We start from the raw sequence: 72,089 nt of genomic DNA on the forward strand, positions 1-72,089 counted from the left end.
CATAGCCTTGGTTAGATAGACCTTTGTTGGCAAAGTAATGTCTCTGCCTTTTAATAAGCTGTCTATGTTGGTCAAAATGTTCCTTCCAAGGAGGAAGTGTCTTTTAATTTCATGGCTGCATTCACCATCTGCCATTATTTTGGAGCCCCCCAAAATAGTCAGCCACTGTTTCCACTGTTTCCCCATCTATTTGCCATGAAGTGATGGGCTGAGATGCCATGATCTTAGTTGTTTGAACGTTGAGTTTTGAGCCAGCTTTTTCACTCTTTCTTTCACCTTCATCAAGAAGCTCTTTAGTTCCTCTTTGCTTTTTGCTTTAACTGAAATGGTGTCATCTGTGTATCTGAGCTTATTGCTATTTCTCCCAGCAGTCTTGATTCTAGTTTGTGCTTCATCCAGCCCAGCATTTAGCATGGTGTACTCTGCATATAAGTTAAATAAGCTGGGGGACAATATACAGCCTTGACATACTCTTTCCCAAATTTGGAACTAGTCTGTTGTTCCAGGTCTGGTTCTTACTGTGCTTCTTGACTTGTATACAGATTTCTCAGGACACAGGTGAGATGGTCTGGTATTCCCATCTCTTGAAGAATTTTCCACAGTTTCTTGTGATCCACACAGTCAAATGCTTTAGCATAGTCAATGAAGCAGGAGTAGATATTTTTCTGAAATTCTCTTGCTTTTTCTATGATCCAACGGATGTTGGCAATTTTATCTTTGGTTCCTTTGCCTTTTCTAAATCTAGGTTGAACATCTAGAAGTTTTCAGTTCACATACTTTTGAAGCCTGGCTGGGAGAATTTTGAGCATTACTTTGCTAGCATGTGAGATGCCTGCAACTAAGCAGTAGTTTGTGGCAACCCACTTTAGTATTCTTTCTTGTAAAAATCCCATGAATGGAGGAACCTGGTAGGCTACAGTCCATGGGGTCAAAAAAAGTCAGACACGACTGAGTGACTTCACTTTCTTTCACTTTCTTTGAACATTCTTTGGCACTGTCTTTCTTTGAGATTGGAATGAAAACTGACCTTTTCCTGTTCTGTGGCCACTGCTGAGTTTTCCTAATTTGCTGGCATATTGGATGCAGCACTAGAACAGCATCATCTTTTAGGATTTGAAATAGCTCAGCTGGAATTCCATCACCTCCACTAGCTTTGTTCATAGTGATGCTTCTTAAGGCCCACTTGCCTTAAACTCCAAGATGCTTGGCTCTAGGCGAGTGATCACATGATCATGGTTATCTGAGTCATTTAGATATTTTTGTACAGTTCTTCTGTGTATTCTTGCCACCTCTTTTTTAATATTTTCTGCTTCTGTTAGGTCCATGCTGCTTCTCTCCTTTATTATACCAATCTTTTCTGAGACTGAGTCTTACTGAAAACTCCTTGAAAAGTGGCATGTTGCATTGGCATACTTATTTCTTGGTGCTGTTTCACAATTTCTGCAAGACTGAAATGAACCTGGAGCAGGTTTTGGCCAGCCAGAACTTTTTTGAAACATGCCCTAACTCCTGTGTTATATGAGAGACTAGCAAAATAATGTCATCATAGCCAAAAATAGAAAATGTCTGTCCTTAAAAATGACTTAAGCTTCAGCACCATGATTCTCTAAAACAAAAAATATGATTTTTTAAATATGATACCTGTGACTGCAGAAAAAATAACTCCTTTAAGTAAAAGGAGCCTAAATACACAATGTGTGTGTCTAACTACACAATGATAAAAAAAAATAAAGTTATACAATGATTAGATCCAACCAGTCTATCCTAAAGTAAATCAATCCTGAATACTCATTGGGAGGACTGATGCTGAAGGTGAAATTCCAATACTTTGGTCACCTGATGCAAAGAACTGACTCATTGAAAAAGACCCTGATGCTGGGAAAGATTGAAAGTAGGAGGAGAAAGGACCAACAGAGAATGAGCTGGTTGGATGGCATCACTGATTCGATGGACGTGAGTTTGAGTAAACTCTGGGTTTTGGTGATGAACAGGGAAGCCTGTCATACTGCAGTCCATGGGGTCACAAAGAGTCAGACACGACTGAGTGATTGAATTGAGCTGAACTGATATGAAAATGCTAATATTCAACCCTTTTTAAAAAAAATTCATTTCATCTAATATTAAATTGTTATCTGTATGAATAATAGCCTCGAAGATCATGTATATATCCATCCTTTATGCTGTAAATAGATCATTCATTTTCATCAGTAAATGTCCAGATATGTCATTATATTTTGAAAGTCTTCTGAAATAATTCACCTTGATCAAATTATTTATAGAAATGCTCCACTTTATTTGTTTTGCTTTTTTTCCTCTGCATTTAGAAATTGCATCTAATTCATATATCACTCATAGAAAAAAATATCTATTTTGTACAACTTAAATACACCTCAGTTTTGCTGGGAATTTGAACATTGTTAGTGAAGGTTTGTTTACCAAAAAGGAGGTAAACTTCCCTCAGAAGTCAAAGCTCGAGCCAGTTATGCTGAAAACACAATCCTATAACCAGAACAGCTACCACTGAAAGGTGATTAAGCCTCTGGTCTCTGACATCCAGCACAGTGGCTGGAAGTAGGCCTTGCAAAAATGCCCTTCTGATACCCTAGTCTTTTATTACTTCACGAATAAATGTTAACCCCTTGACAACAGTGTCCTGTGGGTGATGTCTTCTATGTAACGTGGTCACTGCATAACCGACAGGAATAAAAATGTCCCCTTGTTTCACATCACACTAATTCAGTTACCAAGTTAACACAACAAAAAGTGAAATTATACAATGGATGCGTGAAGTATAGTTCACAAACAATGTGATGATCTGGTCTTATGGTACAACAAGCAATGTGAAGAGTAAGTTACATGTTATGTGCATACACAACTTTATATATAAATGTCATGCTATCTGAAGTGTTATGTATTGTAAGGTAGAAATATTAATAAATTAAGGATACCTCTTCTTGTTATTTATGTATTTTCAATCTCTTATGAAACCTCACATCTGACTTCTGTAACTTTTTACAATATGAAAGTTAGTTGCACAGTCATGTCCAACTCTTTGCAATCCCATGGACTGTAGCCTGCCCGGCTCCTCTGTCCACGGAATTCTCGAGGGAAGAATATTGGAGTGGGTTGCCATTTCCTTCTCCAGGGGATCTTCCCGACCCAGGTATTGAACCCAGGTTTCTTGCATTGCAGGCAGTATTTTTATCAACTGAGCCACAAAGGAAGCCTGCTTTTTATAATATAGACTTGTAAATTACCCATCTACATGTTTATTATTAAAAATAATATGTTTTTTAATTTTCAAATTTGTTCTCTGAAAATAATAAAATGGATTTCTACTCACCAAGGCTCACCAATCTATGCCTACTAATGAATGTTCCATTGACCAAACAGAGATTGACGTTGAATCCCCAGTATGGCTTCTTGGTGTCAGATTGATTATTCTGAACCACTTTCACTATAGGAAGTATTTTGTTCTTACTGGAATAGACATTTACTCTGGATAGAGTTTTGCCTTCTCTGCATGCAGTATGTCTGGTAAAACTACCATCCTTACCCACCATCATGATTTTCAATTATGCATCATGATTTCTGATTCCTTATATGTATACTAATTTTTTTATAAGAGATACTGGACACAGTTTTGTGATGTGTTTTCATTATTCTTCTTCAAAGCGTATTCAACATTTGCTTGCTTATTTTTCCAGGCAGTTATTAATTAATTTTGGTTTGTAACTTAATTTTTCAATTATTACTTTACTTCCAGACCATCTCGACAATGATGATGATGGCAGCTTTTCTCTAAAGTACCTTTTTTCCAGCAAGAAAGCTTAATTCTCCTCTTCTCCTCTGGAGAAGGAAATGGCAACCCTCTCCAGTATTCTAGCCTGGAGAATCCCATGGACAGAGGAGCCTGGCAGGCTACAGTCCACGGGATCACAAGAGTCAGAGATGACTTAGCAACTAAACCACCATCACCTTTTTTCCAGCAAGAAAATTTAATTCTCCCCTTAAAGGAAAGAAAAGTGGGTTTAGGATTCTTCACTAAATGTCTCAGGTGTTTAACACGGTCTCTGTTTTGTCAGATCTCTAATACCCCCCTATCCTATGCAAGCTATAGGAAATGTCCCATTCATAAATTATTGACAATTGTTTTTTCCCCTGGTCATTTTTCTTTTCCTGACTATCTAGAGTCTTATCTTCAAAGGCTCATGTCAGGATTCTGCAACAATTCAAAGGAACACCTATGCAGATTTGATAGTTGCTCTTCTGTGTATCTTCCTCTTGCAAATGCTTTGTTACTTTAGTTAACCTACACCCTAATCTCTGTTTCTGCAGTCTCTCAAAACCAGAGTTTTCTGCATGAATTCACCTTCCTGTCTGTTCTTTGGTACAATCCTCCTATCAAAAAGTTAGCTGCAGGGCTTACATCATTTGTTCTCTATTCTGAGGGCTCATAGCCTTATCTTGCCTTCGTTCAATGCTGGCAAGCAGGATTTATTTTTCATTTATTTTGTTCAAATTTCTGGTTGTTTATGAGAAAAGACTAGTTCAGTTCCCATAGTTAATCCTTATGGCCAAAAGAAGAAGTCCTGGAGAACAAATTTTAAATGACAAATTCCATCTAGATGAGTCTCTGAAGAAGTACAATTTAAAAGAAGGTTTAGGCTTCAACATATGAATTTTGAGAGGACACAGTTCAGTCCGAACAAATACCTTATTTAAGTGTTATATGTTATTTAATATATGGGTCTATATTTAATACAATTAAATAGTTTTTGCATCACTAAACAAGTATAAAGAATCCATTTTCAAAAATACTACATTGATTGCACAGATATTCCTTATTTTCAACCTGAATAATAATGACATAAACAGAAACCTTGCATGAATACTATATGTAGTATTTAAAGAAAGATACTAGTATGAACACTGCTGTTATCCTGCTGATTAAGGGACAGAACTTTTGTGTCCTTTAGATACCACATCATCCAATTCCAAGCCACTGTGTTCTCCCTCCACCCTATCACATCCCTTTTCTCCCCAAAGATAACTCCTATTTTAAATTTTGGACTTCCCTTGTGGCTCAGGCAGTAAAGATTCTGCCTGCAATACGATAGATCCCCTGGAAAAGAAGCTAGCTATTCACTCCAGTATTCTTGCCCGGAGAATTCCATGGACAGAGGTGCCTGGTAGCTCAGGGGGTTGCAAAGAGTTGGACATGACTGAGCAACTAACACTTTCATTTTTTTCATCTTAAATTTTATAATAATAATTTTCTTGATTTCTATAGATTTGCTGCATAAATATGTAGACATAAACAAAAATTAATGTTGCTCATATCTAATTTTTATTAATGGATTAGTAGTGTGCATATTTTTCTGAGGATTTCCTTTTTGCTTGACATATTTTTGATATTCATTCTTTTTATCTCATGTAGCAGTAGCCATTCATTTCCAATACTATTGATATATAATATTCTGTTGATTGTGTACATTATCATTAATTATTTTAATCCTTATGAAGATTTGGGCTGTTTTTGCCATTGCTTTTGTGATGACTCTGCTCCTATAGGTCCCCAGATGCATTTGAAATAATTTCTCTAGGATCATTTCATAGGTAGAAGTTGGATTTCTGAAAACTGGTGATACACATGAATCCTACATTGTCTCCAGTATGGTTACCAATCTGCACATTCACCAGCCGCACATGAAATCCAGTTTATAAAATCAAGTCTTTCTGAAACTCCAATAGCATCTATGGTCAAACTCCTCTTCCTATGTATGATAGGGACTTCTGTGTATTCCATGAATGGCTTCAAGATTGGTCCATTATTCACATCTATATTCAAATAAACTTATATTTTCTTCTCTTGAGTTTAACTTGCTAAGTAAATCTATCTATTGAGTTTCTATTGTTAATACCAATGATATAGATATATGAATATATTTAACTCTTGAAGAGCTATTTGGGTCTATTTGAAATCTGCCTTCTTTTACTTTTCACTATCAATATACCTCAATTTTATTATTAAGGGCCATCTCCTGGCTGTTTTATATGCTATGATTGACTCTCTTTTTGCTTTAAATTAATTCTTAATTCCAAATAATGTGCTTCATTTTCTACTATTTGTTTTTTTTTTAATATGATCCCATGCAAGTAATTTCACACTATTTTCTCTATGTTAATAATATTCCTTAATTACCTCAAGATATTTTGTCAAGTATTTCTGTTTCTACATTTTCTCATTAAAATTTCCTCTTATTAATATTTAGTGTTCTATAAAATTTGCTCATTATATTCAGTCTGAAATTTTAAAGACTTTTAAAAAGTCTTAGTCTCATCTAAGCTACCAGTTTCATTTTGGTTAACGTAAAAATAATCAGGTATCTATCTTTATATCATTTTTAAATTTAGAATCTAAAGCATTTTCTTTGCTCCTAATATGGCTTATAGGCATTTTCATTTAAAAAAAAAAAAAGGCCTTCCAAAAAGTGTCATTTCTTTCATATGGTTTATCTGGAAATAATACTAAACTTTCCTAACAGTATGCAAACTGGTAAGGCTTTGAAAGTTTGTCATATAACACTAAATAAATCAGACATTTGTTAGACAGGTATATGCCCTGTTTATTACACTACTCTAAGTAACCAAATATGACATAAGATGATACTTAATTACATATGCTCCCCTTCTGAGATAAGAAAAATATTGCCAATGAAGGTAACTATGTTGTGTCTGTGCTATACATTTAATAAAAGATTAAACAATAGATTGGTGAAGAAAGTAGACATTCAAAATGACAGATTTCTAGGGTTAGCAACATAGTTATTTTTGTTGCTTAGAAATAATAAAACCTAACATACCGCTTCACCTTTCATTGTTTTTTAGTCAATATAGTTCACAATTTTGTAACCTAAAAATTATTATGGTAGGTTAATCAATAAAAGTTGCATTAAAATGAACCTCAAAATGCATAACTCAGCATCTAATGTGTCAGCATGTGGTTAATTCAAAAGTTTACTGATTTGAGGCAAACTTTCCTATGAAACTGGATGACAGGCACTTGTAAAGTAACACCATTTTTTGGTGAGTGTGATTTGAATCTATGTTTGATAAAAATCACTATGTCCAAGGATAATTAGAGTAGACATGAAAGCTGTAAAAGTAAGCAGAGGTTCAAAATGTTGGTAATTTAATCATATTGTAAACTTAATTGTTTGCTAGTTTGTCTACTCATTCATCATGTATCCCTTCTATAAAAGTATTAAGGTAGTACCTCAATCAGGCAGAATAATGAAGACATCCTAGCATATATATTCTAGTTTTTACAGAATCCTTTGCTATTGAGTCTGTTTGTTAAAGACTCATGGGATATTCTTCCTTCCATACTTTCACTACATCATTTTTGATTAATGAGATCATTAGTATGACAAGTGTTTTAAATATCAGTTATGCTTAAATGCATAACTTAATATCTTCATGGTGGAAATATACTTTTCTCTTAAGCTAAAAGCTTTGTTAAAATTGCATACAATTACATTAATATATCTAAGCAAAGGCAGTAAGAAACAATCAATCTTCTCTGCTATAATATGACAGATTACTATGCAGCAAACAAATTTCTCATTGAAATACATAAAATTACTCTTCATGATTTTCAAATGCACCGTCACCATAAACATTGATATTTCTGTCAGGTAAGTTACCATGTTTTGCCCTTTGACCAAATTCCTTTTGACAATGAAGGTGAGTTACTCATTAAAGTTCAATGTTTTTTAATAGACTGATCAAATTTAATTTAGAAGGGACTTCCCTGGTGGTCCCTTGTTAAGAATCCACCTGCCAATGCAGGAGAGATGGGTTTGATCTCTGGTCTGGGAAGATCGCACATGCTGCTGAGCAACTAAGTCCATGCACCACAACTACTGAGCCTGCGTTCTAGAGTCTGTGCTGCCCAATAAGAGAAGCCACAGCAGTGAGAAGCCTTCGCATCACAAATGGAGGGAAGCCCCCATTTACCACAGTTAGAGAAAGCCCCACGAAGCAATGAAGACCCAGCACAGCCAAAAACAAATAGACAAATACTTTAAAAATTAGATATAAATTCTAAGATGATTATAAAATACTGCTTAAAAATTTTATACATCATAGCTAGCTGCTTTAATAAAAGTCTGACAATCAAAATTATTGTGCAAATAACTTCTATTTACTTAAAAGTAGGCAATTTCTATTTAGAAGTCACATAATAGTAAATGTATTTAGAGTTTTTATTTACAAAATTTGCCTCATGTTGGACAAGTAAGTATGAGATTGAGCTGCTAATTTCCAGTGAGATATCAGGGGCAGAAATAGGACAAATTTTGTATGCCAGGACTGGACTACTGTATCATGGCCATGGAAATGTTTGTATATTGACAGCCCATGCTATCTATTCTTGGCACCAGTGAATACAATAAATCTTCACCTCAGAGACCCTGAAACACAGTATATAGCTTCTCTTTAAAAAATACTGCCACAACTTCCTATAAAATAGGCCTGCTTGTAAAACCTGAATGTTGCAGCAACAATAGACTTCCTGACAAATGACATGTGACTAAGAAAAGAGTAACTGACTTCACTAGCAATGCACTGAGCTTTGGATTAATTGTATTTGTATGCAGACATTTGAACCTTCTCAAAAACACATTTAACCAAATAAAGCTTATTGAAGAAATGCCTTTATTCTAATAATCTGGGAAAGACTTTTTACAAAATATTCTAATAGAATTATCCAGGGCTTCCCTGGTAGCTCAGCTGGTAAACAATCCACCTGCAATGCAGGAGACCCTGGTTTGATTCCTGGGTCAGGAAGTTCCCCTGGAGAAGGGATAGGCTACCCACTGCAGTATTCTTGGGCTTCCCTGGTGGCTCAGATGGTAAAGAATCCACCTGCAATGTGGGAGACCTGGGTTTGATACCTGGGTTGGGAAGAACACCTGGAGGAGGGCATGGCAACCCACTCCAGTATTCTTGCCTAGAGAATCCCATAGACAGAGCAGCCTGGAGGACTGCAGTCCATGACGTTACAAAGAGTCAGACAGATTGAGCAATTAAGCACAGCACAGAATTACCCAATGTTTAGAAAATGAATTTTACTTCATTCTGAACTTTTAAAAATGCCTTCATTTTGGCACCTTATGACTGCATAATTTATACACAGGTATGATTAGGTCTATTATGCATTCCTACTCTTCAAAGGCTTAGAAATGTCATGAGCATTACTCTGATTAATAAGCAGAGGAAAATCCTCTCTACCCATTCTGGAGAATACTTTTCAGTCAATTTTGTAATCCATCTGTGTCACAACTTCACTAAGAAAGGGCAAGCTTTCATCTGTGTTCTTTCTTCAATTCTGTCCACTGTCCATTTTTTAAATAGACGTGTACAATTATTACCATCAGCCTGCTCTGGATAAGCCCCTGATGCTGGAAAAGATTGAGGGTAGAAGAAGAAAAGAGCATCAGAGGATGAAATGGCTGAATAGCATCACCAATGCAATGGACATGAACTTGGGCAAACTTTGGGAGATGGTGAGGGACAGGGAGGCCTGGCGTGCTGCAGTCCACAGGGGTTGCAACGAGTCGGACACAACTGGGTGACTGAACAACAACAAACTATTACCATCATCCAGACCTTTTCGGGTTAACATGTAACTGGCATAATAACATATGTATCCAGTTCCAGTTCCGGTTCAGTTGCTCAGTCATGTCAGACTCTTTGAGACCCCATGAACCACAGCACGCCAGGCCTCCCTGTCCATCACCAACTCCTGGAGCCCACCCAAACCCATGTCCATTGAGTCAGTGAGCCATCCAACCATCTCATCCTCTGTTGTCCCCTTCTCCTCCTGCCCCCAATCCTTCCCAGTATCAGGATATTTTCAAATGAGTCAGTTCTTTGCATGAGGTGGCCAAAGTATTGGAGTTTCATCTTTAACATCAGTCCTTCCAATGAACACCCAACACTGATCTCCTTAAGCACGGCCTGGTTTAATCTCCTTGCAGTCCAAGGGACTCTCAAGAGTCTTCTCCAACACCACAGTTCAAAAGCATCAATTCTTCAGTGCTCAGCTTTCTTTATAGTCCAACTCTTACATCCATACATGACTACCAGAAAAACCATAGCCTTGACTAGATGGACCTTTGTTGGCAAAGTAATATCTCTGCTTTTTAATAAGCTATCTAGGTTGATCATAACTTTCCTTCCAAGGAGTAAGCGTCTTTTAATTTCATGGCTGCAGTCACCATCTGCAGTGATTTTGGAACCCAGAAAAATAAAATCAGCCACTGTTTCCAGTGTTTCCCCATCTATTTGCCATGAACTGATGGGACCGGATGCCATGATCTTAGTTTTCTGAATGTTGAGCTTGAAGCCAAATTTTTACTCATATGTATAACCTTTTAAAATATTCTTCAGTATCTGCAGCAAGTCCAGTGTTTTGTATTTAAGAGAGGAGCCAGATTTAAAAAAATAATGTATCCTTCAAAAACACTTCCATCACTAATCATCTATGATATTAAATGTAGATGACACGTCATTTACACTTAAGCCTCATTATGATGCTGTTCTTCATGTGTGAGTGAAGTTTGTTCATCATAGATAATATCTAGTATTAGGGATATTAGTAATGATGTTTTAAAAATTCTATTCTCTGACAAGTAGATATGTGGCAAGTTTTGAGCATAACTATCTGGTATGGCGAGATAGAATGAAGTTTCTTAAGACATTTTCTGGTTATATGGCATCTTGTACCATATATGTAAATATTGGAAATGGCTGGAAGTTAACTGAAGAACTGTTTTCCACCTTAAGGCTGAAAAATAACCATCTTGTGAGCCACAGACATGTTTCTCAGAAGGAGCATATATTTGAGGTATAGAAACTTATGTATTAGATTACATTAAATCAACAAGTTCCTGGAGCTCAGAGTAGGTCATATCTCTTTCCCCTGAAAATTCTAGTTGAACAGTTGATAATACTCTTTAATAGACATTTGAAGGCAAAACGTTAGACTGTGGTTGACACTTGCAATCCTCAAGATTTTCTTTTCAAGTCAGAATGATTGACAAGGTTTTTGATTGCAAGTGTTGATTTAAACTTTGAGACTGCTTAGTTATTAAAATAAATGCAGAATCTAACACCTTTTAATAGAGGGAAACGTGAGAGCAAGACAGTTGCAACGTAACAAATATTCTTGGCAGCTCAGACACTCATTTTTCTTCTATTACAGCCAACAGCAACATTTTAGTCAAATAAAAAATATTTTATCACTTTTCTTGGTTGAACTAATTTAGACTTCATTTTTTTATAAAAGTGATTATAAGTGTTAATCTCCCTGATGAATTCAGAGATAATTTGCTACCGAGAATTATCAGTCACGAGTGATAATTTAACCTCATTGGATTTGATGACATTGAATCCACTGATGCTTCACTAATAATATTTTAACAAAAGACAGAAGAGTGACCTAAACTAATTACAGAAGAACAGTTCAAAATGGAATGATATTAGAGTTCTGGGAAGGAAACATATGATATTACAATATAATAATTGTTAAAGAATCAGTAACTGGGAACAGTTTGATGAAACCTAAACAAAAAATCTACAAAGTTTTCAGAGCCCCAGTAAAATGTATATCTATAGTGTAGATGTATGAAATGCAGATGCATAGATCTTGCAGATGTATACAAAATTTGTATGTTATTTTCATGGTCGATCACTTTTTACACTTAGGTAGAAGTAGGTAGAAAAAGCAAACATAAAACACTGGATCAAATTTTGTCCTGGTTTCAACTTTTATACCATTTTCACTTCAAGCAAGTAATTTGCCTATGTTACCCAATGGCCAGTTTCTTTATCTACAAATAGGAGAAAATAATGCCTACTTTATTATATGAACATTTCAATTTAATACATTTCAGAAGTAATTTTAAACTAAGTTATAAGTTATTATTATTATTAGAGTTGCCAATTTTATACTTAGTGCAATAATAAGACACAGGTGGTCAGATATTACTGTTACTCCAAAATGCATTGCTGAAAATGATTCTGCTCTAAATTGACATCTAAGCATTTTATTTGAGCAAAGGTAATTGAAATTGTGACATTATTTGAGTATTGACAGCAATAGAACATGAATACTATAATAAATTTATATCATCATCATTCATTTAAAATATGGGCTGGTGCACTGGGAAGACCCAGAGGGATCGGGTTCTGAGGGAGGTGGGAGGGGGGATCGGGATGGGGGACACATGTAAATCCATGGCTGATTCATGTCAATGTATGGCAAAAACCACTACAATATTATAAAGTAATTAGCCTCCAACTAATAAAAATAAATGGAAAAAAAAATAAAACACTACTTTAAATATTAAAAAAATAATAATAAAATAAAATATACAAGGGAACTTCCCTGGTGATCCAGTGGCTAAGACTCTATGCTCCCCATTCAGGGGATCTGGGTCTGATCCCTGGTCACAGAACTAGATTCCATATGCTACAATAAAAGATCCTGCATACCACAACTAAGACCTGGTGCAGCCAAATAAACAAATAATAAAAAGTATTATTTTATTTTTTAACACCAAATTATTATTTAATAGGAAATTTTATACCGTTAATTTTGTCTACTTGAATTTTTATTACCATTCTAATTCTGCAACATTAATTTATCCTAAAGTATGATTTTAAACTTAGTATTCTGTTGACCATCTTATTGTATTTTTCTACAGATATTTATTTTTAAATTTAAGTTTTATGTAATCATAAAGCTCTATATATCTCTTAAAGTGATTTTTTATTGAAGTGTTATTTGTACTTAATTTACTTAAAACAGGAAAAATATAATGAATTATAATAAATACTATTTTTATAAAGTAAAATTCATTTTAGATGGTCATGGATTACTTGAAACAGTTGTGGAAACATTCCTTTATTTGCCATTCTGGAGATTTTTCCACATCAGGACAAGCACTGGTGGGAGTTTTGAGGCTGCCATATGCCTATTTTAAAAAATATTAATGAAAAAGGTTATTCTTTAAGGGGGAAGAGAAAAGATAAACCTTCAGGGGCAGACAACTTTTTAGGTGAATCAATTTTATAATAGACTACAAATATAACTTAAGAATATGATATCTGATTTCTTTAAAACTATTAATACTTTAATTTAATAGCCCTTTGTTAAAACTTTGGGAACTGCTAAGAGTACAAATTAGAAAACGATTTTCCTAACACTCCATCGCTCCCTCAAAACATCAAACCCCTGACACTCCTTATTGATTCTGAGTAGTCAATCATCTTTCCAGTCTGCTTCCATCAGTGACTGAAATTGTCTCAACTGTAATTGAAATGGAAAAATATAACTCAAGAGTGGCCAGGTGGACCTAAGTAAGGCTAACCTAGTCAGATCACCTACGGAGAGAACATTTGTGTGTTTTCAAGCCTAGACTATTCTCTCTAGTTTTCTCTAGCTCAGAGAATTTAAAGTCTCTGAAATACAGGGATGGAAAGAGCCACCAATGTAATTAACAGAAGATAGTATTTATTGAACAACCTATCACAGAAGTGGATTGACATGAGGCTTTAAAAACCCTTAGGTTTTAAATCAGTAGACAGGTGAGGAACTGACTTTATGACATTGAGTCCAGAGAGCAGCCTGAGGTGAAGAAATCTCCAAATACCCAATCTCCTCAGCAGTAATTTCATACTAATAATTTGATAAAGAAAAAACCAAATTTAAAACCACATACCCATTAGTTCTGTTTGTTTGTTTACTTGTGTAGCTCAAGCAGAGACATTTTGAACTCAAGTTTAATCACCTTGACAAAGGAAGCCAAGATGAAGGAAATAGCTCCTTTGTAAAGTGTTTTCAAACCTCTGTCTTTTGTAAGACCTTTGAATCTCCCTAATTAAGGGCATTGTATGCTCTTTTGTGGCTCTTGATTTATATTCATAGATTTTGGAGTAAAACACAGGAAATGAGCAATCACCTGGACCAGCACTTTTATTTGAAAAAGATAAAACAGTAAACCTGGGATAGTAAATACGTTCTCCAAGATCACACAGGTAATGTCAAAACATCTCAGTTCAGTGCTTTTCCCCTTTGTTTTCAGGCTAAGGTAGTGCTCAAAGTATGGTCTCTGGACGAGCAGCATAAAAGTCAATGGATAGCTTCTTAGAAAAGTTAATTTTATAGCTGCAGACTGTAGGATCCAAAACTCTGGACCTGGTACCCAACAATCTTTATTTTAAAAAGTCTTCTAAGTGATTCTAATGTAATTTAATATTTGGGAACCACTGTTTAGAAACTAGAGATCAAAACTTTAAGTTCTAACAGTGTTGTCCTAAATGGCTTTGGTTTTGGCTCAATGGAGCAATGTCTGTGTCCTGATTATGGAAGGTCATTGATCACCGTCTTATCATAAAAATAGAAGTCGTACCATGTAGTGCTAAAATTTTGAGCTATAAATATCAGTTTCTATGTACACCTCTCATTCATTTCAATTTCTATATTATCTTGGTAAAAAAGATTTTTAGATTTTGAATTTTAATAAAGTTTTTTGTAAAGGTCTATATGAAGAAGAAGTAACAGAAACAAACAATAGCTAGAAGGTGAGGAAGACTACCTCAGCTCTTAACACATAAATAAAATAGGTTATTTTCTATACATGATAAAAGAAGGATTAACTCTACTACCAGTCTTTCACAAAGGCCAGCCTTATGCTCACAACTGAGAAATATTTCATAAAGCTATGTGAAGGGGAAAATCTGATCACCTATATGTTTGAATAGATCAAATTTACATTTTAAAAGGTAAAAATAAATATATATTGAAAAGAAGCTAGTTATACTAATTGTTCAAATAAAAAGAAGGTGAGAATGATATGGAAGTTCTATGAAGGGTCCTGATTTAGAATGAATTTTCTGTTTTTCAGAATATGTAATACAAAGTAAGTTTGCTTATAGAGGGACTAATTTCCTCACCAATATCCAAGGAATAGGTGTACAATATTGAGAGAATAGAATGAAATATTTTAAGGAATGAACAGTGGTTTATGTAAAGTGCAATAATCTCTAATACTCAGCTACCCTATAATCACATTTATAATCCAATACAAAATTTAAACTCTTGTTTTCAAATCTTTACTTAATTTGCTGAATTATTCCTGTTGCTCAAAGCAAATATACCATAACAAATTATAGCATCATTTCACAGAATAATCATACAATTAGTATACAATACAAATGGATTATTCATACATTAAAAAATATTTTAAAACTGTTAACAGGTGACAATTTACTGTTTTCTTTATAGGCAAAAATTTTTAATCATAAAACCTGTTGTAATTCAATCAGTAAATTATTTCAGAATGCTTTTAAGAATTATCAATTTTTACTAAATAATGAGCACATCCATACACCTTTCTCAGTCTTATATATTTTTATTGTTCAATAAATTTAAGGCTACATAAAGAAGAAATGAATACAGGCTTTCTAACCATCTTTCCCATATGCTTCCAATATACAATTTGGAAGGTAAAAGAGTGGTTGGTGGCTAAATTACTGAATATATTTCCTTGCAGTAAAAAGAAAAGTGCCTTTGTAGAAATGCTGTGAAATTTTCCTATTAAACATGGTGGAATAATTTCTTACCATCTGTAGCATCCATTTAAAATATGTAAACAGTGGTATATTTGCCATCTGTTTGAAGGAGTTTTTATGGTACTTTTGAATCTGTCATTCAGTAATATCACCAATTTTATCATCTACGGATGATGCTTAAAACTATGATCAATGACATTTTTGGTAGCCAGACTTGCCTGCTGTGGAAATGAAGCAACAAAGGGCTATAAAAATGGCCAGTAACAACCATAAGAGTTCTGTTAACACCAATAAAACAGTACCGAACAGCTATTTAAAAACATTTAACATCTTGCTGAAGGTGAAGAGAATAATATCTGCAGAATGAGTGCTGCGTATCAGCTTACTCCAGGTAGCTATTAAACAGGTACATACAATCCAAGCCCTTCCCACATCCTTGGAAACATGTTGAAAAATGATTCTGCCCACAGAAGTTCTAACCAGGTTTTCTACCCAGCCTAATGTTCTGAGATAATTAGAGAGTTTCTCTACATGTCTGAGGAAGTAAAATATGGACTAATTAACGGTTTACTGAATAAAAACAAAATATATAGATGTAGACATTTATCTTCAAGAAAATGCCAGTGAATCCATTAGGATTTCCTATGCTGAGGTGGCATAAATACTCAGATATTCATAGACTAAATTTCCAAGGTAAGTTACTAGTTATCATGGAATTCAAAATGGCAACCCACTCCAGTACTCTTGCCTAGAGAATCCCATGGACGGAGGAGCCTGGTAGGCTACAGTCCAGTGGGTCCAAAGAGTCGGACATGACTGAACGGCTTCACTTTCACTTTCACCAGGTTCTGAGGCTTGGAATATTTAGACAAGAGTAAACACAACCAGTCCCTTATGATAGCACATTATTTAAAAAGAAAAGTTATTCTAAGATGTGTCTTCTTCAAATTAGAAAAATTTCAGTAGTTCTTGGGTAGTTCTTCACCACCTACTATTTTTGGCCTGGAACAGGGTAGTGAGACAAATTAAAGTCAGTAGAATTACAGGAGAGAAGGTTGTATCCTTAGTGAACTTCACTTAATGGTAAATAGAGCTTCAGCCTATATTGACTGATCTTCAAAATAATGTCTGGACTTTTTCTTTCCAGTTTTGAACATTAGACATCTTTATAAAATTCTCTGTTAAAGGTTAACTTTAGAGATTTCTCTTATATATGCTTGGACTTTTCCTGAAGTTAAGGATTGGGATTTCCTGAAGCATTTACTATTTTATGATAATTGTGTAGTGATATAATACAGACTGACTTTGAAATGCAGTTCACTACTATTAGAAATCAGATTCAAGAATGATCTGTATAAAAAGAGGGAAAAATAAAATTAGAAAAAAATACATATTAAGCTATCTATAAAATAAAACATTTATGTGATATTGTGGCTGTGCACTGTCAACTGAAAGAAAAATGCACCCTATAAGAACTGTGAGTTGAGTTTTATTCGGGGTCTTACTGAAGACTATAGCTTGGGAAGCAGACTTTCAATGAAATCGCGCTGAGAGAACTGCTCCTGGGAAGTAGAGGGAGAGGCTAGTATATACATGATTTTGCCTAGGGAATACGTGCAGTCAAGCATGTATGAGTGTGCTAAGTTGCTTTAGACCTATCCAACTTTTTGTGACCCTATATACTATAGCCTGACAGGCTCCAATGTCCATTGGATTCTCCAGGCAAGAATACTGGAGTGGGTTGCCATCCCCTCCTCCAGGGTATTTTCCTGTCCCAGGGGTTGAACCCAGGTCACTTATGTCTCCTAACTTAGCAAGCAGTTTCTTTACCACTAGGGCCACCAGGGAAGCCCATAGTCAAGAATACTTCTCTGTGAAAAGATCACTGCTAGTTACAAGGAACAGCTATCTCAATGAGTGCTTTTTGAGCTTTTGTGTGTATAGGAAGATTCAAGAATCTGTACTCATTAAAATTCTTCTTTAGATTTATCTATCTATCTAGCAGGTCTGCTTTTCCAAAGCACAGAGTGCCTCATGCTGTTTTTCCTTCTGAATTCCTTTTGGGGTATACTGTTGGTCAGCACCTGAAGGCTAATGATTTAATCCTTGTAGAACCAGATGATGCACAACAGTCTGTGTTTTACAGTATTATTTGTGTTAGCATAAATATATTATATTTAAAAAGCCATTTATATTTTCTCTTATTGATGTGGGTTTTGTAGTAGTTATAATTTCCAACAGTATATTTTCCAACAAGACATCATTAAAGTATATTGTCATCCCAGAGGAGAATGTGGCTAGGCAAGTTTAGTTCTCATAATTTACTGATATATTTACGTAAATGTAGTATTTTATTTGAGAGGAGACACATGGGAGATTTTCAGGCAATACCATTTTATTCCTAAAATATTAAGAAAAGCATGATATAATATTTACAGTACAAAGGACTACAGTAAAATAGCCTGGCATAAGGTAAATGCACAAAAATCAATTATTTTCCTATATAAGTAAGACAGTGAAATTATAAAACAAATATGAATTCTTCACAATGAAAATGAAATCACTTTAAAAAACAACTAAGTAGGTATAACAAGAAGAGATGAAAACTTTTCAAAAAACAAAAGGACTGAATAAAAGGAAAGACATATCATAGATTTGAATGAGTGATAAACTATAGTATGTTAAACATACTTTAAAGTCTCTTTGGAAAAAAACAAGAAAGGTGATTGTAAAACTATTTGGAAGAAGACTTACAATATCATAGCTCAGGAATTATTGAATATGATGATGCAATTTTGTGACTTATAAGAACTATATACATTCAGATGACCAAAATATATTTCTCATATGTATCTTATCTTCATCCACAGTTCCTGGCTCACAGTTCCCCAAATCCTTGGAATTCCCTAAGTGTTGACAGTGACAAATGTGTCTCTTGTTATATTAACGAAGTGCCTTTCTGGACCCCATTGAAGGATGGGGCTAGTTGCTAGAAGAACCAACCATGCATTAAAGGGGTGGAACTTTCAGTCCCATCCCCTGACCTCCAGGGAGGCCAAGGGACTGGAGGGTGAATCAGATGCCAGTGGCCAATAATTAATTGATCATGACTGTGTATTGAAGGGCTTCCCAGGTGGTACAAAGGTAAAGAATCTGCCTGCCCATGCAGGAGACACAAGAGATGTGAGTTCGATCCTTGGGCCAGGAAGCTTCCCTGGGGAAGGAAATGGCAACCTGCTCCAGTATTCCTGCCTGGAAAATTCCACGGAAAGAGGAGCCTGGCAGACTATTGTTCAGGGGGTTGTAAAGAGTTGGACATGACTGAGCGACTGAGCACATGTATTGAAGCCTCTGTAAAAACCCCAAATGATGGGTTTTGGAGGACTTCTGAGTTGGTGAACACATAGAGTATGGGGAGAGGATTATCTGCTGGGGACAGCATGGAAGCTCCTCATTGTCTCCCCAACTTGTCCTGTGCATCTTCTCTCTGGCTGTTCCTAACTTAGATTTTATTTATATAATACACTGGTAATCTAGTTAGTGAAAAGGTGTTCTGTCTTCTGTGAGCCATTACAAAAAAGTAGTTGAACCCAAGGAAGGATTGATGGTGGGAACTTCTGATTTATAGCCAGACAGAATTGCAGATAGCAACATGAGCTTGTGACTAGCATCTGAAATGGGCGTTGGGGGCAGGCTTATAAGACTGAACCCTTAGCTGGTGGGATGTGATGCTCTCTGAGGAAGACAGTATCAGAATTGAGTTGAATTGAGTTAAGTTCTTGCATATACTGTTGGTGTCTGAGAGTTGCTTGTTAGCATGGGAAAATCCTCTCTCCTATACCTCCCCCCACCCCCACCACCTCCACAATGGACTTGACTCCAGAACTCTTTTAATGAGGTGTGAAAGGAATTTTTTCATTCTATTGGCTATTTATAATCATATGATAATTTAAACACTGCAATATTGGTATAAGATTTGAAAAGTGGACAGAATATAAGAAATTGCCTCCAAATGGATATTAATATATATAATGTAATATTTAAATAAAGAAACCTGTTTAACTAATAATATAGGGGAAATTGTGCTATATTAAGTAAAGAAATAAATCAAATCTTCACCAGAAACCACACAAAATAAATCTTTGACAGATAGTGCTAAATATGACAGTTAAAACCATAAAAGCCCTTAGAAGGGAGTGTTAAACAAACAGTTAAATTATCATTGAGGTAGAATTTTCTAAATATGCCAAAGAAGTTATTCAATAATATTAAAACTGTTTTCAATTATACTACATTAAAATATATCATAAAAGCAAAAAAGAAAAGCCAGTAAGCATATTTGCAATAAATATGACAGCATATTACTTTGCTTAGTATAAACAGACTTTTAAGAATCATTAAGAAAGTACTATAAGAAGAAGTGTCAGCATGAAAAAATAATTCACAGGAAAAATGGGAAATAAACAAGAAAAAGTGTATAATTTTATTGGTAATTAAAGAAATGAGGAGACTCTTGAGAGTCCCTTGAACTGCAAGAAGACCAAACCAGTCAATCCTAAAGGAAATCAACCCTGAATGTTCCCTGGGAGGATTATTGCTGAAACTGAAGCCCCAACATTTTGACCACCTGATGTGAAAGAGCAGGCTCATTGGAGAAGGCCCTGATGTTGGGAAAGATTGAAGGCAAAAGGAGAAGGGGGCAGCAGAGGATAAGCTGGTTAGCATCATTGACTCATAAGACAGGAATTTGAGCACAGTCCGGTAGACAGTGGAGGACAGAGGAGCCTGGCCTGCTGCAGTCCCTGGGGTCACAAAGAGTCAGACATGACATAGTGATTGAACAACAACAGCAAAGAAATGGAGATTGTAACAGTGAATGTGTGTGTCTTAGTCACTCAGTCATGTCTGACACTTCGTGACCCCATGGACTGTAGCTTGCCAGGCTCCTCTGTATGTGGAATTCTCCAGGAAAGAATACTGGAATGGGTTGACATGCCCTTCTCCAGGGGATCTTCCTGACCCAGGGATCGAACCTGGGTCTCCTGAATTTCAGGCAGATTCTTTACCATTTGAGCTACCCGGGAGAGCTTTTTCTTTTTTCCTTGTCATATTATAAAGGTTTAAGAATTTGGCATGCTATAATCTAGTAATTTCAGTTTTAGCAACCCTCTCTAATAAGCTAAGGATCCAAAAATCATTACATTATTAGAGGAAAAAAATTCAAGACTCTTAAAGTATCAAAGACTAAAAGAATGAATTTTAAAAACATGGCACAAACATAGAAAATAATACAGCTCTTAAAAATTGTAATTTTGGCTTCTCTTCATCTTTCCTTCTATTCATGAACAATTTGGACTCAACATCATGGGACTGGGAAGAGAAGGGTATGCATTTCAATATCTGCATGTTGAAAACTAAAAATGTGTTCCAATATCTTCAAATCTAATCCAATACCACAGAGTCTATTTTACTTTTTCCCTTTCCAATTTTTTCAGTCCCTTTTCCTTAGGTGAAAAATCAGCTTTCAGTATCCTTCACAGGTATACTTTCTGTATTTAAGTGGGTACTATGGTGAGAATTTTAGATGGCCTGAGTGGGATATTGGTGACTAAGTAGGTGGGAAGGCATGTTTGTTTGATGTCAGAGCCTGGATAAAGTAAGAATAGCAGGGGGTCAGAGCTGGAGTAGGGTAAGAACATCCATGTGGTAGGTCAGGGCCGTCATGTGTGAAGAGTCAGTGTCCAAGTGTGTGAGAAAGGAACCTATCTCAGGCTGCTGGAGCCTCAGCGGAGTGAGCAAGTCATGCATGTAAGGGAAGCAGATACAACAGAAAGTATAGCTGTGAGGGATAGCGAAAGCTGGTTTCTCACTGAAGGAGAAGGCATTGCCAAATTTGGAAAGGGAGAAAAGCAGAATAAATTACTGGTATTGGATTAAGATTGAAGGTATTGGTATAAACTTGTAGTTTTCAACATATAGATATAGAGAAATGTAAGAATAAGGGGTGTGTGTGTGTGTGTTTGAAGTAGAGAAGGAGGAATGATGATACTGAATTTGTGCAGAAGAGCATTCTTATTTGTAGAAAAAATATAAAGAAATGAGGAGGTAATAGGATATCACATCAACACTATACTTTTTAAAATACATTAAGATCTTTTAAAACATTTAAAATTTTGATTTGTATAAACTTAAGATTGTTTCAAAAATTTGTAAATATAATTTCAAATATTTTAATAATAAAAGTAGAGTATCATATACACATAAACACCCTCATATATGTGTGGGGGGGGACATTAGAAGTTAAAATGATGGAAGTAGTTTTCCATGTAAATGATCAGAGCTTCAGTTCTCTGTAAATTTACAGCAGTGATGAACGTTAAGCAGCAATGCCATATGCATTATTAATAAAACTGTTAGCTCATGAGTATGCCTCACATTTCCCTTCAGCTGTGTTGTAATCATAAATTCTTACTCTACAGACCAAACTTTGATGAGCTACAGTTTGAGATTTTCAGTTTGAGTTGACGGATTTACCCAAGACTAAGGATATGATTTTGTTTATTTGTTTGGTACACCAAGAAATTAACTACAGGCATAATAGAAAACAGGTTAAGAGCACATGTTGTGGGTACGGTTAAAACTACTTTGAAGTACTAATACCCACCCTTAAGAGCCATGTGAGAGATTTGAAGAGGAAAGTAATTTCTCAGGGGTGTTAATAAAACCTTTGTCATAGGCTTGTGAGAGAATTAAATTTGCTAATACAAAAGTATCTGTCATGTGATAAGTAGCCAATACAATGCTGTTATAAATTACTACAATCTCTGTATGAATCAGGGAAGGTTAGTTGCTGTAACAACTGTCTCAGAGGTTTAACAAGACAAATTAAGATTATCCCTTATTTTATAGTCTGACTAAACTCAGAAAGGAGGCTTTGCTCACTGAGCACTTTCGTCATTTTCTGAGGTCTAGGATTCTTTGTGTTTACTGTCACACAAAATAAAAAGAGCAGTGTGTATGCCCAGAAGTGGGATTGCTGGGTCATATGGCAGTTCTATTTCCAGTTTTTTAAGAAATCTCCACACTGTTCTCCATAGCGGCTGTACTAGTTTGCATTCCCACCAACAGTGTAAGAGGGTTCCCTTTTCTCCACACCCTCTCCAGCATTTATTGCTTGTAGACTTTTGGATAGCAGCCATCCTGACTGGCGTGTACATGAGACAAGTGCTCGGGCCTGGTGCACTGGGAAGACCTATAGGAATCGGGTGGAGAGGGAGGTGGGAGGGGGGATCGGGATGGGGAATACGTGTAAATCTATGGCTGATTCATGTCAATGTATGACAAAACCCACTGAAATGTTGTGAAGTAATTAGCCTCCAACTAATAAAAAAAAAAAATTTAAAAAATTTAAAAAAAATAAATAAATAAAAAGAGCAGAACATGTGGAAGGTGTTTCCCCTCTTAATAACTTTGGTAATTGTTAGCACATAATTTCACCCGTGGCCTATTGATGAGAACTAATCACAGAACTTCACGTAGTTGCAAGGGGTGTGAGAAGTGATGTCTAGTGGTAAATCGAGGACAAAGACAAAGAATGGGTATTACGAGCATTTGTGGTCTTTGTTACCATCTGCCTTTCTGGTCTCCAAATATGAAACTCCCTTCTTTGCAGAGAGGGGTCGTCTAGCCATCCCTAAAACAGACAACTCCAAATCCCACTAGGTTACTCTCCATGAGTATCTCATGTTGCTGCACATCTTGTTTTGGCCTTTGTTCAAAAGTTCTTATGTTCCAAACTGTTAAGAGTGTTGTAGAGCACACAATTTGGGAAGACAGAGACAATGTCTCCCTTCAAGGCACAGGTCAGAATTGTTTGCTTTCCAGAAGCAAATCCAGGTAAATTATTATTATTATTATTTTGTTTACAAAACTTTGCCTAGTATTTATTTCTGGGTCACCTTTGAGATAATGATAGTTTTCTATCTCTTGTGGTGGATAAAGCAAATAATTGTTCATTTTGTAAATATTATTTTGTACCATATGTACATATTTACTCACTTTTATGTAAGCATGTTACCTAATTTTTTAAATGTAAAAAATACTGGGAAAAACATATATATTTCTCCACAAATGCCTATCAATAACACTCTGCATATAATCTATTAGTTAAAACGACAAAATCCACATGTTCCTATCAATAAATGCAGAAAAATCTGTTGATAATTTTCAACCTTCATTCATAATAAAGTAAAGCCTTTTTGTGAACTAAGATTACAAATGGTAACTCCTCAACCTATTAAAGTTATTGATCAAAAACCTCAATAAACATTATATTTTAATAATAAAAAATTTTAAGCCTTCCTTTAAAATCAAGAACTGAATGAGACAAAGTGAAAGTCGCTCAGTCATATCTGACTATAAATATCATACTAAAGGATCTAGTTAAGGAAATATAATTAATACATAAAAGATGAGTTTAAGTATATTTAACAAAAATGTTTGTGAATTCATGGAGAAAATGTTAATAATAGAATTTTAATGAAAAACATTAAAGAAATACAAATAAATTGAGAGGCAAGCAATTAAGTTGAACTATATGATACCGCTGTTTTGTTAGGTCAAATTTGGTCGGATACCAGCAATTTCATATGGTTCAACTCAATATATCCCTGAAAAAGACACGATGTTATGAGACTGACATTTCTCTCAACATTAACGTATACACACATTTCTTTTCCCATTAAAAAAACCAATATAACATAATTCTAAAGTCTGTAAAATTTCAAGAAAATATTTTTAAAACTATAAAAGGATATTATGTAGCCCTACCAAAATTATTATAAAATTGTAATTATAGCTAAACAATAGTATTTGTATACGGATAGTGAAATAGCCAATGATCAAATACTAAGATCCCAGAAGCAGATTCCTAGTACTGCAAATCATGGTATCAATCTGATTTGCATCTGAAGATCAGCTGGAGAAAGAATGGACCATTCATTGAAGGATGATGGCGCATCTGGGTATCTACTTAGCAAAAGATAATTTTGGATCACATTTTAGACAAAACTGGAGTGGGTACCTGTTCCTTTTTCCAGGGAATCTCCTCAACCCCAGGGATTGAACCCAGGTCTCCTACACTGCAGGCAGATTCTTTACCAGCTGAGCCACCGTGGAAGCTCAAGAATACTGGAGTGCGTAGCCTACCCCTTCTCCTGCAGATCTTCCTGACCCAGGAATCTAACGGGGGTCTCCTGCATTGTAGGCTGATTCTTTACCAGCTGAGCTACCAGGGCAGCCCATAGGTTGTATAGAAAAATTAAATCCAGATAGTGAAAATTTGAAAATGTGAAAAACTTTTAAGGCTAACATAATGTAAAAGTAAATGTAGGAGAAAATGTCATGAAATTAAGGTAATAACTTGTTAAACAAGATATAAAAAGTACACTTCATGATACAAAAAAATTATACACTTAAAGCCTTCATTAATCCAAGAGAAATTTTAAAATTGAAAGCTGCACATTTAACATATGTCTTTTAACATATGATACTGATAAGGGCATTGTATCAGAATGTATCATTTACTGTTACAAATTAGGGGGGGGGGAATTAGCCAAATTAAAAGTTGGGTGAAATCAATGTCATTTATTTTAAGTGAGAGAGGCACACATAACACAAAAATATGGAAGCACGGGAGACTCCATGGGAAACTTTGCGGAAACTGCAAATCAAAACAATATTAAAGTACAATTTCACATGAATCGGATTGACAGAACTTTAAATATTTTGCCTATTTTAGGGGTTATTTTTGGATGTGGTACATTGAGAACTATCACACAAAGCAGCAAGGGATGTAAATTGGGAAACTACATTACCGATAAACCTAAATTCAACCAGTTGATGATGTGAGTCTTATGGCCCAGCAAGTCCATTCCTAGGCATATACCCTAGAGAAATTCTCTCCCAAATGCCCAAAGAGTCATATAAAAGAATTTTCATAGCAGCATTGTTCATGATGTCTAAAAAACTAGGAATAATCTGAATGTTCATCATCAATGATGCTTTTCACATAAAGCTCCAAAACATGCAAAACTAAATAATGTATGTTTTAAGAATACATATATGTGAAACAATTTTTTTTGAAAAAAAAAATGTATGATAAATACAAATATGTGGATCATGGTTTTCACAGGGAGGAGGAGAAATGGACCAGGGTCAGGGAGGAGTGCACAGAGTGTTTCCCTAGTACTGATGATTCAATTACTTGGATTATTTTACTATTGATGCCTTATAAAGATATTAATGGACATGGAACCACAGACTGGTTCCAAATAGGAAAAGGAGTATGTCAAGGCTGTATATTGTCACCCTGCTTATTTAACTTATATGCAGAGTACATCATGAGAATCGCTGGGCTGGATGAAGCACAAACTGGAATCAAGATTCCTGGTAGAAATATCAGTAACCTCAGATATGCAGATGACACCACCCTTATGGCAGAAAGTGAAGAAGAACTAAAGAGCTTCTTGATGAAACTGAAAGAAGAGAGTAAAAAAGTTGATTAAAGCTCAACACTCAGAAAACTAAGATCATGGCATCCGATCCCATCACTTCATGGCAAATAGATGGGGAAACAGTGGAAACAGTGGCTGATTTTATTTTTCTGGGCTCCAAAATCACTGCATGTGGTGACTGCAGCCCTGGAATTAAAAGACGCTTACTCCTTGGAAGGAAAGTTATGACCAACCTAGACAGCCTATTAAAAAGCAGAGACATTACTTTGCCAACAAAGGTTCATCTAGTCAAGGCTATGGTTTTTCCAGTGGTCATGTATGGATGTGAGAGTTGGACTATAAAGAAAGCTGAGTGCCAAAAAATTGATGCTTTTGAACTGTGGTGTTGGAGAAGACTCTTGAGAGTCCCTTGGACAGCAAGGAGATCCAACCAGTTCATCCTATAGGAAATCAGTCCTGAATATTCATTGAAAGGACTGATGTTGAAGCTGAAACTCCAATACTTTGGCCACCTGATCTGATGAACTGACTCAATGGAAAAGACCTTGATGTTGAGAAAAATTGAAGGCAGGAGAAGAAGGGGACGACAGAGGATGAGATGGTTGGATGGCATCACCAAGGCAATGGACCTGAGTTTGAGTAAACTCCAGGAGTTGGTGACGGACAGGGAGGCCTGGATTGCTCCATGGGTCCATGGGGTCATGAAGAGTGAGATACGACTGAGCAAGTGAACTGAACTGAACTGAAAGATATTAAAACATCCCCAGGTATTAATTAAATGTTTCACAATAAATTATAAGACAGAGAATGAATTACTCCCCAGAAGCCCAAAGTTGGTTAGGAGACAATAGTTTCAAGTCATTTTAAATCAATTCCACTTTCTTGGATCTCATAAATCCAGCTGTCTTTAAGCATGATTTAAAATCCAGGCCAGCGCCATCCCTTACATGGCACACAGAAGCACTCATACGTCTATTGCTCTAAAACAGTTAGACTTATAAGACTCTTAAAGTATAATCTTAATGTAACTCTGTCCCCTTTGTCTTTTTAAAATTAACTCAGTAGGTGATACAATATCTGAAGTTTGCTTCAATAAATCCAAAACTGGTGGTATAGATGAAACAGGCTGGCATAAATTGATGCCTGTTCTAATTGGTGATAGGCACATGTGAGTTCATTGTTCACTCTGATCAATATGTTTGAAATTTTCTGTAATATAAAGTAGAAAGAAGTAATTCAGTTTTCTGATTTTTTCCTTGCATGTACACGAAAACTCAGTCTACTGGCTTTTCTGAATACTCATAGGTAATAAAAATCATATGACTATTTTAAAAAAGGAAATAATATCTCAATTCAAAAATTCTAACTGTAAGACCTATATGATTAAACTCTTATATTGTACAATTAAATCTTCCCCTTCATAGTTATGCTATTCTACAGGTAAGAGGCCAGCAAATAGAGTAGGGTGGTATTGTGATTCATTTTTGTTTTCCTATTCAGTTTGCCCATTTGCAAAAAGAGAATTCTGATGGCTCTTGGGTTTAGTTTAGAGAGGAGAGTAAGGGGGAACAGGAAAATTCTTACTTGACTGGTGTTGTTTTTCTACGGCTTTACAGTCTCTGGGCACTGTTGGTATTTGAAGCCAACTCTTATAGGGCAATTTTTAATGGATTTTTAGAGGTCCCACTGAGAATATCCACTGCACTGCCAACAAAGCACTTTCGTTTCACTTTTACTCCTCTCCTCATTTTGTTTCTTGCTGGTTGATTCTACGAAGACTCCCTTCAGATTAAAAACTACCAGGCCAACCATCACCTCCTTGTAGCCCACCACTCATTCTGGGAAACATTCACATATTTTTTGCTCCAGTGAACGCTGAAAATGCATACACCTCTTGTTCAAATCCTGTATCAGATGCTGGCTAAAACATTTTTTTTTTTTTTAAATGTACAATTCAATGGTTTTAATACATCCACAACATTGTACAAATGCCACCACTATCTAGTTCCAGAAATTTTCATAACCCCAAAAAGAAACCCCATATCCATGCAGCATTTTGTTTTCCCTCTCTCTCCCCCTTAACTGTGGCCAAAACATTTTAACCCTTGTATTTTTCAAGTAGAAGCCAGACAGAAGCCCATCATTCAATATTGTTCAGTTCAATTCAGTTCAGCCACTCAGTTGTGTCTGACTCTTTGGACTCCATGGACTGCAGCACGCCAGGCCTCCCCTGTCCATCACCAACTCCCGGAGTTCACCCAAACCCATGTCCATCGAGTCAGTGATGCCACCAACCATCTCATCCTCTGTAGTCCCCTTCTCCTCCTGCCCTCAATCTTTCCCAGCATCAGGGTCTTTTCAAATGAATCAGCTCTTCGCATCAGGTGGCCGAAGTATTGGAGTTTCAACTTCAACATTAGTCCTTCCAATGAACAATATTGTATTCAATATTCAATATTGTAGGTCATGTTATTAAACTTTCTCAGAAGTTTGTTAAAAAGTCTCCACACCACGCTTGAGCCAGTTCCATTCTTACTCAACAGGTCTCAATGGCTGTCTCCAAAGAAATCTTCTTCATAAATCCACCTTTTTTTTCATCTCAATGACATGAACAATGGCTTTTGGTGTGCAAATCCCAGTTTTGACTTTGTATTTTGAAAACATCTGTCACAGAGAGACCCCACAGTCAGTCAGTTCAGTGGTTCAGACATGTTCGACTCTTTGTGACTCCATGGACTGCAGCATGCCAGGCTTCCCTGTCCATCACCAACTCCCAGAACTTCCTCAAAATCATGTGCATAGAGACGGTGATGCCATGTGATGTGAGAGACCCCCATGAAGTCTAATCTTTTTCAATTTTCTGTTTTGTGATGAAGAGACATACTAAAGTAATCTGGGTGCTGAGTTAGATGGTCTTTGAAAGATGACAGTGAATGGAAATATAGTCAACACAATCAAGATTAGTAAATATCATGATTATTATTTTTTTTAATGAGCTTCCTGAAACAAGAGATATATGGTAAGAGTTGCTTACCATATGGTTGGAATTGCTAGAAAGGATTAGCAAACATATTTTGACTATAGTTAGGCAATAAAATATTGAGGATGAGGAGCCAAAGTGGGCTAATATTAATAGAAAGAGATGTGTTCATATATATAGAACTAAATATAGGTCATTGCCAATGAAAACAGTTATGTTTGTCATGAGATTAGTAAGGCATTTCACAATTTCTTTGGTACCCTCAGTTTTCAGATTAGGCCTAATATATGTGCTGAAAGATAGTGTATAATGTACTTTGTTTAATATTGTCATAAAAATTTAATCTTAATTATGTCAGAAAAGAAGGAAGTCACCCATGGAATACTTTAATAGTTATTTTAATTGATGATTTAGGTAAAAATATAGATAGATATCTAATATGCAGATAATACATTAATATATTATTTTTATGTGATGTGTAACTTCATAACTAAATTACCAATTATACTTCATTTTTCATAATTTGTTATTTTGTCCTTGACCTTTGAAATTTATAATTTAAAATGGCAAATTACCTCAAACAGCAACTGTTGACTAATTAGTTTCACATACATTATTATTTGATTAATCCATACTATTAATAAGCATGTGTTTCTCAAACATTCTGGACATCAAATTTTTAGCTCAACTATACAATAACAAACCAAAGTGTGTGGTGATATAGCAAAAAAAAGTTAATAAAAATGAGACTTGAAAATGAGCGAAGGTATTTTAACGAAGTATATTCCTTCTGAAATATGGGGCACAGAGTACTTTGGAATGCCATGTGATAGAGCTTCTTATTAAGGAAAACCCAATAGTAATAGATGATACCTCTTCCTTTTTGTCAGTAAGGTTTTCTCCAAAGGTGTTTGTACTCTAATTTAAAGTCATAGACCATATGGCATTTCGACTACCACAGCTAGTTATCTTTATTGCTCTGCTGGGAGCAAAACTAAGCACTTCCTCTGAGTCTTTTCCAAATGTAAGTTCAGACAAACCTTAGGCATTTTTGAAAACTGAGGTCACAGAGCAAACTTTCAGGAGGAGAAAAAAGCCCCACCAGTATTTCCTCTTATCTAATCAACATTCTTCCACAAGCCTGTCTAAATCTTTGAATTTTTTAGCACTTAAGAGAGTAAATTAAAATAAAAATAAGCAAGAAGATGACTAAAGTAATTAAAAAATGATTTTAAAAAGTAGAAATGGCAGTAGAACAACCAAAAAAAGAAAAATGCTCAAAATGTATTGATAAAAATCTCTAGCAGTACCTAGGGAGAAAAACGCAAAGCAGAAGCGTGTCTTTCCTCTTTGTTTCTCTTCACATAGCTTCCAACTCACAGGCTGAGACTGCTTCTAGATGAACGTCACGAGACCCTCACATGTCAGGTTTTCTAGTGACTTCTGCTGATCTTTTAAAGAGTGGTAATTGTGCAGTTGTGCTTTTTAAGGCAGAAAACTGTATAGTCAGCTATGTTCTAATCTAAAATGCAGTGTCCAAATCACCTCACATTGCAGACTTTTTGAAAATGGAAGCTTATTATACAGTGAGATCACAGTCCAATTAACATTGAAAAGTGATATCATTTTAATCAACATTTTCCATCTATTGGGCTCTGTGTGTGTAAATGTGTGTGTGCGTGTATGTATGTGTATGTGCATGTCTGTGTGATTGGCATCATCTCATTGCCAAATTATCTATATTTAAAAGTACATTTAGCTAAAGAATAAGGAAATTAAATATTTACCATGTCAGAAAGTTATATCTCTGAAAATCCTAGTCATGTGACCATAACTCATAGGTATAACTCCAAGAAAAAAAAATGATTAGAATGTTAAATAAAAGCAAATATACACTAATACAGGAATGTCCTGAAATGCTATAATCAGGGTCAGTGTTGGGAGAGGAGTTAGCAGGAAGAGTCACGAGGCAAAACAGGTGCTAAATATATTGTAGGCTGATTGAAATAAAATATTTTTTATTAATTAAATTCTGCTTGATAATAAAATATATTATAGAAAATTTACACCTATCTGGTTAAACCAAATAATAGTAAAAACTTCTCTTGGGTAGAAAGAGAAGGTTATTTTGAATTTCTGTGGATTTTTTGAATTTTTTTGTGGATTCTAAAAATTCAAAAAATCTGTCCCAAATTGTGCTAAAAAATAGATAAGAAGGAAGTATCTAGAAAGATGCTGTGAGAAAGATTAATTTATGTGGGATTCAAGTATTTATACCATCAGATTTTTCTGTGTTGGGACTGGACCACAGGGTCTAATTGTCAAGTTTAAATTAAATGAAATAAGTTTAGCAATACAGTCCACATGAACCAAATGGCTTGGCAGGCAGTAAGAGTGTTAACATATGAACTTTAAATTTCCCAGTCCTTAAATTCCCTGGAATAAAAGAAAAGGGAGACAGTAAGAACCTGAGTGAGACCATTAAAATTCATTTCTGCACTTAATCTGGTGATGAACTCAGGAAAGAAAAAAAAAAAAAACCACTATGAATCTGTGTTAAGTTAAGCAATAACTTAATGTAACCTGTTCATTAACTCTGAGGTTTCTGACCTTCAGACTTTTCTAACAAACCAAAAGAGTATGTCTTCTCAAAATCCAGTGCATGTACATGTGCACACGTTACTACTGAGAAAAATTGTCATGATGTGTGTGATGCTTTCTGTGATGAAGAGTGTGACTCAGCTTTTGATATTTGGCTACTGACAGCCTCCGTGCCCCAACATACTCCCTTTTTCTGTTACCCAACATCTGGGGAAACTAATAAGTTCCCTCCTTTGAAGCTAAGAGAGGTGTGGGATTTCAAGCCACTCAAGGTCCAGTTTGCTCATGGGAATTTTTGCCACATCTCCACTCCTTAACACCATGAAAACCCCACACCACTCCCCTTACATAACTCTCTGAAGTCATTTCTTTAGCCTACTTTAAATTGCTCTACTCTCCCCAGAAAGCCTATTATGTGGGTAATATATTTTTTCATACTTTCCTGACATGTGTGACATCATCAATCACTACATCTGAACCAAACTTGGGACCGTCCCATGTCTTCAGGGTGACACAGGATTTACTAACCATGTGTAATGAATTTTCATATTTTCTACTTCATTCCATGCTATTTCATTTAAGATAATACTGATTGTAACTTTCTGCACTGATTTTACAACAATTTCAAATGAAAATTCTAGTTCAAGATAAGGAAAGAATAAAAATTCTGACAGTGATTTTTAGGTCCTTTGAATTTTAGCGTATACTTGGATATCAGTAACAATGACTCACATTCCAGACATATTCAAGGAAGGCATCTCTCAGGATAGCAAGACTCCATTTTTTCCCACCTCATTCCTATGACTCCAGCCACATTATACCTGGTGTGAAGGTTACAGAGCAGTGTTTCCCAGAAGTTCATAATGTACCAATCACCTGATGACCTTATTAAGATGCAAGTTTTTGAATGTTAGATCTTGGTAGGACCAAAACTTCTGTGTGTCTAATGATTTTCTAGCTAGTGTCCATATTTCTCGTCCATGGAGCATACTTTGAGTAGAAGGTCAGGCAGGATCCCTACGGAAATCTCCCGCAGACCGTGTGCTGTCCCTGTGCCTATCCCCCTATCCCTCCTCAGTGCCCTGGTGCAAAGTAGCGCTGTCCTAAACCCTTCCTTTCTGATGTGGGCATTTGTATTGTCACTCCCCTTATTCCTCTGTCCATACATCCTTTGTAGTATCTAAATCATTTAACAGTAAGTGTCATACATATGACACTCATTTACCCCTAAATACTTCAGTATATATTTCCTAAGAATCACAAAATTCTCACACGCAGTTAATTCAGAAAACTGACATTAAACCAGCACTGTTATCCAATTTACATTCCTTATTTAAATTCTAACTGTCGCACTAATGTTCTTTATGGCGAAGGAAACAAATTTCAGGTCTAAAATCCAAGCCAGGACCACATGTTGCATTAAATTGTCATTCCTCATTCAGTTCAATTCAGTTCAATCACTCAGTCATGTCTGACTCTGAGGCCCCATAAACCACAGCACGCCAGACCTCCCTGTCCATCACGAACTCCCTGAGTCCACTCAAACCCATGTCCATTGAGTCGGTGATGCCATCCAGCCATCTCATCCTCTGTCGTCCCCTTCTCCTCCTGCCCCCAATCCCTCCCAGCATCAGGGTCTTTTCAAATGAATCAGCTCTTTGCATCAGGTGGCCAAAGTATTAGAGTTTCAGCTTCAACATCAGTCCTACCAATGAACACCCAGGATTGATCTCCTTTAGGATGGACTGGTTGGATCTCCTTGCTGTCCAATGGACTCTCAAGAGTCTTCTCCAACACCACAGTTCAAAAGCATCAATTCTTCGATGCTCAGCTTTCTTCACAGTCCAACTCACATCCATACATGACCACTGGAAAAACTATAGCCTTGACTAGATGGACCTTTGCTGGCAAAGTAATGTCTCTGCTTTTTAATAGGCTGTCTAGGTTGGTCATAACTTTCCTTCCAAGGAGTAAGTATCTTTTAATTTCATGGCTGCAATCACCATCTGCAGTGATTTTGGAGCCCAGAAAAATGAAGTCAGCCACTGTTTCCACTATTTTCCCATCTATTTGCCATGAAGTGATGGGACCAGATGCCATGATCTTAGTTTTCTGAATGTTGAGCTTTAATCAACTTTTTCACTCTCCTCTTTCACTTTAATCAAGAGATTCTTTAGTTCTTTACTTTCTGCCATAAGGGTGGTGTCATCTGTATATCTGAGGTTATTGATATTTCTCCTGGCAATCTTGATTCCAGCTTGTGCTTCCTCCAGTCCAGCGTTTCTCATGATGTACTCTGCAAACAAGTTAAATAAGCAGGGTGACAATATACAGCCTTGACTTGCTCCTTTTCCTATTTGGAACCAGTCTGTTGTTCCATGTCCAGTTCTAACTCTTGCTTCCTGACCTGCATACAGGTTTCCCAAGAGGCAGGTCAGGTGGTCTGGTATTCCCATCTCTTTAGTCTTCTTTAATCTGGAACAGTTCTTTAGTCTTTCTATTGTGTCCTTGACAGTTTTGAACAGTGCAAGCTCCTTATTTATAGAAGTTTGTCTGAAGTATCCTCATATTTAAACTCAAGTTACATATTTTGGGGAGGAACACTAGAAATGTTGTACTTTTGATTAATATTCATTAGGAGGCAAAATTACCCCATTATTTGTAAAGTTAGTTATGATCACCTGGCTATGGTGGTATCTGCCAGATTCCTACATGGCAAAGATTCTGTTATTGTGCTTATAATTAATTGGTATCTTATGGGAGGTTCTGACAATACTCTGTTTCTTACAATTCTCTCAATTTAGTAACTATCAGTACCTCTTATCTAAATAATTATTATTGTGGCTGTTGCCATATTGTAATTTTCATATTTCATATCTCTTCCACCTCGGTTGCTATTTTTACTGTCAATAGGATTTCAAGATGATAGTGCAGCAAGTTTGAAAATTGTCGTGAATTTCTCACTTTCACTAATTATCATACATCTAATCATGTAGTAACCAATTGAGTAATGCACAGAACATAAAGAAGGTAAGTTATTACCATTACTATGAAATCCATGTTATATGGAAAATTTTAGCTGCCTTTTGTTAAGTCACAGGGCATGGATGATTTTACACCATCAGCTACCTGAGAAAACCTGACACTTTGTTGAAGAATCAGTGAAGCAGCTAAAGACTTATTATCTATGAAATGGATCATAATCAAAGGATTCAAGAATCTGAATCCTTTTATCCTATTATATCCTTCACACAGAGTACTCATCCTTGTCTATGGTGGGAGGGTCATTAGAAGTGCCCAGAGTTATACTTTCCATTTTAGACACTAAACTGAGAATTGATTTTACCAAATGTGTTCAATTATTTGTGAACTGCTCATACCTTCATATGGCAGACCCTGAAGGTTTTCAAAGATTACAAATCATATCCAACTCATTGTTGGATGAGAAAGAATCATCACTGGTTTAACTTAGTAGTGAGAAAATCTCTCTAACAGATACTCTCAAACAGCCATTGCCAGTAGAAATATCACTTAGGAGTTACCAGAATGGATTTTCCCTCATCGTCATGACTATCTTAGTTTTAATTGATTTAAAAGCATTCTCACATATAAAGAAAAAAAAATTCTCAAATTTTCCTACAGCAGCTCATATATTGGATTGGCCAAAAGGTTCCTTCATGGTTTTGCATGACATCTTACAGGAAAAACCCAAACACACTTTTTGGCCAACCCCATAAAATGGTCACAGAGCTGCAACATCTGCTTGCCAGTATTAGCATAATACATTCAAAAGTCAAGTTATCAGAGGCATTTCAGCCTGTAGTTGCATTGCTTTTCTTGTTAATGTCCTAGAGGTAATAAATATGTTGTCCCTTAAAAAGCAAAGCTCAGGTTATCTGATTAAGTTTGGCACCAAGAAGAACAATGATCTGAATTTTTTGAAGATATGTTGATGCATTTGTGTATCGCCATCAACCTGTGCAACACCATGACCATGTACAAGAAGGAGGCCCACCAGTCCGAGTCCAGCTGACACTTGGAGCACTGCCTCTCCATTTACTGCCACACCCTGGGTCCTGCCTGCCCCAGTGAGGCTCTCTAGCCCTTGACTTACCCTCTAAGGGTTTCTTGAAATTCTTGGCATATGTTTACTCTTAGCATCAAAGCTGGTTGTGATTTCTTTTGAGTGTGCATTTTAAAAAAATAATAAGTATTTTTAAATTTGTCTTTATTTCAAAATCACAACCTAAGCATTATAGCATATGAAATAATGCATACAGAACAAAAAAGCTATGTGGCATTTCGCTTACTCGACAGGCAGCTAGCTAGGTTTACTCACTAGCTAAATGTGCCTCTCACAAATTAGCAGGGAAAATGCTAAATCCGCAATGTACAGTTAGTGCTAAGATCAATGGGATAAACATCTTTGTTTCTTTTCAGCAGATAGTGAATTGGCTCTAGACAGTGGCTCTAGAAGGCAGTGGCCTTCTTTTTGAGTCTTGTGCAGGAAACCTGGGTTTGATCCCTGGGTTGGGAAGATTCCCTGGAGAAGGGAATGGCTACCCACTCCAGTATTCTGGCTTGGAGAATTCCCTGGACAGAGGAGCCTGGTGGGCTACAGTCCAGGGGGTCTCAAAGAGTTGAACACGACTGAGTGCCTTTCACTTCACACTCCTTTTATGACATTTGGTCCACGTTCATCTATAGTATTCCCCAACCTTTCACAGCTAGTAAGTATTCTGAATCAGACTTTCAGTTCTTATTTAGCTTATTGCACCTAACTTCCTTGAGAAAGCACTTCACCTTTCCTTAAACAGATTATGTTTATTTCAAACAAAGTTTTACTTATTTAAATGATTATTCCACTATCACCATCTGGGATGCTCAAAATTTTATATGTAATACAAAAAACTTATTCTAATATAATTATTCTGCACTAATAAATTTTTAATCCTATTCCACCCAGACTACTCAAGACTGCAGCCTTTCTTTTCTTTTCTTCAAAAAAGTCTCAAAAATAATTAGCTACAAAAGTTGTGCTTGACAATCTGAATGGGCTCTTTAAAATGTAAATACTGAATCTTTACACAAATTATCTTTTAATAAAGGAATAGTTATAAATCCCCTTTTATAAATCAGGGAATGAGGAGAAGATGGAGTAGGTAATTTGCCAAGTATCACTGTATCCACCTGCCATCTAACCAGGAGACTATTGGCCATGGATTTTATTTTTGAATTTGAATTTGCTTCTAGTCCTGCTTTGTTTACAAACTGCACACCAAAAGCCACATGTGAATAGTAAAGCTTACCAGATGCAAATCAAGACTTAGTGTCTCAGAATAAAAGGGAAAAAAGATAAGAAGCACATTTAACTTTCACATTATTTAAATGATGGCCCTAAGTATTCATTCTGAGTTAATTGGCCTACCTATTAGGATATGTTTGAAAACTATTAACATTGAAAGCCCAGGCCATTTTAAATCTTCTATAAAATGTGTTATTACATCCAATTTAGATATTTAAATGCTCATGCATTAGTGATCTTTTGCACCTTAGAAATCAATCACTCCTTTAAAACACCTGATTTCATGGTATGAATCTAAATGTCAGATTCTTATACTTAATTTCATTTATCCTTTCAAAGACAAAGAAGATGTTGGAGTGGGAAGAACACAGGCAAGAAGTCAGGACACTTCTTGCTGCTTTTAACTACAGTGTAAAAATGTCACATAATCTCTAATGGTATTTGTCTTTTTCCCACATGTAAACAGGTAAATTAGTGCTAGAGTATTTCTAAGCTCTCTTTTGTCTAATCAATTATATAAAATTATTGTGTCTACATAAATGCATATCTTTCTTTGTAAACTATCACCCTATCCTAAAACTTGTATTTTAAAAAAAAAGCAATTTCCTTTTTCACTTTACAAAAGGATAAACTACAGAGATCCTTCTTACATCTGTCTCTGGTAGGGTCCTTACTTTATTTATAATATTTCTGATTTAGACACAGCTTTTTAATTCAGACACAGCTTTTCAAGAGTAGACTTGAAATGTCCTCAGGTGATTCTAATATGCAACTGGAGTTGCATATACATCGAACTGCACCTGTTATAATAATAATTTTGCCTGTTTTCTTTTGACAAAGAAGCTACATGACAATATTGCTAAAATGACTTCGAAGGGAAATAGAATAAGAATCTCATGTCTTCTTACTATCACTCATGACCTGCTTCATGAATTAAAAGAAGTCACTTATGACATTTTAGTGAAGACTACACTTACTGCACCATTTCCTCTGCTTGAAATATGCTCCATTTCTCCAAAATGAAATACAGTAGCCATTCTGTGAAGGCAAGGAACTGTGGCTAAGGATAATGAATTCAAATGCAAGATATGTGAGAGTATATCTGTAAATTGTTCACTTTTGATTTTGAAGATGGACACTTCTTCACTGATCTGCAGTTATAATGATAGAATCTACTTGACTTTTGATGAGCAGAGAAGGAAGCATTAGGTGAACATTGAAAGGGGTTTAAGGTATAGAAAGTGCCCATTCAGGATGGCAAAGCACCAATGTTTACCTAATTATTTTCATGTGTTCATTGTTGCCAAGTCATGTCCAACTTTTGCGACCCCATGGACTGCAGTATGCCAGGCTTCCCTGTCGTTCACCATCTCCTGGAGTTTACTCAGATTCATGTCCACTAAGTCAGTGATGCTATCTAACCATCTCATCCTCTACCACCCTTTTCTCCTTTTGTCTTCAATCTGTCCTAGCATCAGGGACTTTTCCATTGAGTCGGCTCTTTGCATCAGGTGGCCATCAGTCTTTCCAAAGAATATTCAGTGTTGATTTCCTTTAGGACTGACTGGTTTGATCTCTTTGCTGTCCAAGGGACTCTCAAAAGTCTTCTCCAACAATTCAAAACCATCAATTCTTTGGCACCTCATTTTGTGGTCACCAGTTAGCTGTGGGCTATATTAGCAGGAAAACTGGTTAGAATCACTATAGGACATTTAATACTGATGGCTACCCATCTCAACTCCACAGACCAGATAAATTAGAAGCACTGGGCTTGAAGCACAGTAGAGTAGACTTAAAATGTCCTCAGGTGATTGTAATATGCAACTGGAGTTAAGAACTAATGCTCTAGAGAAGCGGTTTCCAGACTTGACTGTGTATTAGATGTTCCTGGGGAAACAGAAGCAATACCAAGTCCATCCAGTGATTCTCGTTGTTTAGGAGTGGCCAAGGAACATGAAATTTTGACAAGCGTACCAGGTTCATCATGCAGGTGATTCATGGACCTCACATTAGTCCAGCACACTGTGAGGTAAGTTTCTGATATCAAAGAATGTAAGAGAGTACTTGTTGACCAGTCTATACAGTCAATTCCTAGACAGGCAAAATCACAGGTTTAAATAAAACAAGGTATAGTGAATTTATCTTTAAATGAACAAAGAATAATCCATTTGAAAAATAATATTCCTGGAAAAATCAGCCTTGGGGATTTGGAGCATTGAAATCTGTATTTTTATGTTTCTTAAGCATTAAAAATATGCCCTGGTTTTCTTATGCCCTGGTCTATGCCCAGTGCTTCCTCTCAGACTCTTAAGTGAATTTTTGAGTAGTTGTAAGGAAGCAACCAGGGTGACTAGCCTTCCTTTGTAAGAAGAATATAAAATAAAACAGTCAATAGCTCTTATTTGAGATCTCTATTTTTATAAAGACCTAAATCCTGAAAGTGACTTACTTCTCTAGATATAATGGTCACTGGTTGTAGGGATCAGCAAATGGGTCTGTGCTTGGGGAAATTTGTGAATAGGAGGATCTAAGGATAGGAGAAGGGGGAATAAAATTCTAAAACACTACCAGGCCTGATTGGTTTAGTCCTCCTATGTGTATTTGATTATGATTAATTCCAAGGGGTTGTATTAAGAATATGCATTCCCAAGTTATGTCACAAGATCAAGGCCAATACCTGTAAACTTTAATATAGGTATATATAAATCACTCAGGGATCTTTTTTATTCATTTTAACTTTTAATTTTATATTGGAATATAGACAGTTAACAATGTTGTGATAGTTTCAGGAGGACAAGCAAAGGGACTCAACCATACAGACACATGTATCCATTCTCCCCCAAACTCCCCTCCCATGCAGGCTGTCAAACGTCTTTTTAAATTGCAGATTCTGACGCAGCCTGTCTGGGGTAGATCCTAAGAATGCTCTCAATTATTGCTGATGCTGCTGGTTCATGGACTGCTCTTTGAGTTGCAAATACCTAGGCAATTTTTTAATCTAGGCAATTTTAAAATGGCTGTCTAAGGAGGCCTTATAAATAGCTGTGAAAAGAAGAGAAGCTAAAAGCAAAGAAGAGGAAAGATATACCCATTTGAATGCAGAGTTCCAAAGAATAGCAAGGAGAGATAAGAAAGCCTTCCTCCGTGATCAATGCAAAGAAATAGAGGAAAACAATAGAATGGGAAAGACTAGAGATCTCTTCAAGAAAATTAGAGATACTAAGGGAATATTTTTTGCAAAGATGGGCTCAATAAAGGACAGAAATGGTATGGAAGTAAGAGAAGCAGGAGATATTAAGAAGAGGTGGCAAGAATACACACAAGAACTATATAAAAAACATCTTCACGACACAGATAATCAAGATGGTGTGATCACTCACCCAGAGCCAGACATCCTGGAATGTGAAGTCAGGCGGGCCTTAGGAGGCATCACTACAAACAAAGCTAGGTGATGGAATTCCAGTTGAGCCATTTCTAATCCTAAAAGATAATACTGTTAAAGTGCTGCACTCAAATGCCAGCAAATTTGGAAAACTCAGCAGTGGCCACAGGACTGGAAAAGGTCCATTTTCATTCCAATCCCTAAGAAAGGCAACCCCAAAGAATGCTCAAACTACCGCACAATTGCACTCATCTCACATTCTAGTAAAGTGATGCTTAAAATTCTCCAAGCCAGGCTTCAGCAGTACGTGAACTGAGAAGTTGCAGATGTTCAAGCTGGTTTTAGAAAAGGCAGATGAACCAGAGATCAAATTGCCAACATCTGGTGGATCATCGAAAAAGCAAGAGAGTTCCAGGAGAAACATGTATTTCTGCTTTATTGACTATTCCAAAGCCTTTGACTGTGTGGATCACAATAAACTGTGGAAAATTCTGCAAGAGATGGGAATACCAGACCACCTGTCCTGCTTCTTGAGAAACCTGTATGCAGGTCAGGAAGCAACAGTTAGATATAGAACTGGACATGGAACAACAGACTGGCTCCAAATAGGAAAAGGAGTATGCCAAGGCTGTAAATTGTCACCCTGCTTATTTAACTTATATTTAGAGTACATCATGAGAAACGCTGGACTGGAGGAAGCACAAGCTGGAATCAAGATTGCTAGGAGAAATATCAATAACCTCAGATATGCAGATGACATCACCTTATTGCAGAAAGTGAAGAAGAACTGAAGAGCCTCTTGATGAAAGTGAAAGAGGAGAGTGAAAAAGTTGATTAAAGCTCAACATTCAGAAAACTAAGATCATGGCATCCAGTCCCATCACTTCATGGCAAATAGACGGGGAAACAGTGGAAACAGTGGCTGATTTTATTCTTCTGGGCTCCAAAATCACTGCAGATGGTGACTGCAGCCATGAAATTAAAAGACGCTTACTCCTTGGAAGGAAAGTTATTACCAACCTAGACAGCATATTAAAAAGCAGAGACATTACTTTGCCAACAAAGGTCTGTCTGGTCAAGGCTATGGTTTTTCCAGTGGTCATGTATGGATGTGAGAGTTGTACTGTGAAGAAAGCTGAGCACTGAAGAATTGATGCTTTTGTGTTTGTTTTTTCTTTTTTCCAATTATTTTTATTAGTTGGAGGCTGATTACTTTACAATATTGTAGTGGTTTTTGCCATACATTGACATGAATCAGCCATGGATTTACATGTGTTTCCCATCCTGAATCCCCCTCCCACCTCCCTCCCCATCCCATCCCTCTGGGTCATCCCAGTGTACCAGTTCTGAGCACTTGTCTCATGCATTCAACCTGGACTGGCGATCTGTTTCACACTTGATAATATACATGTTTCAATGCTATTCTCTCAGATCATCCCACCCTCGCCTTCTCCCATAGAGTCCAAAAGTCTGTTCTATACATCTGTGTCTCTTTTTCTGTCTTGCATATAAGGTTATCATTTCCATCTTTCTAAATTTCATATATATGCATTAGTATACTGTATTGGTCTTCATCTTTCTGGCTTACTTCACTCTGTATAACGGGCTCCAGTTTCATCCACCTCATTAGAACTGATTCAAATGAATTCTTTTTAATGGCTGAGTAATATTCCATTGTATATATGTACCACAGCTTTCTTATCCATTCGTCTGCTGATGGGCATCTAGGTTGCTTCCATGTCCTGGCAATTATAAACAGTGCTGCAATGAACATTGGGGTGCACGCGTCTCTTTCAGATCTGGTTTCCTCGGTGTGTATGCCCAGGAGTGGGATTGCTGGGTCATATGGCAGTTCTATGTCCAGTTTTTTTAAGGAATCTCCACACTGTTCTCCATAGTATTGGTGCTTTTGAACTGTGGTGTTGGAGAAGACTCTTGAGAGTTCCTTGGACTGTAAGGAGATCCAACCAGTCCATCCTGAAGGAGACGAGTCCTGGGTGTTCATTGGAAGGACTGATGTTGAAGCTGAAACTCCAATACTTTGGCCACCTCGTGCAAAGAGATGACTCATTTCAAAAGACCCTGATGCTGGGAAAGATTGAGGGCAGGAGGAGTAGGGGATGACAGAGGATGAGATGGTTGGATGGCATCACCAACTCAATGGCCATAGGTTTGGGTGGACTCTGGGAGTTGGTGATGGACAGGGAGGCCTGGCATGCTGAACTGAACTGAACTGAAAACAAATATACTGCCAGTTATTTCTCCAGCAATGATGGGTTTATTTCATATCATTAGAAAATTGCAGTGTGGGAATGGATACCATGTTAGCCATTTGCAAGTCCTTGCAGAGCAAGGCAGGGAGAGGGGAGAAGGAAGTTTGGAGAGATACAGGAAACAGTTTACTCCTCTGTCTCTCTCTCTCTGGCTTTTCATAAGCTGAGTTTCTGCCAGAGAACAAGGGGAGTCTTTCTTCTTCCTGTTGGGTTCTGATGTTGTCTCAAGGCATGAGAACTTCCTCTGCTCCTGACTTTAATTACAGTTTGTTTGTTAATTTTTTACAGATCATAGAATAAATTCCATTATATATATACACATACTTCCCTGATGATTCATCACATCATCCTCTCATCCTCTCTTGGGCTGGGCTTTGATACTCCTCACCTCTGGGAGCCCCTCAGTGTTTTAGCATCTTAACAGCCACTCAAAACAATTGATTTTACAAATATTGTCACATTTGTGATTTACAGAAACCATGGGAAGTCAGTGCAACATTAACAGCTTTACAAAAGAAAAATCAAATTTCCAGATAAGTTTCAAAATTTGTCCAAGGAATTTCCATGGCTCAACTCATAAAATCATAAGGATTCAATTCATGGATCTTGAATATCAGGTTCAAAATTGTTTTACCTAAAACCATAGTTTCCTGTGTAAAATATAATGTTCTAATTCTCTTTACCTATTTGGACAACATATCAGCAATACAAACAAAGAGGACTCCCATGCACAACTTTATAGATTTGGATATAAAATTCTACATAAATTTTAAGTAAACTTCACAATACCCTCATGCATTACAATTATTTTCACATTAGTATAAGAGAGGAATGAAGCAGATTTGGAAGTCATCTAGTTTGCCTGAGGCCAACAGAATGTGGAATGCAATTTTTGATAAATTCAAGTCAGTCATCACCTTTCATAGTCACATACTTTATAATTGAGAAATTATAACTGGTTCACAGAGGGATACCTGTGAAACTCATTCTGTGGGTTACAAGGAGTGTTAGCTTACCTAATCAGCCCCTTTTAGAGGGAGCTGGATATTGTACTAATTGAGTAATAGTGTCTGTTGGAATTTATTATGTAACACAAAAATTGAAACAAAACTTAACATTTTTATAAGAAGTAACATCTAGTACAATGTAATGTGATTCCTAATGGCTTCAGAAGAAGATGTGTTTTTAAAATATCAATATAAACTTAAAGAGAATCCTCCACATTTTAATTATTTTACATTTCTAAAATCAGTGGAATTCCCTTCATTAGATACATGTTTCCCTCTGCAATACCTGTGACTTGTGTTGGAATGTCCACTTCTCTAGAGGAGAAAACACACAGAAGGAGGGACAGGCAGAAGACCAGAATGAAATTAATAACTCTGTACCAAATTATTATGGAGAAATAAGGCCTCATGAAAACTTTCCACTCAATTCAGGTCTTTTCAATATATTATCAAGCCAGTGATTTGAAGCATAGTTGATGATAATGATAATGTTTCGCTGATGGTTATTTTTACCAGTTCTTAACACTGTCACTTCAGTGGCTCTGAGTGGGTGAGATTTCATATAATGTCTATAGAAAACCTTAATGACCAAATTTCTCAGACATTGTTCACATTATTTGAAGTTTATTAGCAAGAACTTCTTCCTTTCAGAACAGTGAGGAATTAGTTATGTCCTATTCCTTGGTACAGTGACCTCCAGGTATTTTCTTCCATATGTTAATATTATCATCTTTAGATTTTTTTTTCTTTTCAGCAGACTTACTAAATTGATAATTGGAAAACATGAAAAATTATCTGAGACAACAAAGAGAATATATTATAGATATATCATTTATATATAATATAAATGATGTGAAATAATATAAATAATATAGGATAATGTAAATTCTCAAAAAATTGAGGAGGTAAAATACATATGTGTGACATCTGAAAAACATTTTATAGTACTTCTGATATTATCTTCCTCTATTCCATTCTTCCTTTATTATTTTTGCTTTCATTTTGATCATATTACTTTAGTTTTATACTGAGTAGCTTTTCTATCATGTGAAAAGAAACTTTAAGTTGAAGTTTTTAAAAATATATGTCATCACAGTTACATTACATTGTGTAATTCAAATAAATTGCTTAATCAAATTCAAGCTGCTTTATTCTCTGAATCATTTAGTCAAGCATAAGGAGGTTAACCTAGCAGAATTGTACTTTACTTATGGTTTAAACACAGTTGAGACACATTAACATTATCAAGTCTGTGGAAAGAATAATGCATTTTGCTTTGTTATGATGCTTTTCATTTCTAGCTTCCAAGGACAATTACTGTGCACTTTTGTTTATGATGTAGGATATTGTCTGTGACACTTGGCCATTTGGAACACTGCATTAAATTGAGTATTTTAAATTATTTCCTTTATTTAGAGGGAAGAAAAAGACATTGAAAATACAGTATGGAGGCTTCTAGATAAAATGAGACTTTATGAGTTTGTTTCCTGTGTTCCAAATTTCTACATTTTTCTGCTATTTCATTTTAAAAGAGCTCTTGATTTAAAAGAGTAGATTCCATTTTGAAAATGGGTCTCTGGACCCATAAAAAAGCAAAAAGTCTTCATTACCTGAACACTGGCCAAAAGTGAAATAGCTGTAAAGGGTAATTATGTGGATGTGCTATAACACATATTTCTAGATTGATACTAGTATAGGGCAAAATAAAATTTCTAAGATACATTTCATTCTGTATTTCATAGACTTCTTTATATGCTTCCTGCCAATTATCTCTTTGAAGAATGTTTGTTAGTTTGAATTTAATGCATATAAATAAACCTAATTTCTAGTGTCAGTAAATTATATATCAAAATGTATTAACACCAAGAGAATTCAGAAACTTGACATGTTATTAGAAATAAGTAAATGCCATATTACTGGACATCCATAAAAAGGCTAACTTTCTCCTAACAAAGATGCTTGTATTACAAATAAAAATAATAGTTGGTGCTAAGATAGTTGTCTAATGACTTTATTAAAATTTCAAATGACCTCAGGTGGATCAGGGTAGATCCACCTCAGGGTGGATCCCTCAGATAGAAGGGAGTTTTCTTGCAAAGTCCTGGTTCCAAATACTTTAAGAATACTAATAAGTTACTTCATAGCAAAGGCAGATATAGGCCTTCCTAGTTTCTCTGAGTAATGTATGTGACTGACTTTATCATGCCAGTCCCTAGAGTTATTTGGAGGAGATTTTTCCTTTTCTCTAAAATTCCATATGATTCCTTTGTCTGTGAATACCATCCATGTTCATACATGAAGTTGCTAAACTAACTGTAGTGTTGAGCTTCTCTTTTTTTTACAGATGACACCGATTTCAATCTTCTTGGTCAAGATGTAGATTAGATAGAGCCTGTCTCAACTTGCTAAAATACTATAAAATAAGTATCATAAACAATCCAGTATGAAAAAATAGATATTATATTGAATACCAGGGGACTTTGCATTAAGGCTTATGGATCTGGAATAAAAAAATAATCTTCAAAATACAGCCACAATTACTTTTCATGATGTTCCCCTGTCCACATTTAAAAAACAGCTTTTCAGGGGGGGAAAAAAACTAAGTGAATACTCTGCTCCTCCTCCTTTCTTTTTCCTCTGACTCACAAAATAAAGAAGTCTAAAAAACCAAACAGGGGAACCCTTTCAACAGAGTGTAGAAAATGATTTTTGAGGCAGCTAGAGCACAGGTCCCAATGAGATTTTTATCATTCATGGTTTGAACCATATGAAATTGCCTATGTCTGAATGCTTTTCGGCTGCCCAGGTGGTGCTAGTGGTAAAGAACCCACCTGTCAATGCTGGAGATGCTGGGTGGGGAAGATTCCTTGGAGAAGGGCAAGGCAACCCACTTCAGTATTCTTGCCTGGAGAATCCCATGGACAGAGGAGCCTGGCAGGCTACAGTCCGTAGTGTAGCACGGAGTCAAACATGACTGAAGCAACTTTGCTCAAATGCTTTTTGCCCAAATGGCAGAAAAATTCAGTTTAACCTATTACGTCCTTTCAGAGACACCAACCTCCTAAAACCACAGGATGTGAAAGAAGAGTAAGTACTTTTAACTGTTTCATCCAGTCAGGTGATACCCTTGAATTTTGTTGAAAGTGGGTGTTTCTTTTGTTTTATAAATTGTAGCTTTCTGGGAGAAAGAAATTCATAAAGTTGGAAATAGAAAATCATAGATGTTATAAATAAGTAAAAATCTTGTTCATTTTTATAAAAAATACAAAGTAGGCAAACCAGTTATCTAACTTAATCTATAAAAAAAGTGAGAAGTCGAAAATATACATGGTTGGTATATTTTTTAAAATATAAGAAATGAATTATGACATTACTTTGCAGACCTGTCTTCAATGAAATTAAAAATTGTAGATAAAATGGATACTATCAAAGGAAGATATACTATTAGTCAAAATCTACCCCATTAGAGATAGAAAGTTCAAATAGACCAATATTCAATAAAGAAAATTTTATTAATGAACCACCAAAAAAAAAAAAGATCAGCAAGCCCAAGTAGATTCAAAAGGAAATACTACTGCTTCACCAAAATCAGATTATTTCAATGCTACACAAGTTGTTCTAGAGATTAAAAAATGAAGGGAAATTTAGAAACTATTTTTAATAAGTAAAAATAAAATGAGATTATGATCACATAAAAGAAATTAATTGGCCAATACTGATCTTAAAAATTATATTATCACAGCAAATAAACAATACACTATGATAACATGAAATTCATTTCAAGAATTAAAAAATTTTAATAGGAAATACATTAGTTCAATACATCAGAAAAAGAATCAGTATGCACAAACAGTGACAATAACATATATATATGTATACACACACAAAATTACAGCAAAACTATCACATATCGCCAAAGAAAATGATATCATTAAAAATCATTAATGTCATTAAAAACTATGAAAGGAAAATTTTTAAGCACTCATGAAATGTACAAAAGTAAATTTGAACAGATGGAAAAATATCCTTTCATTCTTAGATGACTCCATTTCATAAAGCAGTCAGTTCTCTCCAATGTAATTTATTCATTTTATAAAATCTCAAAAGAAATAACACTTCTTGAAGAAAGCAGAGAAATTGATGCTAAAGTTCATATAGAAAGAAAGACAGTCAATGATATCTAGAAAAAACAAAGGAGAAAAAAGCTATGGGGAGGGAAGAGGGATAAACCTCGCAGATATTAAGTATTTAAAAACTCTGTAAATTATATAATGTAGTACTGATATGTGAATAAACAAACCAGTGAAATATAGTCCATAGAGTGAACCCCCCCAAAAATATATATTTATATGAAAATTTAATGATAAAGAAGCCATTTCAGATCACAAGGGAAAAGATGAGTGTTTTAATACATGAAACTGAGGCAACAGAATAGCCACTTGGAAAAGAAGAAAAATTAAATTTTATATCACATCACATCCAAGAATATGGTCCAAATAGGCCATAGGTTTAAATGTAACAAATGAAACCATACAGGCCCTAAAGAAAACACAGGTGGATTTTTCTATAATCTGGCACTGGTAAAGGTTTCTAACTATGACCTAAAATCCAGATGGACAAAGAAAAAAAAAAATATTTGACTAAATTAAAATAATGAAAAATATCTTTGCTTAGGGGAAAAAAAAAATCACAGACCAAGAGACTAACTTGCAAAAGTACTTTACTGACAGTGTTTATGACAGATATCATAGGAATAGGATACTATGCATAATGCACATTTAAATATAAAGGAAAACTGCAAAAATCCTATAGAAAAGTAAGCAAATGAAATTAACTCAAACTTTTAAGGAAAAGATAGGAAAAGAAGAAGTGAAACTCTCACTGTTTGCAGATGACATGATCCTCTACATAGAAAACCCTAAAGACTCTACCAGAAAACTACTAGAGCTAATCAATGAATATAGTAAAGTTGCAGGATATAAAATTAACACACAGAAATCCCTTGCATTCCTATATACTAACAATGAAAAAACAGAAAGAGAAATTAAGGAAACAATACCATTCACCATTGCAACAAAAAGAATAAAATACTTAGGAGTATATCTACCTAAAGAAACAAAAGACCTATACATAGAAAACTATAAAACACTGATGAAAGAAATCAAAGAGGACACAAACAGATGGAGAAACATGCCGTGTTCATGGATTGGAAGAATCAATATTGTCAAAATGGCTGTTCTACCCAAAGCAATCTATAGATTCAATGCAATCCCTATCAAGCTACCAATGGTATTTTTCACAGAACTAGAACAAAGAATTTCACAATTTGTATGGAAATACAAAAAACCTCGAATAGCCAAAGTAATCTTGAGAAAGAAGAATGGAACTGGAGGAATCAACCTGCCTGACTTCAGACTCTACTACAAAGCCACAGTCATCAAGACAGTATGGTACTGGCACAAAGACAGAAATATAGATCAATGGAACAGAATAGAAAGCCCAGAGATAAATCCACGAACCTATGGACACCTTATCTTTGACAAAGGAGGCAAGGATATACAATGGAAAAAAGACAACCTCTTTAACAAGTGGTGCTGGGAAAACTGGTCAACCACTTGTAAAAGAATGAAACTAGAACACTTTCTAACACCATACACAAAAATAAACTCAAAATGGATTAAAGATCTAAATGTAAGACCAGAAACTATAAAACTCCTAGAGGAGAACATAGGCAAAACACTCTCCGACATAAATCACAGCAAGATCCTCTATGACCCACCTCCCAGAATATTGGAAATAAAAGCAAAACTAAACAAATGGGACCTAATGAAACTTAAAAGCTTTTGCACTACAAAGGAAACTATAAGCAAGGTGAAAAGACAGCCCTCAGATTGGGAGAAAAATAATAGCAAATGAAGAAACAGAACAAAGGATTAATCTCAAAAATATACAAGCAACTCCTGCAGCTCAATTCCAGAAAAATAAATGACCCAATCAAAAAATGGGCCAAAGAACTAAACAGACATTTCTCCAAAGAAGACATACAGATGGCTAACAAACACATGAAAAGATGCTCAACATCACTCATTATTAGAGAAATGCAAATCAAAACCACAATGAGGTACCATTACACGCCAGTCAGGATGGCTGCTATCCAAAAGTCTACCAAGCAATAAATGCTGGAGAGGGTGTGGAGAAAAGGGAACCCTCTTACACTGTTGGTGGGAATGCAAACTAGTACAGCCGCTATGGAGAACAGTGTGGAGATTTCTTAAAAAACTGGAAATAGAACTGCCATATGACCAAGCAATCCCACTTCTGGGCATACACACCGAGGAAACCAGATCTGAAAGAGACACGTGCACCCCAATGTTCATCGCAGCACTGTTTATAATAGCCAGGACATGGAAGCAACCTAGATGCCCATCAGCAGATGAATGGATAAGGAAGCTGTGGTACATATACACCATGGAATATTACTCAGCCATTAAAAAGAATTCATTTGAATCAGTTCTAATGAGATGGATGAAACTGGAGCCCCTTATACAGAGTGAAGTAAGCCAGAAAGATAAAGAACATTACAGCATACTAACACATATATATGGAATTTAGAAAGATGGTAACGATAACCCTATATGCAAAACAGAAAAAGAGACACAGAAATACAGAACAGACTTATGAACTCTGTGGGAGAATGTGAGGGTGGGATATTTCAAAAGAACAGCATGTATACTATCTATGGTGAAACAGATCACCAGCCCAGGTGGGATGCATGAGACAAGTGCTCGGGCCTGGTGCACTGGGAAGACCCAGAGGAATCAGGTGGAGAAGGAGGTGGGAGGGGGGATCGGGATGGGGAATACGTGTAACTCTATGGCTGATTCATATCAATGTATGACAAAACCCACTGAAATGTTGTGAAGTAATTAGCCTCCAACTAATAAAAAAAAAAAAATCAATCATATAAAAAAAAAAGATATTAACACCATCATTAAACATATGAAAACATATTCAGCTTCACTCATAATAAGAGGAACAAAAATTAAAACTACACTGAGACTTACTGTTTTCCCACCAAAATTGGTAGAAAATTAAAAACAAAATTAAAGAAAAAAACACGAAAATATCTTCTGCTTCTGAGGCTGTCATACATTGCTGGTGAGAATATAACATGGTACAAATTTTGTGAAGGGAGTTTGAAAATACCTTTTGATCCACCAGTTTCTTTCATAGAGATTTTTTCTAAAGATTCCACCCTATCATAAGAAGATACAATTGCACGAGATAATTCATTGAAGCATCATTTATATTTGAAGAATATTGGAAATGACCTAAAAGCCCATACTTGGGATATTGTTTGAATATCCTATGGTACAATGGAGTCCTAGGCAGTTATTTAAAAGAATGAGGAAGATCTCTATCAACTGATGCAGAGAGATCTCCAGGTTATACTTAAAAAAAAAAAAAGTACAATACTGATTTCCTATCATGATAACTTTTGAGTAAAAAATGAAAGGTGGAAATAAAAAATCCATCTATCGGTTCATCTACTGTGAAAAAGAAATACAAGGAATAAACTGGAAAATGAAGTTTGTTAATGTCAAGAGTGGTGTGAATGTGGACTGGTTGGTGGGTGGGTCAAGTGGCTCTTTTTTAGTAGCATACATTTTGTAGTTTTTATATTGCAAACCATGGTACACTCTACATACTTAAAAAATCCTGAGTAAATACAAACAGAAACATGAACCTAAACAAATTGATAGTGTGACCTTACTAAAGGGAGAGAAAACAGTACCCTCTGAAGAAACTTTTGAACTCATTGTTTTGAGTCTATATATTCAATCTAAAAATGGGAAGCAATGTAAACATTGCATTTTTAACTGTAGATAGAATTTTTTTCCTCAACAGTATGGGTCAGCAATTCTGAAAATACATTTTGTGTATGGCTGGTAGAAACAGGTGATAAATATGTTAAGATCAATGGGATCCAGGTTCCTCAATACCTGTAAGGATGTCACTAACATGGTGAGAGGATGGGTTGGAAGAACTTTGAGGTGTTATATTGGGATTGGAGAGATCAGCATTAGCTCATGGTTTGTGGTTTTAAGACAGATAGGTGATAAATAACTAATAGATGTATATATCTTCTACATTCATCTTCTTATTAGTCTAGAAACAAAAACATCACATAACAATGAGCACAGAAATTCTCAGATCTGTTTCTAAATGGATCAGGGATCATTTGAAAAAACTGGTGATTCCAGAATTGATACAGGAAATTACAGACTGTTAGAAGTAACCAGGAAAAAACAACAGTCACTTAAATACACGGAATTGTCAAATAATAAATAAAAAATAAATAAAGCAGTCAGCATAAAAGAATGTTTGAATTAATGACTTCGGAAAGTATATACTATGTATCCTAAAATAAATAATTTTTCTTTTTTCAAAAAAGGTTAATCTACAAGAGGAAAAAAGAACAAAAGCATTTGGCTTGTGATTTTTCCTTAACAACAATATAAAGAGATAATGCAACAATACCTACAGTATTTTGAAATTAAGGTGTGTGAGTGCTAAGTCACTTCTGTCATGTCTGACTCTTTGTGACCCTATGGGCTATAGCCCACCAGGCTCCTCTGTCCATGGTATTCTCTAGGCAAGAATATTGGAGTGGATTGCCATGCCCTCCTCCAAGATATAAGGTATGGTACTCCAAAAGTAAGATCATCTTACAGTTATTAAGGAAAGAGAAAAAAAATTTTTATCAAAATTTCCTGTTATATTAGGTCATTCACCTGTTCTATTATGTACATCATAAAAACTCTATATATGAGCACAAAGAAGTATTATCTGGCTATACCATTTTGGTTGTATCCACCCACCATTTCATTCATTCACTCAGTTCAATTCACTGAGTTCAATTCATTCACTCAGTCCTGTCTGACTCTGTGACCCCATGGACTGCAGCATGCCCTGTCCATCACCAACTCCTGGAGCTTGTTCAAACACATCAGTTGAGTCGGTGATGCCATCCAACCATCTCATCCTCTGTCGTCTCTTTCTCCTGCTGCCTTCAATTTTACCCAGCATCAGGGTCGTTTCCAATGTGTCAGTTCTTCATAGCAGGTGGCCAAAGTATTAGAGTTTCAGGTTCAGTATCAGTCCTTCCAATGAATATTCAGGACTGATTTCTTTTAGGATTGATTGGTTGGATCTCCTTGCAGTCTCAGGGACTCTCAAGAGTCTTCTTCAACACCACAGTTCAAAAGCATCAATTCTTTGGTGCTCAGCTTTCTTTATAGTCCAACTCTCACATCCATACATGACTGCTAGAAAAACCATGGCCTTAACTAGACGGACCTTTGTTGGCAGAGTAATGAGTAATGCCTCTGCTTTTTTTTTTCTTTTTTTTTTTTTCATTTATTTTTATTAGTTGGAGGCTAATTACTTCACAACATTCCAGTGAGTTTTGTCATACATTGACATGAATCAACCATGGAGTTACATGTATTCCCCATCCCGATCCCCCCTCCCACCTCCCTCTCCACCCGATTCCTCTGGGTCTTCCCAGCGCACCAGGCCCAAGCACTTGTCTCATGCATCCCACCTGGGCTGGTGATCTGTTTCACCCTAGATAATACACATGTTTTGATGCTGTTCTCTCGAAACATCCCACCCTCACCTTCTCCCACAGAGTCCAAAAGTCTATTCTGTACATCTGTGTCTCTTTTTCTGTTTTGCGTATAGGGTTATCGTTACCATCTTTCTAAATTCCATGTATATGTGTTAGTATGCTGTGATGTTCTTTATCTTTCTGTCTTACTTCACTGTATAATGGGCTCCAGTTTCATCCATCTCATTAGAACTGATTCAAATGAATTCTTTTTAACGGCTGAGTAATATTCCATGGTGTATATATACCACAGCCTCCTTATCCATTCGTCTGCTGATGGGCATCTAGGTTGCTTCCATGTCCCAGCTATTATAAACAGTGCTGCGATGAACATTGGGGTGCACGTGTCTCTTTCAGATCTGGTTTCCTCAGTGTGTATGCCCAGAAGTGGTATTGCTGGGTCATATACAAGCAACTCCTGAAGCTCAATTCCAGAAAAATAAATGACCCAATCAAAGAATGGGCCAAAGAACTAAACAGACATTTCTCCAAGGAAGACATACAGATGGCTAACAAACACATGAAAAGATGCTCAACATCACTCATTATCAGAGAATGCAAATCAAAACCACAATGAGGTACCATTACATGTCAGTCAGAATGGCTGCTATCCAAAAGTCTACAAGCAATAAATGCTGGAGAGGGTGTGGAGAAAAGGGAAACCTCTTACATTGTTGGCGGGAATGCAAACTAGTACAGCCGCTATGGAAAACAGTGTGGAGATTTCTTAAAAAACTGGAAATAGAACTGCCTCTGCTTTTTAGTATGCTGTCTAGGTTGCTCAGAGCTTGTCTTCTAAGAAGCAAGCATCTTTTAATTTCAAGGCTGCAGTCACCATCTACAGTGATTTTGGAGCCCAACAAAATAAATACTGTTACTGTTTCCATAGTTTCCCCATCTACTTGCCATGAAGTGATGGGGCCATATGCCATGAACTTAGTCTTCTGAATGTTGAGCTTTAAGCCAACCTTTTCACTCTCCTCTTTCACTTTCATCAAGAGCCTCTTTAGTTCATCTTCGCTTTCTGCCATAAGGGTGGTGTCATCTGTGCATCTGAGGTTATTGAAATTTCTCCCTGCAATCTTGATTCCAGCGTGTGCTTCATCCAGCCTGGCATTTCTCATGATGTACCCTGCATATAAGTTAAATAAACAGGGTGACAATATGCAGCCTTGACATACTTCTTTCCTGAATTGGAACTGTTCCATGTCCAATTCTAACTGTTGCTTCTTGACCTGCATAGAGATTTCTCAGGAGGCAGGTCAGGTGGTCTGGTATTCCCATCTCTTGAAGACTTTTCCACAGTTTCTTGTGATCCACACAGTCAAAAGCTTTGGCTGTCAATAGAGCAGAAGTAGATGTTTTTCTGGAACTCTCTTGCTTTTTCGATGATCCAGCGGATGTTGTCAGTTTGATCTCTGGTTACTCTGGCTTTTCTAAATCCAGCTTGAACATCTGGAAGTTCATGGTTCACGTACTGTTGAAGCCTGGCTTGGAGAACTTTGAGCATTACTTTACTAGCATGTGAGATGAGTGCAATTGTGTTGTAGCTTGAACATTCTTTGGCATTGTCTTTCTTTGGGATTGGAATGAAAACTGAAAAATGAAATCTTTTCCAGTCCTGTGGCCACTGCTGAGTTTTCCAAATTTGCTGGCATATTGAATGCAACACTTTCACAGCACCATCTTTAGTATTTGAGAAGCTCCACTGGCATTCTATCACCTCCACTAGCTTTGTTTATGGTGATGCTTCCTTAGGCCCACTTGATTTCGCATTCCAGGATGTGTGGCTCTGGGTGAGTGATCACACCATCTTGATTATCTGGGTCATGAAGATCTTGTTTGTATAGTTCTTCCATGTATTCTTGCCACCTCTTCTTAATTCTTTCTGCATGTTAGGTCCATACCATTTTCTGTCCTTGATTGTGCCTATCTTTGTACAAAATGTTCTCTCGGTATCTAATTTTCCTGAAGAGATCTTTAGTCTTTCTCATTCTATTGTTTTCCTCTATTTCTTCGCACTGATCACTGAGGAAGGCTTTATCTCTCCTTGCTGTTCTTTGGAACTCTTTCCTTTTCTCCTTTGCCTTTAGCTTCTCTTCTTTTCTTGACTATTTGTAAGGACTCCTCAGACAACCATTTTGCCTTTTTGCATTTCTTTTTCTTGGGGATCGTCTTGATCACTGCCCCCAATATAAGGTCATGAACCTCCATCCATAGTTCTTCAGGCACTCTATCTATCAGACCCACCATTATGTGGCTTCATTGAATAGTTTACACACAGCATATGTTAAAAGTATAAGGAAAAGTATAACCTTATGAAAACAATGGCAGTGTTTTATTAAAAATAAGTACTAAGTTATTTATTAAAAAATAACTTGTTTCATTTAGATTTTTTCCTTAATTCCAGTTAATACATCTCCACCTTCTAAAAGATTATATTATTGTATTTCTGAAGGGTAAAGATAGCAATTCTGAACAGGTCACTTAATAAAAATGCTTCTATCAATTCAATAAAAGGAAAAATAGAAAAAGAGGAAAGATGAAAGTAGGTAAAAATATATGTGGCAGGTATAGGTATGATTTCATTAAATTATGATATATAATTTCAAATTATATAAAATTTTAAAATAATTTAAAACTTTAAAAATCAGTAAAAATCCCTATATTATTACAGAAAAATATAAAATGGAAATAAACTGTGTGAAAAATAAGGAAATAAAGGATGTAAAGAACAGATGATCATCTACCCAGAGCAAAAAGATAATCATTTAGCCAAATGTGAGAGAGTTGCTGAATTCAAGAAGAATTACAGATCTTTAAAGTTTCCTGCTCACCAACGTAAGCAATAGAAAGTGTAATTTAAAATATCCCACAGTAGTCACAAAAATACATAGTACATAGTTATAGAGTAAATATTCAAACTAAATGGGAAAATACAGATATAAGTATAAAATCCAAATAAATGTAGAAATATAGCATGTTCATGAATTATCCTTAAATTAATTTCTGATATCAATGTGTCTTTATCAAATCCTGATTTTTATTAGATGGTGACAAAGGGAAGCTAAAATTCATACAGGAAAGGGTATGCAAAAATAGCAAACATTTTTTGACAGAGAAAAATCATAGGAAAAATGTAATGTGAAATTTTAATAATTGAAATGCCTTGGTATTTATGTATAAATAGATGATATATGCATACATAGGCTTCCCAGGAGGCACAGTGGTAAAGAATCCGCCTGCCAATACAGGAGACTCAGGAGAAGAGGGTTGATCCCTGGGTTGGGAAGAACCCCTGGAGGAGAAAATGGCAACCCACCCCAGCATTCTTGCCTGGGAAATCCCATGGACAGAGAGGAGCCTGGTAGGCTACAATCCTTGGGGTCACAAATAGTCAGACATGCCTTGGAGACTGAGCCCACACACACACGTGCATACACACAAATGTGTTACATTAAGCATGCTCTGCTTAGAAAGAATATTCAATCATTTTTAAGTAATTTTATTTGTTTGCTTTTGGCTCTGCTGGATCTTTGTTGCTACGCGGACTTTTCCTCTAGTTCGGCGAGCAAGGGCTCCTCTCTCATTTCTGTGTGCGGGCTTCTCCTTGCGGTGGCTTTTCCGGTTGTGAGCACATGAATTCAGTGGTTGCAGCTCCCGAGCCGTCAGTAGTTGTGACACATGGGCTTAGTTGCTCTGCAGCATGTGGGATCTTCCTGGACAAGGAATCGAACTCACCTCCTGTATTGGCAGGCAATTTTTTGTTTTGTTTTGCCACCGAGCCCCTCATTTTGCTATGTATTTGTCAGGTAAATTCCTATTCTGAATACAAGGAGCAACACTATAAAGTATTAGAGGAAAATATAAAATAATATCTATTAGGCATGGGGTAGGAGGGTTTTTTAAAAAGTAAGATTTAAAAAGCAAAACTTTTAACAATTTAGCTACATTAAAATTTCAAACAAATACTGTATATGAAAAAGCACCATAACCAAAGTTAAAAGTTTAGCTATAAACTTAGGAGAAAACAAACTTGAATCCAAAATTTATTTATAGCTGAATTAAAGATAAGCAAACAAAAGTTGCTGAGGAATAAAACCAAAACAAGTTGCCTATAAAAGTTGCAAATATACATATGAAAAAGGCTTAATCCAACTAGGCAACAATGAACATGCAAATTAAAATATCTATTAAATAATATCTCTAACCCATTATATTGGAAAAAAACAAAAAGCTTAAGTATATAAACCATAGATAAATATATAAAGATACAGCCATACACTGCTAGTGGCTGTAGCACTTTAAGCAGTCACTTTGAATGGCAATCTAACAATATTTAAACATTTTAAATATGCATACTATATGACAATTCATTTTAATTTTTCCTACTCCAAAGAAACATTCATATATATACCACTGAAGCATTTACAGGATATTAATTTTAAACAATCCAAATTACTATCAGAAGAGAAATGTCTAATTAAAATGTATTTTATACAATGGAATAATATTTAGCAGCTAAGAGCAAAAGGTAGATCTACACCTACCTCAGGTGGCGCAGTGGTAAAGAATCTGCCTGCCGATGCAAGAGACCCAGAGACACAGGTTCGATCCCTGGGTTGGGAAGATCCCCTGGAGGAGAAATGGCAGCCCACTCCAGTATTCTTTGCTGGAAATTCCATGGACAGCCTGGTGGGTTACAGTCCATGGGATGGCAAAGAGTTGGACATGACTGAACGACTGAGCACACATACATACATAAATAAAACTTAAAGGTATCGCTGCAAATAAAAGGCAGGTTGAAGGATAATTCATAAAAAGTAATACTTCTGAAAAACAAAAACACACCCAAACAATCTTATGTTTTATGTGTATCTGTATATGTGTATGTGTGTGTATGTGCATATATTAAAAAGTAGGTAATAAAAACAATAGTCTTGAGTTTAATGATCTGAAGTCATATGTGCTTTATCTGTAGTACTTTATTTTTTCAGCGGTAATTATTCACATCGTACTCATATATGAAAAACAGAGATAGTATACAAAAATAGAAGTATGCATATTTTTATCAAATGTAATATATGCTTGTCACACATACTTGAAAAAGGCAAATTATGTCAATCACACCTGTTTTATAATATCTATTTCTCATAAAGATTACAAACATTAACTATATGCTGGTAAAAGTTCTGTCAAGAGATACTTTCAAACCATTTTGGTATGAGTATATATTGTTGCATCTTCTTTGGTGATGGCCCTCAGGGAAACTTACTTTTCACTGTATACCCACAATTATAGCTTTAGAATTTTTGGTTTCTCCTTTTTACTACATGCATGTGTCAATGTTAACAGAAAATATAAGAATTAGAAATTAACTGTTAAGTGATTAAGACTAAAATTTAAATAAAGCAAGAATAAACATATATTGCGTAGTATGAGATAATACCTTTAATCTGAAGATTATATAAATCTTTAAAACCTGAAGAATCCATAAGTATTGTGAAGGATTAAGGATATCTCTAGAGTGACATGGTGACAAAGATACTTTGCTTGAACCAGGCTATAGTCAAGCTCCTGATCCTCCTTCCAGTGCCCATCTGTGCACTTCGTTATAAAATCCAGCCTTAGCAAGAACTCTGCTAATTTAGTTTAACCAGGATTCTTGCCCTGGATACCTGATCACCAGTAATACGTGATCAAATTCTTCATTCTCTACCACTCCCTAGGTGATGTCTGGTAGGTAGGTTTAGCTAGAATCCCTCATTACCCCTCAGGTTTCCTCTTAGTTATTATGAAAAATGCATCTGAAATACCATTTCAGACTTCAGAACTTTTAGAGGTCTACTAGAGGGATCTGAAAGAAGACCTGCAGACCTTGGAGATACTGAGATAGTAAGTTTCAGATTGAACTATTTGTGTGACCTCATTCTTAGCCACAAGGTCTGGAGTATACTTTGATTTCTACAAGTCTCTGTATGTTGATGCTATTATTAATGATGACAATTTACTTCATGAATTGCTAAGAAGTAAAAGGTAGATGGTACGAAAGCTAGACAAATGTGGGTTTTAATATCCTGCAATTCTCTGAATAGTGAACAAAGTCTGCATCAACTCAAATTGTACAGAGAAAAGTTAATCACCAGAAAATTAAAGTCAAGCCTACTCGTTTGCTCTGTTTTAGCCAGTGCTCCACTCTTTTCACCAGTGCTGCACAAGTGTCAACAATATGGCAATGAGGAGATGGAACAATCAATACAAAAAGTAAGCAAGTAAGTCTGAATGGAATCAAAGTGAATCATAAACTATCCTCTCTGGTCAACAGTACATCAATGAGACAGTGAGGTGGTGTGTGTGAGTGCATGTGTGTGTATGCACCTGTATGCACAAACACCCATGTGTTTGTGTACATGAATGTATGTAAGTGCAGAACAGGCTGGGGAAAATCCAAACATTAAGAATCATTAAATGACAGCTATTGCCTATTGTTAAGACTTGTTTTTGAAAGTTGCATAAGCTCTATTAGGTATAGGGCATTTTTCTTTCTTCATTTGGTCCTGTATTTGGTATTTTCTTCCTTTATTATGTATTATTTCTAAAATAAAAATTACAATATGAATCTGTTAGGTGCTATTTCTAAAAGAATTAAACTTATGAAATTAAGCCAATCAGAGTGCTCAGGCAATGTTCTTGGACCTTAGCAGTGTTTTCAGAGCCTCAAAGAAACAGCTAGAGTGTCTTAGAAATATGGGAGAATGACCTCTGTGCTCACAGAGCCACACATTCATATCCACATACATTGTGGCTTTGTGGTTATATAAACAAAATACATTTTTTCAAGATGAATTAAAATGACGAGGACCTCTTTTGAGATTAAGAACATATCAACAAAAACAACAATGAAGTGCATATGCTCTTCCTTACAAAGTAGGAAAGAAGTGTGTTGTAGTTCTCATTAGTATAAATTTAAATGAAATAATTTCACAAAACATTATTTACATTAAATAAGCATCTTCAAGTAAATGTGAGTATATAGTTTTCCACTCTGTGTGTGTGTGTGTGTGTGTGTGTGTGTAAAATAAGGGGTAAGAAAGGAAAGGAACCAACAAAACATGGTGCAGTCACCTATTCCAAGCACAGGAGGTGTGTTTAGAACAATTCTGTATAATAACTTGCATTACCTTCATTTTACAGATGAAGGAACACTTAGGTTGTAAAGACACTGTCAGTTTTACATTTCTAAAAATTTCTGTTTGAAAATACATTAGGGTTTTCTTGTTAGCTTATAAAATCTGTTAATTGCAATACTGAAGTTGTAGAGTGACTTGAATTTGAAAGAAAATTACACATTTCTGCCTGATTTCACTCAGTGCTCCATCAAAACTTTCACAAGGAGAAGAGGTCTGAGAAGCTAGGAGGAATAATTATTGGAGGGATTAGTGAAAGTAGTGTCCCCACTTTAAAAAATATATATGTTCTAGCGAACTGGTCATATCTATAATATGATGGTAGTTATCTCAAGGTTTACCTAGACAAAATCATGAGCCTGGGGGTTTTCAAGTACTTTAATGGGATCACTCAAAAAGTTTGAAAAGAATATGCTTTTTGATTGACTTACCAGGAAGTATGAGACTAAGACATTATGAGGACTTGGATGTTTGCCCTTTGCCCTGCTCACCCAATAGAAAGGATTGGCTTTAAGAAATGGGTCCCTGGTTTTGACCATGGATGGAGATGCAGAAATGCTGTCTCCTTAGAGTGTTGTCCTGGCACCAGTTGAGGGTACTGGCAACAAATAAGCACTCTGACAATGCAGAAAATAAGCGAGATAGCAGAGAAAAGTAGAAATAAGAGGCCACAACAAGTAGTGCTCTCTAGGACAGCCTTAGAAGGGAGAAGGGTCAGAGAAAGGTGTGCTAGGGCTAAATGTGACATAAAAATTGTAAGTGGAGGCTGACTATGGGAAAAACAAAAAAAGTTTTTTAATGGCATCTTTGAGGAAAAATTAATTGGATTAAAAAATAAATAAATAACTGAGTATTAAAATATTTGCCTTTACTGTAAATGAAGTATCTGGAATTAAATAAACCAGATCTTTGGGAGAATGTCTTAGAGGGCATAAAAACGACTTGGAAACATTTCAAGTTAATGTCCTTATTTTAAAATAAAGATATAGGAACAATTTCCAATTAACATATGGTTGCCTTTGTAAGAAAGTGAGTGAGTGCAAATTATTTGATGATGATTGAAAAGTTCCATCTATGATATAGTTTAAGAAAGCCCCCTACCAAGCTGTGTTTGCTGTTAATTTGTTTACTAAATTTTTCTTTATTTGGCCAAAAGTTTGTAGGGATTTTTCTATAAAATGTTACAGAAAAAGCCAAGCAAACTTTTTGGCCAACTCAATAGCTACTCTAAACGAAATGCTATATAACCACTTTCAAAATTATAAAATAAAAATGGTTGAAATATAAATTAATGAGCATTCATTTGTGACTCATAATACAAAACTACTTAACTTCTAGAATAAGAAGATAATTTAATAAATATAGTAAAACTCTGGGTATTCTGTTGAGTGAGCCATGCTAAAAGACATTTCCATCACTGAAAAGTGACAATTTTCTAAAAATCTGTGCAATAAACATTTTAAAGATTTCTAGCAATTTATATTATTAGGTGAGAAAAAAACAGAGAAATAATCAGGAAGGACATAGAACTGCACTGGGGAATGGAAAAAAACATGTGTTTTGAAAACAGACAGATCGATGAAATTTGGATTTAACTTTTGTCTCTGCCACATGTGACTTGAAGGTGCATGGCGTCTGAACTTCAGTTTCCCCATCTTGTATTCAGGCACAGATACTCCAGTTCAAGGCATTGCTTCCTTTAAAACAGTACTCTAAATGAATTAATATTATTTCACTGTGCCTGTATCTCACAACTTGGAGTAATGGGTAGTAGTATAGAGGAAAATGGAAGATCTATTATAATGCATTTTATTTATTTACTTACTTACTTGTTAAAAATTTCTATTCTTAAAATGACTCTTTACAATCTCTTGTCAACACATATTTCTTTTTTTCTAATGATGCATTTTAGAGACAACATTGGGGCTTTATAGAAACCCCTTCAAGAAAAGAAGAAAGCCTATTTTGGCAATGGATATAGCAAGAGAAATTTAATTAGATGGATTCAAATCATCTTTTGACGCTAAACTCATCACTTTCTCTATGAAGTTTTCTCAGATCTCATTGGTTTGGTTTATTTGATTCAAAGTAAATAATGTTTGCTAAGCTGAGTTGAATTGACACTTGAAATTGTTCCATTGACACTTGAAATTTTTCTGTCCATTGAAATGCAAGTCTAGGTCCAATTTGGGAATTCTCATTCCCCCACTCTGATTTTCTCCAAACTTTACTGTTGAATATTTGTCACTGATGTCCCAGAATGTGTATGTAGGCATATCTTCATGTGTATCAGTGGGACTTCAGTGGCCCATGTGCCCTGTTCTGATGTAATTTTCAAAATTTAAATAAAGGCATGTGAGAAAGAGCATGGACATCCCTAGAGAGATGAGCATCATTGAGCTGCAGTTCTGTTTCACTCCTGAGGGGGAGAGCTATTAATTACTGTTATGGGACAGATTTTCCAGATTATAAACCCTTGTCTGCTTCCGTTGGAGGTTTATTTGCTGTTAAGTTAATAGAGCTTAAGCTTCAGGGCTCCTCAGCATGCGTCTTCTAAGGCCCTGCACTTAATTTTTTTGTATGTGATTTTTACTTTAAAAAAAAATGAAAACCGATAATTGTATAAGATTCTAGTTCTATAACACATGGGTCTTCCCGAAATGCCAAATAAATAGTGCTTTTTCTGCAAAAGATTCTAGAAGCTGCTATTGCTAAAAATAACAATGACAACTATTTATAATTATAATTTTATTATCATTTCTCATTATCTATCACTGAGGCCCTTCCTTTTTGTTAACCACTGTGTAGATACTTTATAAACATTATGCCTAATTCTCAGAGTAATTGTGCTGTGTATGAAACTAAAGATAGACAATGACCGACGGGCTGGCAGTGATTCAATCCATGGTCTGCCTTACTTTAAAATATTTTCTAGGCATTCACACCATGTTATTCATTGGTGTGGTAAAAGTGGCTACTTTTAAAAAAAAATCCTTTGCATGTCACTAGGCACTAGCTAAAAATCAACAAAATAGCACAGTGAGTTGACATATGGCTTTTAAATTGTTTATTTAGTTATAGGTCATGTTATGCCAAATCACTTCTGACTTTAAAACACCAAAAAATCCATTTACAAGTTGGGTAATAGTCTGTCAAGTCTGCATGCTGGAAACATTAGTGGAAGATGAATTAGCCAATCAACAAGGTAGTTAAAGCTAGTAGCTATAAGATCTTAAAGGGTGAGTATTAATTCAAATAATGTTAAATGGTATTCATGGGATAAGTGAACTAAGCCTAACACTGTAAAAATAACCCAGGTATGGAATGGTTCAAAAATGCTTCCTCAAGGATATTTATGGAGACACTACAGTTTTATTTCTCAGTTGAGGTGGCTTTTCATTAAAGACATTGCATTGAATGTGTATGTGAACATTATGTGAATCTGGCCAATGGGAACGATTTTCCATAAATTTTTAAGAGATAAAAGCCCCTGAGTGTAAACTGATCTCATTCTTTCAGACTCAGAGAGCTCAGTAGGCTATTAGACTGCTCTGAGTAGTCCAATATATCTGGAATAAATTCACATTTTTTTTAAGCTGAAGACATATATAAAACTAGCATGCAAATTAATTATGTTGCAATGGACATCTAAATGCCAAAATTGTTCTTGCAAACTCATATCCTTTGGATAGCCCTTTTTTTCCCAGTAGGAAGTTCTATAAAATCTAAATTATGAATAAAGTAAGAGTGAACTAAACATGGTATCAGAAAATGAGCAGTATTAGATGATTCTAAAATCTAGACTTAAACTTTCTGATACTTGGTGCTTAATAAACCTTTTTGTTGAATTAGTGAAATAATGAAAGACACTAAGATAACCTTTCCCTGCTATTTGTTTTTTATTATTTTGTTTTGTTAATATAGATTCCCCCCAAAATCAGGTTATGAACAGATAATAAGACTCCACTCCCTGAATGGTGAGTAATTGCCAAGTCTTTGTCCACACATGCTTCTCTGATTCTTTTCTTGTATCTTTAAGATTCACTGACCCTTTTTTGACTGCTTCATCCTTTCATTCTGTGGGCTTTCCAGGTGACTCACAGGTAAAGAATCTGCCTGCCAATGCAGGAGACACAAGAGAAGTGGGCTCCATCCCTGGGTCAGAAGATCCCCTGGAGGAGGAAATGGCAACCCACTCCAGTATTCTTGCCTGGAGTATCTCATGGACAGAGAAGCCTGGTGGGTCACAAAGAGCAGGACGTAATTGAGACATGACTGAGCACATTTTCTATATACTTCTCCCATGTCAGTTCCTCCTCTGACCTAAGGCTGGTCCTGGTACATATTCTATTTCTCAGTGAAGGGCAGCTCTGTTCACATTCAATTGCAAACCTGAGGGGCAGCTTTGCTCTTTCTCTGTCATCTTCTAAATTAACGTATTCCAAAGTTGTCTGTTGTTGACTCATAAATATTTAAAGTGTGTTCATTCCTTTCCATCTCTACCATCATCCAAATCAAGCTACTGTCTTATCTAAATTATCACACTGGCCTGCTAATTAAAGCCCCTTATATACTCTGTCCTTCTCTATTCACTTCCTCAGTGCCGCTAGAGGATCTTACTTTATCCCTAAGAAATATTAAAGCCTGACGTCTCCTAATTTCCTACTTGCCCAAACACTGATGGCTTCAGTTGCTTTAGGATACACACACTCAGCATAGCCTCTGATGTTGTGTATGAGTTGGTTCCTACTTGACTCTCTCATTGCAGGTTACGCTTCACTCCTCCTTTTTCTCAACGTCTCACTTCTTTTCCTTCAACTGCCCCTCCTTGTCATAGGGTCATTACATTCTGTAGTAGTCACCCTGCCATTCACACACTTGTAATTAATTACTTATTAAAAAGGCATTCCTGGGTTGTAAAATGGGTAAATACTTTAAAAGATTTACATTTCAGAGGTACAGAGAAAAAAATTACAATTACAGATTTTTCAAAGTGAATAAGAAAAAAGAGGCCAGTGACTTAGAGGAACTGTCTAAAGTTTTGTCAAGTTGAGGCAAATGTTAAGGCTGCTTGGTCAATGAATTATTCACCTGATCAGATTGCCCCAAAAGCTTCTCATCATTCTTTCTTTTCTTCCTGGGATATTTACTTATTTTCTTAAAAAATTATATTTACAATGTTGTGTAGTTTCAGATATATACATATACATATATATATATATATATATATGTATACATATACACATATACATATATAATGTCTTACTCATGAAATAGGTTATTTTTTCATCCAAAAGCATGATGTATTTATCAACACACTTCATAATCAAAACATTCCTTTTATAAATAGATTGCACCTATTACAGATTTGAAGTGAGAAATCTTAGATGAGAATAAACACTTAAATAATTTGAGTTTGATTATTAACCTAGTCTTCCACTCTTCAATATGTCAGCATATCTGAAAGACCCAGCAGTGGCCACAGGACTAGAAAAGGTCAATCCTCATCCCAGTTCCAAAAAAGCGTAGCACTAAAGAATCTGTCAAAACCATCGGACATTTGCACTCATCTTCCATACTAGTAAGGTCATGCTAAAAATCGTGCATGCTAGGCTTTAGCGTTATGCAAACCAAGAACTTCCAGATGTCCAAGCTGGGTTTAGAAAAAGAAATGGAACCAGAGATCAAATTGCCAACATTCACTGGATCATAGAAAAAGCTAGGGAATTCCAGAAAAAATATTTGTCTGATTCATTGACTATGCTAAAGCCTTTGACTGTGTGGTTCATAATAAACTATGGAAAACTCTAAAGAGATGGGAATACCAGATTATTTTACCTGTCTCCTGAGAAACCTGTATGCAAGTCAAGAAGCAACAGTTAGAACCCTGTATGGAACAACTGATTGGTTCAAGATTTAGAGAGGAGTATGACAAGGCTGTCTGCTGTCACCCTGTTTGTTTAATCTATATGCTGAGCACGTCATGAGAAATGCCGAGCTGGATGAGTTACAAGCTGGAATCAAAATAGGCAAGAGAAACATCAACAATCTCAGATATGAGGATGACACCTCTCTAAAGACAGAAGGTGAGGAAAACTAAAGAGCTTCTTGATGAGGGTGAAGGAGGAGAGTGAAAGAGCCAGCTTAAGACTAAATATTGAAAAAGCTAAGATCATGGCATCCAGCCCCATTACTTCATGTCAAATAAAGGGGGAAAATGTGGAAGTAGTGAGAGATTTCCTCTTCTTGGGCTCTAAACTGCAAATGGTGACTGCAGCCATGAAATCAGATGATTGCTTTTTGACAGGAACGCTATTACAAACCCAGACTGTATGTTGAAAAGCAGACGCATTACTCTGCCGACAAAGGTCCATATAGTCAAGGCTATGGTCTTCCCAGTGGTCATGTACAGTTTTGAGAGCTGGACTGTATAGAAGGTAGAACACCGAAGAATTTATGCCTTCGAACTGTAGTGCTGGACAAGACTCCTGAAGTTTCTTGGACAGCAAGGAGATCAAATCAATCAATCTTAAAAGAAATCAACCCTGAATACTTGGAAGAACTGATGCTGAAGATGAAGCTCCAGTATTTTGATCATGTGATGCAAACAGCTGACTCATTGGAAAAGTCCCTGATGCTGGGAAAGATTGAGGGCAAAAAGAGAAGTTGTCAGAGGATGAGATGGCTGCATGGCATCACAGATGCAGTGGACATGAACTTAGGCAAACTTTGGGATATGAAGAGAGACAGGAAGGTCTGGCGTGCTGCAGTCTATGGGGGTCACAGAGTAGATACAACTGGGTGACTGAATAGCAATAACATTATCCCAGTAAACAAAAAACTGATTTATGTATGGAATACTAATTGTTCTTACCTCTTTCCAAATATTATACCAAAGATTACAGTCTGTCAGATGCTCAAAAGGCCTATTGCTCCACTGGTTATCTTTGGAGTGAATTGATATCAACAGCAAGTAGAACCATGCAGGCTGATCGCTAAGCATCTTTAGTCTCTGCTGCGGCTTTGGTGTTAATTACTTAGAAAAGCCTTTTCTAAGAAAACTTTTGTCTAATATTGGAAGATCCAAGTCAAATTAGTTATCACCTAATACAATTAAATATGATTAATATTTAATATTAGTGTTCTTGACATTTCCCAGATTACTCAAAGAGGAAGAAAAGAGAGTATGATCATTATTTGAAATGGTACTTAGATGATCTAGCTAAAAAACATAACAGACACATCACCTCTCAGACTTTTTGTTTCAACTTTTAGACAACCCCTTTAAATACCATGAAATAAAACAAAGCAAAACTTTAGCTCATTCTGCTTCTAAGAGAGTTCAAGGATTGATGTGTGTGTGTGTGCATGCGTGTGTGTGTGTGTGTGTGCATATGTGTGTGTGTGTGTGTGTGCATGTGCACTCGAGTGCCTGTGCTCAGTTGTGTCTGACTCTTTGTGACCCCATGGACTGTAGCCCTCCAGTGTCCCCTGTTGGGGAAGTTCCCAGGCAAGAATACAGGAGTGGGTTTGCTCCTTCCTTCTCCAGGGGTCTTCCCGATCCAGGGATCAAACCCACATCTCTTGCATCTCCTGCACTGGCAGGTGGATTCTTTACCACTGTACCATCTGAAAAATCCAGCGTTGATTGTACTTTTCATTTTATGTAAGTTTTTCCTAAAAGGAAGATATGGATTCTACTTCAGGCTCTGCAAGATGAAGCACTTGAAGGAAATGTGATCATATGACCTACTTACCTTGAGTGCATCAAAAAAGTAAGATGAATTCATAGATGGGCCGAGAGACTACTAGATGGCTAGATATATGATAAAGTGACTACAATAAATTTCAATTGTAGAATCTATATGGTGGCTATGTACATGTTCATCATAAAAGTTTTTTCAAAGTTTCTATATGCTTTAAATTTTTAATAGTAAAATGTTGAAAAAGCCAAAAATGACAATATAGTTACTCTTAAAAAGATCAACAACTAGAAGGGGCACAAAGGAGTTTGCGAGATGTTCAGTGTATTCTGTTTCTTGATTTGGGTCCTGGTTAGTGGACTGTGTACCTTTTAAGAACCTAAAGAGCTGAATATTAGTGATATTTATTTCGGTATATATCCTATAGTGAAAAGTAAACGTGTTAGTCTCTCAGCCGGGTTTGACTCTTTGCAATCCCATGGACTGTAACCCACCAGGCTCTTCTGTCCATGGGATTCTCCAGGCAAGAATACTGGAGTGGGTAGCTATTCTATTCCCCAGGGAATCTTCCTTATTCAGGTGATTGAATCCAGGTATCCTGCGTTGCAGGTGAATTCTTAACTGTCTGAGCCACCAGAGAAACCCAAATATTTCAATTAAAAGTTTAGAAATAAAATAAAGTATCATGGCTAGTATCATTCTGAACCCGTTGATAGCAAGTGACAGAAATCCAATCCTAAATAGCTTAAAAAATTACTCATGTGATTTAGGATACCTAGGGTACAGCTTGGTTTAGACAAATCTGAATCATATGGAAGTGTCCAGGCTCTGCATCTCCAAGCTTATTGATCTCTGTTTACTGGGTCCAGGGTCTCAAATGTCACCGGGGCTCCTGCTCCCTCTCTCTCTGTTGCTCTCACTCTTGATCTCCAACTCTTAGACAGTAGTCTTTTTTCTCTTTGCAGTCCAGATGGCTGTCAGTGGTCTCATATTTATATCACATAAACTTAAATATTTTTGGCTAAAGAGGTTGTCTACTCTGATATGTAACTAATAAGTCACAGCAAAGACCCTGATTGAACTAACTTGGTTCATATATCCTCACTGAAATAATTGATGAGGATGATGAAGTTTTTTTATTCATTCATCAGTGATCATATGCTTGCATTTGCAGGCAAGGACCTGGAGATAGGCTTGGCAATGTGACTTCACAATGGGCTTACCATAGGAAAGAATCAAAGCAATATAAGAGAAGAACAGGAACACACAAAGATGTGTACTAATATTCATCAATCACTGTGATACTGAGATAAAAATCTGTGAGCAGTAGTAAGCTAAGGCAGGTGCATTAGATAGAACAAAGATATGTTTGTTGTTCAGTCTCTAAGTCAGGTCCGACTCTTTGCAACCCCATGGACTGCAGCACATAGGCTTCCCTGTCCATCACTATCTCCCTCTTGAGTTTGCTCAAACGCATGGCCATTGAATCAGTGATGCCATTCAACCATCTCGTCCTCTGACACCCTCTTCTTTTTTGCCTTCAATCTTACCCAGCCTCGGGATCTTTTCCAATAAGTCAGTTCTTTTCATGAGGTGGCCAAAGTATTGGAGCTTCAGCTTAAGCACCAGTACTTCCAATGAATATTCAGGACTGATTTCCTGATTGATGGTTTGATCTCCTTGAGGTCCAAGAGTCTTCTCCAGCACCACAACTTGAAAGCATCAATTCTTCAGTGCTCAGCTTTCTTTATCGTCCAACTTTCACATCCGTACATGACTGCTGAAAAAATCATAGCTTTAATTATATGGAACTTTGTTGGCAAATTGATGTCTCTTCTTTTTAGTGCACTGTTTAGATTTCTCATAGCTTTTCTTCCAAGGAGCAAGTATCTTTTATGTGGCTGCATTCACCATATGCAGTGATTTTGGAACGCAAGAAAATGTAATCCAATACTATTCCCACTTCTTCCTCATCTGTTGCTCATGAAGTGATGTGAACAGATACCATGATCTGTGTTTTTTGAATGTTGAATTTTAAGCCAGCTTTTTCAACTCTTCTCTTCCACATTCATTAAAAGGTTCTTTAGTTCCTCTTTACTTTCTGCCACAGGGGTGAGGTAATCTGCATATCTGAGGTTATTGATATTTCTCCTGGCAATCTTGATTCTAGCTTGTGCTTCATCCAGCCTGGCATTTCTCATGATGTACTCTGTATATAAGTTAAATAAGCAGGATAACAACATACAGCTTTGACATACTCCTGTCCCAATTTTGAACCAGTCCATTGTTCCATGTCCAGTTCTAACTTTTGGGGAGACTTCAAACCCAGCCTATGATATTATCTCACTATAGTTAGATAAAAACCAAAATGAAGCTAAACTGAACTAAATGTAGTCAAGATTGTTCTCTCTCCATGTGTGCATACATGTATGTATATGTATATATATATATATATATATATACACACCCATACATATATAACATATATACAAATATATACATATGCATTATGGTAAATATTTTATATACATAAATACTAATATCAAGCATATATATATATAATATCAAATATACAACAATATTTTTATATGTGTGTTTATATATATATATATATATATGCACTAGTTTTTTACTCTATATTATCAAAAATATTCTGCTTGTATATGGCTGCACAGATAATATTGGAACTTGCATCATGGCAGAGAAAAGGTTAAGTCCTCTTTCAACTGCACATTCTGTGAGTTGTAGTGGAAGGGAGAATAAAGACCCTTGAAAATACGTTCAAATGTAGAAAGGAAGTTCAAGCTGCAGTGGATTTATAAACTCCCAAATGAACAATAGATTGGACTTGAAAATACTCTAATTAGCTAGAGAGAAAATGACATAAAATTAATGTCTGTAGAAAATAAATAATATGACTTCAAAAAGGAAGCAACACATCCTGGGATTTACAAATTAGACAAGTTTCAGCCAGTTGGAGTTGAAGAACAAAAAAGGCTGTTGCCAAATCAATCTTATAATGACTCTAATGATTTATTCTTTCACTATACAAAGGAAGTCAGATAACACTATCATTTCCAGAAAAAGACACATACAAGCCTTAGAAACGCCTAGCAATATATAGAATATATGATTTTTCCCTTTTTTATTATTTAGTTCTGATCTGTTATAGATATGTTTTACACACATGCACATATCAGTAAATAATGTCATAACATATGTATTTTTTAGAAACTTATATTGTTATTCATCTTCTAGCTGTTTCCATTGCTATATGGCATCTAATTTTGTGGATATTCTATGCTTGAACTGTCCTGTCCTTTTTTGTTTATTAATTAAGATGAGTAAGATTTGTGTTTTTTTTTTAAATTTTGATTGGAGTATAGTTGATTTACAATGTTGTGTTAGTTTCAAGCATACAGTGAAGTGAATCAGTTATATGTATTTACACATATCCACTCCTTCTTAAATTTCTTTCACATATAGGTCATTACAGATCATTGAGAAGAATTCCCTGTGCTATAGAGTAGGTAATTATTAGTTATCTATTTTATATATAGTACTGTGTATATGTCAACCCCAATCTCCCAATTTATCCCTACTTTCCCCCCTGGTAACCATAAGTTTATTTTCTACATCTGTGACTCTATTTCTATTTTGTAAATCAGTTCATTTGTTCCTCTTTTTAGATTTCACATATAAATAATACCATATGCTACTTGTCTTTCTCTTTCTGACTTAATTGTTATGCTAGTCTCTGGGGCCATCCATGTTGGCCTTTGGATTCATTTATATTTGTTTGTTGGATTTGTTTCTACA

General features: G+C 35.9%; 1 long non-coding RNA gene across 1 annotated transcript; it reads left to right on the forward strand.

Annotated features, from left to right (window-relative positions):
• The first annotated feature begins 28,862 nt into the window (after nucleotides 1–28,862).
• LOC122437771 lies at nucleotides 28,863–52,763 on the forward strand. Its single transcript, XR_006268400.1, has 3 exons — nucleotides 28,863–28,953; nucleotides 32,013–32,017; nucleotides 52,722–52,763. It is a non-coding gene; the product is annotated as an uncharacterized LOC122437771 (long non-coding RNA).
• The last annotated feature ends 19,326 nt before the right edge of the window (nucleotides 52,764–72,089 follow it).

Source organism: Cervus canadensis, chromosome 3 (genome assembly GCF_019320065.1).
Source record: "Cervus canadensis isolate Bull #8, Minnesota chromosome 3, ASM1932006v1, whole genome shotgun sequence".
NCBI lineage: Eukaryota > Metazoa > Chordata > Mammalia > Artiodactyla > Cervidae > Cervus > Cervus canadensis.